Genomic DNA, 61,599 nt, shown 5'->3' on the forward strand with positions numbered 1-61,599 from the left:
CAGAGAGCGAAGGCCGTGGGGCTCAACGGGAACCATGGCCTGAGCATGCTGTTATGCACACGCCCGGACTGACTGGCGTGTGCGGGTGTTGTGGTTCCACTGAACCATGGACCGGAGAGTGCCTGGAGGGGCGTGACTAAGTATCTGGCCGATCCGACCAAGGTGGCACGACGGCATACGACGCCAGTGCACCAGGGAGAAACCGGGCAGAGGGACCAGGTGCTACTCCAGGTCAAACTCCGGACACGGGGGTTGACCCACACTGGGATTACTGGAACAGGCAGGTTAGGCTGGCACAGACTGGTGGATGTAAGCAAACACGGCAGGTATGCAGATGGGTGGATACAGGCGAATATGCAGGCAGGGAGGTACTGGCCGAAAGGACGGGCTGGAGCACAGAGAGGTTAAGACCCAGTACAGACTGGGTCACAGAACCGCAGATGCGGTAGACAACCACAGCAGAGAGGGAACGCCCGAAGCGGTGGGCAAGAACAGAGCAGGACGGGGCTGCAGGAGCAGCGAGCACAAGCAGGGCAGGACAGGACTGCCGGAGCAGCGGGCAGAAGCAGGGCAGGGCGGAAACCGCAGAAGCAGTAAGCAAGATAAGAGCAGAGCAGAAACCGCAGGAGCGGCAAGCAAGGCAAGAGCAGAGTGAAAACCGCAAGAGCGGCAAGCTAAGCAGGAGCAGAGCGGACACCGCAGAGCGGTAAACAAGGCAGGAGCAGAGCAGAAACCGCAAGAGCGGCAAGCTAAGCAGGAGCAGAGCGGACACCGCAGAGCGGTAAACAAGGCAGGAGCAGAGTAGAAACCGCAAGAGCGGCAAGCTAAGCAGGAGCAGAGCGGACACCGCAGAGCGGTAAACAAGGCAGGAGCAGAGCAGAAACCGCAAGAGCGGCAAGCTAAGCAGGAGCAGAGCGGACACCGCAGAGCGGTAAACAAGGCAGGAGCAGAGCAGAAACCGCAAGAGCGGCAAGCTAAGCAGGAGCAGAGCGGACACCGCAGAGCGGTAAACAAGGCAGGAGCAGAGCAGAAACCGCAAGAGCGGCAAGCTAAGCAAGAGCAGAGCGGACACCGCAGAGCGGTAAACAAGGCAGGAGCAGAGCAGAAACCGCAAGAGCGGCAAGCTAAGCAGGAGCAGAGCGGACACCACAGAGCGGTAAACAAGGCAAGGGGATAGGACTCTGTTCACAAAGAACAGACGGAGAAGGAAAGGCAGAACCAGAAGCACGCACAGTACTTACATAGAAGTAGCGAGCGTACACTAAATTCACAACAGAGGTACAGAGACGACGAGAAGGAATTTAGGAGCTGGTTCAGACTCTGCAGAAGGACGCAGAAAACAGACATAGAGGGAAAAGGGAGGCAAGGTTAAAGTAGAAACGAGGCACAGACAACAGGGAACAGAGGAACGGGAACAGAGACAGCAAGGCAGGAACACAAACAGGACTCTGTTCAGACGGGAACAGATACCGCAAGGCAGGGACACAAACAGGACTCTGTTCAGACGGGAACAGATACCGCAAGGCAGAGACACAAACAGGACTCTGTTCAGACGGGAACAGATACCGCAAGGCACAGACAGGCAGATCTAGGAATACGGCCCCTAGAAGGCGAAAGAACAGGCAAGAAGCGTGTTCACAAGAACAGACCACAGTTCAGACACAGAACTGGAAAACAGGCAGGAAAACAGGATAGGACCTGGCATGTCAGAGACAAAAAGCCAACTGACAAGAAACAATGCTCAGGCGCCATCTTGAGGAAGAAGGTGGTATAAATACCCAAAGATGGACAGCAATAGGCTGAAGGTGCAACAGGGGCGTGTCCGCAGCAGGTACAAGAAACAGGAAGTTCAGCGGGCGTCGCCCTATGCAGCCAAAGTGGAGCAGAGCAGAGCACAAGGAAAGAAGCCAGACCAGGAAGCTGGGCGGGAGATGAAGTTTGCGATCTTGCATGATGAGAGATGGAACACCATGCAAGAACGCCGCCAGGTATGCTACATTCACCTTCTTCATCTTCTTCTTCTTCACCTTCTTCGTATTATTCTTTTTTTTTACATTCTACATATTCTACTTCTTCATCTTCTTCATCTTCTTCTTCTTCATCATATTCTTATTTGTGGCAGGCATTCCTGTAGTTGTTATCTATAAAAGGTTGGACATTACACCTTTCGTTCTGCCCGTCACAAAAGATTTACAACAGGATTTGTCCGCGTTCAGTTTGGCCTGCAGCAGCAGGTCTTTTCCAGGGGCACCACGAGGAGGAACGGACTCACCCCCATACACTGCTTAGTCATCTTCTGCTTATAATTTAGATATTATCTTTTGCTCTGATTTTTAGTCTTATGCTTAATGTTCTTCCGCTTTTTGTTCTGCAGCTTCTTGTATTTCTGCTTCTTGGTTTTCTGTCTCTTGTTCTTCTGTATCTTGGTGCTTGTCTTCTCTTCTTTGTCCTCTTGGTCAACTTCTTCAGGGTCATCTTCTTGGTCTTCTTCGGGGTGGTCTTCAGGGTCGTCGTCTTCGGGGGTCCTCGTCTTCGGGGTCCTCGTCTTCTTCGGGTTGGTCTTCTGGGTCCTCGTCTTCGGGGTCCTCGTCTTCTTCGGGGTGGTCTTCAGGGTCCTCGTCTTCTTCGGGGTGGTCTTCAGGGTCCTCGTCTTCTTCGGGGTGGTCTTCAGGGTCCTCGTCTTCTTCGGGGTGGTCTTCAGGGTCCTCGTCTTCAGGGTCCTCGTCTTCGGGGTCCTCGTCTTCTTAGGGTTGGTCTTCAGGGTCCTCGTCTTCAGGGTCCTCGTCAGGGAGATCTAGAGTGATTACCAAGAACCATTTCAAAAAGCTTGAACTTGGAAATGTAGCAGAAGGTACAAGAAAGCTGAGGAACTACCGAGGACCAGCTGACGGTACTGGAACCCGGATGGGTAGCAGAAGGTACAAGAGCCAATGGAACTGCCGAAGACCAGCTGACGGTACTGGAACTCGGTTACTAAGCAGGAGGTACCTGTGCCAGAAAGCACTACCAAGGACCAGCAGATGTTGGTGGAACTTGGATACCGAGAAGGAGGCACCTAATCCAAAGGCACTGCCGAGAACCAGCTGACGGTACTGGAACCCGGATGGGTAGCAGAAGGTACCCATGTAGAAAAAAGTTCAAGGCCGCGAGCCGGCCGCAGTTACCAAAACCCACAGTCCTACAGGGGGTGCTTGTCCTATTGGCACTATGGAACCAGCCTTCATTGCCAGATCCCGCAGCCCACATAGGAGTCACCTAAACTGCAGGCACCATAGAGTCGGCTAACCCGACCGCAACACGACAGGACAACGCATTGGAGGCAAAGTGACGTTGACACTACCCGGAAACAGCTGGCGTGCTGGAACCAGGCTGGGCAGGAGGGAGTACCCGTGCCAAAGTCACTGCCGAGAACCAGCTGACGGTACTGGAACCCGGATGGGTAGTAGAAGGTACAAGAGCAAATGGAACTACCGAGAACCAGCTGGCGGTGCTGGAACCCAGGGTAAATACTAAAAACAGAGTGGAGCCAGAGGTGTAATTGGAGCAAGTTTTAAATCCATAGTATAGTGGATGTGGACAAAGCAGGAGAATTTGCCGGACACACAGGTGGGGATCAGCTGACGTTACTGAACCCCAATAACACTGGAGCAAGCGTTGACTGTGCAGACGGCACTTCTGAGCAGCAACTAGCGGTATTGGAGCCCAGGGTAAATACTAAAAACGGAGGAGCCAGAGGTGTATTTGGAGGAGGTTTTAAATCCGTAGTACAGTGGATGTGGACAAAGCAGGAGAATTTGCCGGACACACAGCTGGGGATCAGCTGACGTTACTGAACCCCAATAACACTGGAGCAAGCGTTGACTGTGCAGACGGCACTTCTGAGCAGCAACTAGCGGTATTGGAGCCCAGGGTAAATACTAAAAACGGAGGAGCCAGAGGTGTATTTGGAGGAGGTTTTAAATCCATAGTACAGTGGATGTGGACAAAGCAGGAGAATTTGCCGGACACACAGCTGGGGATCAGCTGACGTTACTGAACCCCAATAACACTGGAGCAAGCGTTGACTGTGCAGACGGCACTTCTGAGCAGCAACTAGCGGTATTGGAGCCCAGGGTAAATACTAAAAACGGAGGAGCCAGAGGTGTATTTGGAGGAGGTTTTAAATCCGTAGTACAGTGGATGTGGACAAAGCAGGAGAATTTGCCGGACACACAGCTGGGGATCAGCTGACGTTACTGAACCCCAATAACACTGGAGCAAGCGTTGACTGTGCAGACGGCACTTCTGAGCAGCAACTAGCGGTATTGGAGCCCAGGGTAAATACTAAAAACGGAGGAGCCAGAGGTGTATTTGGAGGAGGTTTTAAATCCGTAGTACAGTGGATGTGGACAAAGCAGGAGAATTTGCCGGACACACAGCTGGGGATCAGCTGACGTTACTGAACCCCAATAACACTGGAGCAAGCGTTGACTGTGCAGACGGCACTTCTGAGCAGCAACTAGCGGTATTGGAGCCCAGGGTAAATACTAAAAACGGAGGAGCCAGAGGTGTATTTGGAGGAGGTTTTAAATCCGTAGTACAGTGGATGTGGACAAAGCAGGAGAATTTGCCGGACACACAGCAGGGGATCAGCTGACGTTACTGAACCCCAATAACACTGGAGCAAGCGTTGACTGTGCAGACGGCACTTCTGAGCAGCAACTAGCGGTATTGGAGCCCAGGGTAAATACTAAAAACGGAGGAGCCAGAGGTGTATTTGGAGGAGGTTTTAAATCCGTAGTACAGTGGATGTGGACAAAGCAGGAGAAATTGCCGGACACACAGCTGGGGATCAGCTGACGTTACTGAACCCCAATAACACGGCAGCAAGTGTTGACTGTGCAGACGGCACTTCCGAGCGCCAACTGGCGGTGTTGGAGCTCAGGGATAATACTGAAAACAGAGGAGCCAGAGGTGTAATTGGAGCAACTTTAAAATCTGTAGTAGTGAGAATGTGGACAGAGCAGGAGAAATTGCCGTCGGCACAGCAGGGGAACAGCTGACGTTACTGAACCCCAATAACATGGCAGCAAGTGTTGACTGTGCAGACGGCACTTCCGATCATCAACTGGCGGTGTTGGAGCTCAGGGATAATACTGAAAACAGAGGAGCCAGAGGTGTAATTGGAGCAACTTTAAAATCTGTAGTAGTGAGAATGTGGACAGAGCAGGAGAAATTGCCGTCCACACAGCAGGGGAACAGCTGACGTTACTGAACCCCAATAACACGGCAGCAAGTGTTGACTGTGCAGACGGCACTTCCGAGCGCCAACTGGCGGTGTTGGAGCTCAGGGATTACAGTTCAGGTGGTAGAAACATGAACAGAACAGGAGACCTGGATACTGTTGCCAACCAATTATTTATTCTGGAAGAGGACTGGCAAATTCATGAGAGATCCAGGCCTTGTTCATTTTGGGAAAAGTAAGCCGGTCAACGTTATCGGAGGATAGTCGCATGCGACGGTCTGTTAGTACACCACCTGCGGCACTAAAGACGCGTTCCGATAATACACTAGCAGCAGGGCAAGCTAGCACCTCCAATGCATACTGACTAAGCTCTGGCCATGTATCCAGCTTACAGACCCAAAACTTGAAGGGAGAAGAGCCGTCTGGGAGTACACTAAGAGGGCAAGACATGTAGTCTGTCACCATCTGACGGAAACGTTGCCTCCTGCTGACTGGAGCCGTCTGTGATGGTGTAGACATTTGTGGCGGCGGGGACACAAAACTTTGCCACATTTCGGCCATACTGGTCTTGCCTTGTGCTGAGGCGCTGCTTCTGCTCCCTCTTTGTGCAGAGCTTCCTCCACTGCCTCGACGCACTGAGCTGCTTTGTAAAGCACTAGCAGCACTGCTCTCGGTTGGAATGGAGAACATGATGGAATGCACCAGTGCGTCTTGGTACTCCCGCATTTTACGCTCCCCGTTCAACGGTGTTATGAGGCTTTGTAAGTTGTCCTGGTAGCGAGGATCTAGGAGGGTGGATACCCAATAATCAGCCGTGTTGAGAATGTGGGCGATGCGGCGGTCGTTTCTCAGGCACTGCAGCATGAAATCAACCATGTGCTGCAGACTGCCAACTGGCCAAGAAACGCTGTCCTCTGCTTGAGGCGTGATCTCTGCCTGCTCTGCATCACCCCACCCTCGCTCTAGATACTGACTACTAGAGCATTGTGTACCTCCCTCCTCTGGACAGATGTCTTCCTCATCCATTGACTCCTCCTCATCCTCCTCACAAAGTGTCCCCTGCCTAGGCCTTTGTGAGGAACCACGTTGCGCAGACTGTAGAGAAGCCGATGGCATTTGTGACTCCTCATCCTCCACCTCTTCCAAAACCTCGTCCCTTAGTGCTTGCAGTGTTTTTTCAAGCAGGCAGATAAGGGGGATAGTCATGCTGACTAGTGCATCATCTGCACTCGCCATCCGCGTGGAATAATCGAAGGCACGCAAAACGTGGCAAATGTCCTTCATAGAGGCCCACTCAGTAGTGGTGAAGTGTGAACGGCGCGCACTGCGACTTGTTTGCGCCTGCTGCAGCTGGTACTCCATTACTGCTGCCTGCTGCTCACACAACCTCTCCAACATATGTAACGTTGAATTCCACCTGGTGGGTAGGTCACATATGATGCGACGTTCCGGAAGACGTAATCGGCGCTGCAGAGCTGCAATGCGTGATCTTGCATTGCTGGAACGCCGCAAGTGAGTGCACTCTATGCGGACCTTGTGAAGCAGTGCATCAAGATCCGGATAGTCCCTCAAAAAACTCTGCACGACCAAGTTGAGCACATGTGCCAGACATGGGTTGTGAGTGAGGTTGCCTAGGCCCAGAGCTGCCACCAGATTTCGGCCATTGTCACACACTACCATGCCTGGCTGGAAATTCGCTGGCACAAACCACTCGTCGCTCTGCTGCTTGATGGCATTCCAGAGCTCCTGCGCTGTGTGGCTTCGATTCCCCAAAGAAATTAATTTTAATACGGCCTGTTGACGTTTGGCCACGGCTGTGCTCATATTGGTCACCATAACAGGTAACCGTTCACGGGTCGATGTGGAGGTAGACCGTGACGGCTCCTGCAGCGCTGATTCAGAGGAACTGGAGTATGAGGAGGAGTCAATGTGTACAGACTGGATTCCTGCAATCCTTGGAGTTGGCAGAACACGTACAGCGCCACTCTCAAGATTTGTACCCGGCTCCACAACATTTACCCAATGGGCAGTGAGGGAAAGGTATCGTCCCTGTCCATGCTTACTGGTCCACACATCGGTGGTCAGGTGGACCTTGCTACTGACGGCGTTTTGTATCGCATGTTTAATTTTTCCCTCCACATGATGTTGTAGGGCAGGGACGGCTTGCCTGCTGAAATAAAAGCGGCTGGGCACGTTGTATTGTGGGACTGCCAATGCCATAAAGTTACGGAATGTGTCAGTCTCCACCAGCCTGAATGATAGCATTTCAAGGGCCAGTAGTTTAGCAATGCCAGCATTCAGAGCCTGTGCTCGGGGGTGGTTTGCCGAGTATGGGCGCCTTTTCTCCCATGCCTGTGCTAACGATGGCTGTAGATTACCCTGGGAATGTGAGGATGACTGGGAAAGTGGTGCTGTGGGTGGAATTACACTGTGTCTCTGTACAACAGTGCCAGAGATTCTTCCATGGCGATCCTGTGAGGAAGCCGAACCAGCTGTGTGTGAGCTGGAGGAAGAGGCTACAACACGAGCTGAAGAGGTGGTAGGTGGCGCTGTAGGTTGGCCTAGGTCTTCAGTGTGTTTTTGTAACTCCACCACGTGCTTGGTCCGCACATGTTTCCACATATTTGTGGTATTGAGGTTGCTGACACTTTTCCCTCTTTTCACCTTCTGATTACACAGCTTGCATTTGACAAAGCAAATGTCATCTGCAACTGTGTCAAAAAAGGACCAGGCACTGCAAGTCTTGGGAGCGCCCGCTTTGGATTTTGGAAGAGCCATGCTCCTCATGGGTGCCGAAGTGGAGGCTACAGGCAACCAAGTCTGCCCCCTCCCTCTCCCTCCTTTTTGGGCCATTCGGGGAATCTCTTCCTCAGAGCTGCTCCCACCACCTTCCTGTCCCTCACGCCATGATGGGTCAAGGACCTCATCATCTACACCACCCTCTTCAAACAACTGCTTCTCCTGTGTAGTTTCGACAGCACAGTACGCACCAGAAAGTGGCACCTGAGTCTCATCATCAGATGCGTACTGAGGTGTGCTGCTGACCATAGGCACTGGCCCACCCGCCTCTTCAGATTCAGAGAGACAAAACGGTTGCGCATCACTGCATACTACCTCTTCTTCAAATTCTCGAATTCTGCTTGGCTGGCCCCCTCTTTCCAAGCCAAGAGATTCAGAGAACAGAAGTAGAGATGGCTCCTGTCCAGGGCTCTCTGACTGCCTGGGCAATTTGGCAGGTGGTGAAGAGACAGATGGGTGCTCTTCAGTGCTCAGGACCTGAGAGGATCTGGAACTAATTGAAGTCGATGCGTTAGCTGCCATCCATCCGACAACGGCTTCAATTTGGTCCTCGCGCAGCAGTGGGGTACGGCTAGCTCCTACAAAGCTGCGCATAAAGGACTGTTCCCTGGTAAAACTGGGGGATGCTGAGTCACTGGTGCCCGCAGCAGGCACAGAATCCCCACGTCCTCTCCCTGCAGGCACAGAATCCTCACATCCTCTCCCTGCAGAAACTCCACGCCCACGCCCACGCCCACGACCACATGCCTTACTCCCTGCCTTCTTCATCTTGGTAGACTGATAAAGATAGGCAGAAAAGTACTAAGGGCTTAGTGTGCTTATCACTGAACAGCTGCTAACAGGTATAAGAAACACTAATTTTATAAAGTGTGGACTAGACTTTAATATGAGCTAATGTGGCCTACACAACTGTAAAGTGGAGTGTTTGGTGAACTTTATTTAGGTTTTTTTTGTCACCAAAAGACACTGGATGTGCCTAAAGATGTAATAACGATAGTATCACAAACTTTTTGTAGCTATTACAATGTAGGAAGGTAACCTACAATGCAATAGATGAGGCTGCAAAAAATAGGCTAATACTAATCTGGCTGGGGCTGCAGGGCCCAATGCTGCAGAAAGGCTCCTCTAACTACTCCTATATAGTGTGTTTGGAACCAATTTAGCTGAATACGGATGGAACCACCACACTAATAGGAGAAATCAGGAACAATTATGAATTGGCAAAAAAGGACAATGTATGAGGCAATGACACACACTGAGTGCACTACAACCAGACGTGGTTGAAGCACACACTACAGGGTGAGCTGCACTCACACACCAGACCTTGCAGACAGCGGTGAACAGTACAGATGCAGAGCACTGTGCACTAGCGCTGCAAGACCAAAAAAATTTCTCTATCTACTCCTATATAGTGTGTTTGGAACCAATTTAGCTGAATACGGATGGAACCACCACACTAATAGGAGATATCAGGAAAAATTATGAATTGGCAAAAAAGGATGTGGCACCCCAGGGGTCTGGTTTCCCACAGTAATGTAATGTTATGTCTGAGAGCAGGTGGGAGGTCCCTTGGTCAGGAATCCTATGCATGCCACACCTCCTGCCCAGTCCTGGGAGGGGAAGACCTTCCCCTGTATAAACCCGGGGCTGAGGCAGGGTTAGGAGTAGAGAAGAGAAGCAGCATAGGAAGAAACAGCAGAAGCTCAGTGGGAGCAATACTACTACGAGTCAGGGGCTGGCAGCTGCAGAGCTCGCCCTGACTGAGAAGCTTTCTTACCGGACCCGGTGTCCGAGGCTGTGGGGACTAACTCTTACCCAGCAGCAGAAGCTGACCGGCAGGGGATTTCAGGTCCTCAGGCCCAGAAACCCGAAGGCACGGTCACACGCGTGGGACCAGCACCGCCATCGTGGAGCGGAAGCCATAGAAGGCCCCGAGTCACCGGCCATACGGGTGAGCACCACACGGTACACTCAGGGACGTGGGCTACTTATATCCGCTTCTAGCAAGGTAGCCAGAAGAGTACAGTCAGTTTGGGAGGCCTACAACTCCGCCTGGCCAGGGGAGATCCCATCTGCTCAAGGACTGACCAGGCCCCGTTCGCTAGCAAGTACTCCGGGAGGGTCTATCGTTGTTACCAGTAAAGACCCTGAATTACACCGCACCGTCTCTGAGTGGTTCCTGCTACCCCCATCTTCCATGTCGGCTGCCCTGAGGCCATACCCCTCCCGTTGGGGGTTATACTATCATGCTGCACAATTCTACACCGGCCTCAGCGGTCTGCCCTGCAGCGGCAGCTCCATAGCTGCAAATCAACGGGTGGCGTAGTCGACACTCAAATAACATCTATCAAGACTGCCACACACTGAGTTTGACTCCCTGGGCACGGACCGGGTCCCCGCCACTCGGAGACTACAACCCTCATCTGATCCGGTTCCGGGTAAGCCCCGTGCGCGAGACGCTGCGCGACACAGCAGGCCCAGGGGCGCGTCAACTTTGGCGTAGTCGGCAGGATTTCGTGCCCGCAACCACCGGGTACTGCGTGCCTGAAAAAGAGACTTTTAAAACTTACCATCCGTGAAGTTTTCCCGCCATCGGTGAAGATTCCCGCCATCCGGCGCCATTTTCAGCCTTCTTCCCGCCATCTGTGAAGATTCCCGCCATCCGGCGCCATCTTCAGTCTTCTTCCCGCCATCCGTGGAGTTTTCCCGCCGTTGGACGCCATCTTGAGGACACCGCGCGGGAAGAAGAGGGGCGTGGACTCCGAAAAGCCCGCGAGAACTGAAGCCCCGCCTCACGTCCGGACGTTGCGTAAGGTCCTGGAAGGAGCCTGGAAGGAGCCCAGCAGACGCCGACGTCACCGGAGCGCGACGGAAGGTCCTCAACCCTGACGATCCACTGCGGAGCCGCGGCCTACAGAAGAGGATCATCGCAAGGTAGGCCACGGTCCACTAGGGGGGAGAAGGATGTCGGATACGGAGGAGAGCTTCACCGCTTCAACCCCCGCCAGCGCCACCGCTGTCGCGGTCATGCCTTTCACCATGCCCTATATCCCGGGGGCAGCCTGGCTACCCCAGTACTCAGGGGAGTCACATAACCTGCAGGACTTTAGAGAAAGGCTGGATAGCCTCTTCCAGGTGTACCCCCTCACAGAGGAGCAAAAAGTGAGCATCCTGGTGGCCCAATTAACCGGAGCAGCCCGAAGGGAGGTAAAGTCCTGGCCACCTGGGGGGAGGACTGTCGCAGGGATACTAACCCGGCTGAGGGACACCTTTGATACCCGCACCTCAGCCGAGATCAAGCTTAGATTCTACGGGTGCAAACAGCGGGCCCATGAGAGTATAAGGGACTATGCCCTGAACCTACAAGAGGCCCTGAGAGCCGTTAAGCAGACCGACCCTGACGGCGTGGGAGACGAGGACAGGCTGTTGACTGAACAATTTATAGAGGGTTTATATTGCAATGCCCACCGAACCCAGTTGCGGGCAATGGCCCTACAGGACCCTCATCTGGGATTTGCACAGTTCAAGGACAGAGCCATCCGGGTGCTCCGAGAACCGGCACCGGATGGCGTTGTGACCCACAGGCGCCCAGCTATCACTTACCACCAGGAGGCGGCGCCCTTGTCGGCAGGGCCTGTAGGGGCTGAGGCGCAGGCTTTGAACAATGACCCGGCTCCAGACCTGCACCATCAGGTCCAAGAGCTAGCTAAAAGCGTTGCTGCGTTAACCCGAACTGTGCAGTCTTTACAGGCTTCCACTCCAGGGAAGATCCAGCTGGCTTCCGGACCGGAGAACATCCCGTGGCGTCGACCAAGGAGGACCCCACCGGCCAGAGGAAGACCCAGTGACCGGTACAACGAGGACGGACGACCCATCTGCCGCCGCTGCAATCAACCCGGACATATGGCAAGGTACTGTCCTTTAAACTGGCACAACCTGGGGGTAGAGGGCCAACCCCCAGGAAAAAGATCACCAGGCCCATCGAACTGGCGCGACAAATATGTGGGAGGACGTCCAGTCTTGCCTGTGGTACTGGATGGCATCCCTATGAGTGCCCTACTGGACACCGGGTCACAGGTCACCACCATCCCGTACGTGCTCTTCAAGCAGTACTGGAATGACTCGGATATAACCCGCTACCCTGACGACGACTTGAGTATCATCGCCAGCAATGGTCAGCCCGTGCCACAGATCGGATTTAAAGAGGCGACCATTAAAATTGGTAGAGTCGAACTAGCAGCACAGGGACTGATTATTGTAGACATTGACAAACACGAGAGTCACCCAAAGATAACGCTAGGAACTAATGTAATTGAAAATTGTCTTGCAGAGGTGATTTTCCTTTTACAGCAGGTTGCCAAGAACGCCAGCTCCGGCGAGCAGCGGGTGCTCCAGAAAGAGATCCGGGCACTGATGCGACGGCAACAGGTGGAACTCTCCGGCGGTGAGATTGGTAGCGTAAGAATGTGTGACCCTTTTCCTATTGCCATGCCCCCAAAAAGTGAAATGATGATTTGGTGCCGGGCAGCTATTGGTCTGAGAGGTAGAGATTACCAGGCAATGGTAGAACCAGTTTACTCAGACAGTAGGCCCACCATCTTGACAGCACGGGGGGTGGTTAATGTACGCCATGGGAGGGTGCCCGTTCGCATAATCAATATCGGGAAGAGGGAAGTGTACCTGCCCCGGTATGCCACGCTAGCCAAATTATATACCATTAACCAAAATGCTATACAATCTGTGGAACCCTTGCCTCCATCTCACCCGGAGGAAGGTAACGGCTCTAAGAAAACAATGGAGGACTGGTGTCAGCAACTACATTTGGGTACTGACTCCACTCCCTCACATCAGAAACAGGGAGTCTATCGGGTGGTTCAAGAGTACGAGAGAGTGTTTAGTAAACACCCGTTAGACTTCGGGCGAGTCAAGGGGGTAGAACACCACATCCCCACGGGAGACCATCCTCCCATAAAAGAGAGGTATCGACCCGTACCCCCTGCACACTACCAACACGCCAAGGGGATGCTTAGAGACATGAAGGAGGCTGGGGTGATCAGGGATAGCTGTAGCCCCTGGGCAGCTCCACTAGTCTTAGTCAGAAAAAAAAGACAACACCATGAGGATGTGTGTAGATTACCGGAAAATCAACCGTATCACACACAAGGATGCGTACCCCTTACCAAGGATAGAGGAGTCATTGGCTGCTTTAAGATCGGCTAACTTCTTCTCTACCTTGGATCTCACTAGCGGGTACTGGCAGGTTCCTGTAGCAGAGGCGGACCGGGAGAAGACCGCATTCACCACCCCGATGGGACTTAGCGAGTTCACCTGCATGCCGTTCGGACTCTGCAACGCACCAGGAACCTTCCAACGACTAATGGAGTGTTGTCTGGGCCACAGAAACTTCGAGACGGTCCTGTTGTACCTGGACGATGTCATCGTATATTCCAAGACGTATGAGGACCACCTGAAACACCTGGCGGAAGTGTTCGAAGCTCTGGCGAGTTACGGCCTAAAGGTGAAACCCTCCAAGTGTCACCTCCTGAAACCAAAGGTGCAGTACCTGGGACACGTGGTGAGCGCTGACGGAGTGGCTCCCGACCCTGATAAGATCACCGCAATTAAGGAATGGCCAAGCCCCTCCAGCGTAAAAGAAGTGCGGCAGTTCCTCGGGTTGGTAGGCTACTACCGAAGGTTTATTCCCGGTTTCACCAAAAAGGCAGCACCTATGCAGGACCTCCTGATAGGCCAGTCCCGGAAGGCCAAGAACCAGAAGCCGCCCTTCAAATGGGAGGAGCTGGAAGAAGAGTCCTTCCGCCAGCTGAAGATGGCCCTCACGGGGGACGAAATCCTGGCGTACCCGGATTATAGCCAGCCCTTTACCCTCTACACCGACGCCAGTAACATCGGGCTAGGAGCCGTACTGTCCCAGATCCAGCAGGGGAAGGAACGAGTAATCGCCTACGCCAGCCGAAAGCTGCGACCCACCGAAAGGAACCCCGAGAATTACAGCTCATTTAAGCTAGAGTTCCTGGCCGTAGTATGGGCAGTCACCGAGCGCTTTAAGCATTACCTCGCTTCTTCCCGGTTCACCGTGTACACGGATAACAACCCGTTGACACACCTGGACACGGCAAGACTCGGTGCCCTGGAGCAGAGGTGGATGGCCCGTCTGTCCAACTACGAGTTCACAATCAAATACCGGGCCGGACGCTCCAATACCAACGCGGACGCCCTGTCCAGGATGCCCAACCTGCCGGACGAAGGAGAAGATCCGGAGGGACTGGAAGAAGTTGAACTCCCTGCGTTCCACCGTCATGGGACTATCCAGTATTCCCACCGGGTAAGGAGTAAGCAGGCTGCTACGTTGAACCCCTTACCTCACTACAACTGGGCGGAAACGCAAGACAGCGACCCTGCCGTCCGACTGGTGAAGGAGATGCTGACTCGCCCGGAGGCTTGCCTTGAACAAGACGCTCCGGAGGAAGCCAAACAACTATGGGCAGAGAGGAGTCGACTGTTCCTTTACAAGGGGAAGTTGTGCCGCAGAATGGTTAACTCCCCGACGCATGAACTACTCTGGCAAGTAGTGGTGCCACGAAGAGACGCAGCCATGGTGATGGAGGCATACCACGACGGAGCTGGACACTTCGGGTGGAAGAAGCTGGAGTTCCTGCTGCGCGAGCGATTCCACTGGGTAGGCATGAGGGGAACCATTGAGAAGTGGTGCAGAGACTGTGGCCCGTGCAACCTAAGAAGGAAGGACCGTGCCAGCCAGAAGACTCCCCTGCAGTCCATCGTCACCCGGCAGCCGTTGGAACTGGTAGCCTTGGATCATGTAAAACTGACCCCAAGCAGAAGTGGCTACGTCTACGCACTAACCATCGTGGATCACTACTCCCGGTTCTTGGTTGTCGTCCCCGTCAAGGACTTAACAGCTCGAACAGCAGCGAGAGCCTTCCAGCAGCATTTCTGCCGTCCACACGGGTACCCGGACCAAGTGTTGACAGACCAGGGACCTGCCTTTGAAGCGGAGGTCTTCCAAGAATTCTGCACTCTGTATGGCTGCCGGAAGATAAGGACGACACCCTATCATCCGCAAACTAATGGACTTTGTGAGAAAATGAACCAGGTGGTAATGGATCTTCTGAAAACGTTGCCCCTGGAAGAACGCAGTCTGTGGCCTGAGAAGCTGCCCGATCTGGTGGACCTATACAACCACATCCCGGTAGGTTCCACCAACTGTACCCCGGTTTACCTAATGAGGGCAAGACCTGGTAAGTTACCTGTTGACCTGGAAATGGGAGTCCTGACACCCGAGGACACTTCACCAGAAGCAGACTGGGACACAGAGAGGCAGCAGCAGTACCGGAGAGTACAGGAGAGCGTGGAGCGAAGTCTCTGTCAGGCTAGGGAAAGACAAGAGAAAACTTACAACCAGTATGCTCCCGCTGTTCCCCTGGTACCCGGAGAGCAGGTCTTGAAGAGGAAGAGACGGCTCCACAAGTTGGACGACCAGTGGGAGAAGGACCCGTACACCGTACTGCCCTCAAGCCACGAGAACCCGAAGGTTTGTACCATCAGTAAAGACGGAGGGAAACCACAGCCATTGTATCCCGGGACCACCTGAAAAAGTGTCCCGAACAACTGAGGAACCCTGAAGAGGAACAAGAAGACCATCGACCCGTAGAGGAAAGGGAAGATATGGTTAGTACTGTGCTCGGGGACTTCCCTCGGTCTTGGACTCAAGTCAATGGTGCAGTTGTGGTACCCGTACTCACCTTCCTCCAACCAGCATCCCAAGCACCTACGGAGCAACAGGTAGAGCTGGAAGAACAGCCGGTCCAGGAGGCAGAAGACCCCACACCAGCAGACCAGGAGGATCAACCCTCTGCTTGCAGTGAGCCTGCCATATCCCTAGTGAGCCAAAGAGCCGGTAGACAGCTGCCCAGTTTACCCTTGACAGCTCCTACACCCTGTAGTTCAGGGCTAGACAGTCAGCTCCGTAGGTCCACTAGGGCCACTAGAGGCCAGTTACCCGCACGTTGGAGGATTTGAAGTGTATAAATTGTTTTATTTATGTTTACCTGTGTATTGTTGCTTGTGTATAATTTTGTGTTTCTAGTTATTTGTAGGAGTCCTTGGTGGATTTACCGGGAATCCCTTGTACATAGTTGGAGCGTAACCCAGGATGGACTAAAGACTGTTAAGGACTCGGGGCAGGACAAATCCCTACCTGGTTACGTCTCCCTGTTTTGGTGAAATGGACACCTTGCTTTTCTTCAAAGACTGCACCCGGTTACGGACATGCCGTGACCACCTTTATGTGTTTCTTCTTATTGTACTGTTATTGTTGTTATATCTTGTTATGTTTTTCTAAAATATGTTTAGTCCCGGAGTACTAAATTTCACTAGGGGGGAATGTGGCACCCCAGGGGTCTGGTTTCCCACAGTAATGTAATGTTATGTCTGAGAGCAGGTGGGAGGTCCCTTGGTCAGGAATCCTATGCATGCCACACCTCCTGCCCAGTCCTGGGAGGGGAAGACCTTCCCCTGTATAAACCCGGGGCTGAGGCAGGGTTAGGAGTAGAGAAGAGAAGCAGCATAGGAAGAAACAGCAGAAGCTCAGTGGGAGCAATACTACTACGAGTCAGGGGCTGGCAGCTGCAGAGCTCGCCCTGACTGAGAAGCTTTCTTACCGGACCCGGTGTCCGAGGCTGTGGGGACTAACTCTTACCCAGCAGCAGAAGCTGAGCGGCAGGGGATTTCAGGTCCTCAGGCCCAGAAACCCGAAGGCACGGTCACACGCGTGGGACCAGCACCGCCATCGTGGAGCGGAAGCCATAGAAGGCCCCGAGTCACCGGCCATACGGGTGAGCACCACACGGTACACTCAGGGACGTGGGCTACTTATATCCGCTTCTAGCAAGGTAGCCAGAAGAGTACAGTCAGTTTGGGAGGCCTACAACTCCGCCTGGCCAGGGGAGATCCCATCTGCTCAAGGACTGACCAGGCCCCGTTCGCTAGCAAGTACTCCGGGAGGGTCTATCGTTGTTACCAGTAAAGACCCTGAATTACACCGCACCGTCTCTGAGTGGTTCCTGCTACCCCCATCTTCCATGTCGGCTGCCCTGAGGCCATACCCCTCCCGTTGGGGGTTATACTATCACGCTGCACAATTCTACACCGGCCTCAGCGGTCTGCCCTGCAGCGGCAGCTCCATAGCTGCAAATCAACGGGTGGCGTAGTCGACACTCAAATAACATCTATCAAGACTGCCACACACTGAGTTTGACTCCCTGGGCACGGACCGGGTCCCCGCCACTCGGAGACTACAACCCTCATCTGATCCGGTTCCGGGTAAGCCCCGTGCGCGAGACGCTGCGCGACACAGCAGGCCCAGGGGCGCGTCAAGGACAATGTATGAGGCAGTGACACACACTGAGTGCACTACAACCAGACGTGGTTGAAGCACACACTACAGGGTGAGCTGCACTCACACACCAGACCTTGCAGAAAGCGGTGAACAGTACAGAGAACTGTGCACTAGCACTGCAAGGCACAGCGATTTATAAAGTAGCTTGGGTAAAGCAGAATAGACCAAATAGGTAGCTAAAACTGTCCCTCAGAACAACAGCGTCCTATCCCTAACTGAATTCACAGCAGAGTGAGCTGAAAATGGCGGCGGCGGCTTTTATAGTGCATCATGACATCATTTCAGCAGCCAATCACAGCCATGCCATTAGTTAAGATGCCTACATGCCTAACAGGATGTGCCCACACTTCTTAGGATCCTCATTGGCTGAATAAAATGAAAATGGTTCATTGCATTATGGGAACTTCCGATTCCGGTATACGATATTGCAAAAGTATCGGAATTAAGTATCGGAATTCCGATACCGCGAATATCGGCCGATACCCGATATTTCAGTATCGGAATGCTCAACACGAACGATGACGCCTGAGAAAAAAAATCTATCCAATTCTCCAAAACCACCTGAAAAAACCATCAGCAAATGCACAAAATAATGAACATAAGCATTTCCATGTAAAACGACTTGCTGTGCATACATCCAGGCTTTTGAACATCTTTTAACAACTTCAGGTTTCTAAAAACGCCAAGCTGTTAAAAGAAGTGACACATCCATTCTTCTGGCGTTTTCCACTCAGGAGATGTCCAGTACTTTAAAATACAAGTTAATGGGAAAGCTGCCCAGAAGACGCATGGATGTGTTATGGAGCCCTTTGCCATCATTTATCTTAAAAAAAAGGCGTGAGCCTCTTAATGAATCAGGCAAGGCACAGAGTGGCGTGTACCTCCATGTGCACCTTGCCACAAATCTTAGGGCGCAGTCAGATGGCCGTAAAACACAGACGACAATCGCGTCACAGTGCACAAACTGGCTGGCGGCTCGGCTGACCTGAGCGTGACAGCATGTATTTCTATGCAGCTGTCACGCTCGGGTCCAGTGAGCCAATGGCCAGTCTGAGCGTTGCGACACGATCTTCACCCGTGTTATACGGCCGTCTGACTGCGCCCTTAGGGTATGTGCACACGATCCGTACTGTCAGCGCTTTGAACGCAGTATACTTTTTGCTATGTCCAAAGCGCTGCACGCAAGTGAATCCGCATGTGTTCATTGGACCACCGCAATCAATACAAAGTAGTGATCTAATTTCTCTTGCAAAGACTAGCGACTCCGCAAGAGAAATTGACATGCTGCGGTCTGGAAAGACGCGCCGCATGTCCGTATCCACTGGTGATCCGCAGGCGCACACAGATGCATAGTGGGTATGGGATTTCTTGAAATCCCATCCACTTTGCTTGTAATGTAGAACTCTGTGTTCAATCCGCAGCATTTACTGATCGTGTGCACGTACCTTTACTCCGGTAATATAGTACACCACCGCTAGTCATGAATTTGAAGAGCGGGCATCGCCCTCCCCATCTCCACCCAATTTGTTGCAGCTGGGTGGAAATGACAAAAGTCACTACATTTTTGCACAGCCTTTCGTTGTGCAAAAATGTTGTGGTTGTTCAGAGCATTTTATGAGAGTTTCCTGGGGCAGCACGGTGGCTTTGAAGCAGTAGGGTCCTGGGTTCAAATCCCACCAAAGCAGAATCTGCAAGGTGTTTGTATGTTCTCCCCGTGTTTGTGTGGGTTTCCTCCAGGTTCTCTGATTTCCCCAAACACTCCAAAAACATACTGCTAGGGAATTTCGATCTCTAATAGGGACAGCTGATGATGTCTGTGAAGAGCTGTGGAATATGATGGCACAATATAAGCTATTGTGTGTACATACCTTCAGGCTTGAAACTCACATGCAGTGCAAGGAACAATTTGAGTGAAAGGCAGAAGTAAATCCACCTGGATGAAGTCTCTTTCCTCTATTTATATTTCCAATTCCTTCTGAATTCATTTCTGGTTTTGTACAAGGTAGGTTTAAATCCAGCTTCCAGGAACATCTGATAAAATCCAAAATATTTTATTGAAAAAAGCTTAAAACAGTCACAGCTACAACACTGTAAAGGCAAAGGCAAACGTGTTTCAGACACTAACGTCCTTAATCATTGCCTTTGCTATTATGGTGATGTAGCTGTGACTGTTTTTAACTATTTTTTCAATAAAATATTTTGGATTTTATCGGATGTCCTTGGAAGCTGGATTTATATCTACCTTTTTCTCGTGTACCTGTTGTAGCACCAATTGTTCCGTGCACAGTCCAGAGGGTGAGCTGACTTTTTTTCTTTACCATACATGTTACTGGTTTTGCTACCAGAAACTGCCTGCATGATTCCAGCCTTATAATTGACATTCCTTTTGGACCCACAGTAAGTATTTGGTTAACAAACACAGCATGTGTGAATGCTGCCTAATAATCCGGCTCTCCCACAGATGAAATGTGTGGAAAAAAAACAACTCAACAAAGTTATTTACTGCACAAAAGTTAACAAGTTCCAACCAAGTTATAAACATAAAAATAATGAATTGTCAGTGTTGTCAATATATTTTAACCACATAGCAAAGCTTGTATTTTGCACTTGGTATTTTTTCCCACGGAAGGAGGCTCAGTGTCAGTAGTTTGCTTTGGCCCCTGAATGTTCCCTTCTCTGTTGTTTTGAATTAATAAAACCAACACCCACTGGAAGCCCCTTATTTTACAGCCCAGCAGGACAAGAGCTTTACAGCTATGTGTGAATGAACAAGACCTTGCTGGCAAAGGTGGAAATGTCACACAAGTGACTGCTAATGACTCTGATGGGAAACAAAGACCTAATCTTTATTGCCTGATTGTGTTGTTTGTGGGTTGATCAGCCTGTTCTTGTTATCAGCACATAGCTTGAGAGAGACAGGAGCTGACAAACACAGCCCTTGGCTTTTCTGCCTCCCCTAACAAACTTGGTACATCCCTCTGCAAGTAGAGAGCATAAATACAGAAGAAAGCTGCAGCCTGCACAGTGTGTGAAGGAGCTGCTGCTGGTGGTGGTGGTGGTGGTGGTGGTGGTCGTCGTCGTCCAGGCATCTCAGTGGAAGGGTCTCCTCCTCAGCTCAGACGTGTAGTATGGATCACACAGACATCCTGAAGCCACAGACACTGGATGAGCTGATCCAGATCCTGCATGAGATCTTTTCCAGTGATGAAGTCAATATAGAGGAAGTCCAGAGTATCATGGAGTCCTATGAAAGTAACCCACTGGAATGGATGAAATATGCAAAGTTTGACCCATACAGGTAACTCTTCATTATTAGGACTAGTCTTAAAAAAGTAATTCCCTGATTTCTTAGTTAGCATTAAAAGTACAGACATTTAGGATGCAGGGTGACATTTGGGTCTATGGCAGTAGGAATGTGCAGTTGTCCTGTGCATGCTTTTATGGCCTTGCTATGTCTCTCCTGTACACCTCATGTCCCACAGTTCTTGCTTTTGGGTTGTAAACTTGAACTATAGGTTACAAAGAGCAGCTTGATTGCATTGATCAAATGGAGAGAAGCCTTTTTTTTTTTTTTTTTTTTTTTTATTGCCACATGTCATAACATTGACATATGGAGGTGAAAGGACGGCTTCAAAGAATGGTTGAGCAACATTACTGGTTTGATAGCCTAGACTGGAAACTAAACTGTTAATGCATTGATCTGTAATACTAATCCTATTAATGATTGCATAATTTTAATTAAGTTGGAAACACATTCGGGGTTTTTTATAGCCAAAGCCCGGAAGGAGTGAGCAGAAAGGAGAACTAAAAATCCTTAATTCATGTTTTTAATCACTGATGTTTCCACTAATACTTTACCTAAAACAGCGTTCCTGCCCCCAGATTCCCATCTACGCAGGTAATTCCACTGTATAGCATATAGTGCTGTAAGGACACGTGTGTTGCCTCTTGTCACAGATGCTTTGCATTTCTAATTCCAGACATGTTTTGGGAGAGTTGGCACAGTGGTTTTGTCTGAATTGTTAAAGGGAACCTGTCTGACCATTTATGCCGCCCACTCGTATTCATTGCAGAGCTGACCGTGAGGTGTCTGAGATTTATGATCTACATGCACCCCCTGACCTCCAGCCAGTGACTGACTGCCCGGCTTCTCCCCGAAATCTGCACTGGGAAAAAACTGTCAGTGAACAGACCGGTCAATAAACCATGTATATGATGAATGCGTCCAACTCCTAGGAGTATTCTAGTACGCTCCCCCAAACCATTTCACAGCTGATGTCACATGCAATATGAAGGTTCTGATAGGTACCCTTTAAGGCGCTGCTTCCGTTTCTTTTTTTGCCTTTTATTTGTGCAGAAAATCAACTGCATTTAACAGTCCTAGCAAAAGTAGACTTGATTTAAGAGAAATAATGCCCACTGTACATGTAAAGATAAAGATGCTATTAAACTGTCCAGTTTCTTGATGCGCTACAGGCTTCTATGGGGGAAAAATGCAATTGTGTTAAATGCAGAATTCTAATTCTGACGCATTTAAAAAAAGCAATGTGTCAAATCTACACCGAAAACGCAGCAAAAATCCAACAACCAAAGCAGATCGCTATTACGTATTTTGGTGCATGCACCTGTATTAAGAAGAGAAAAAAAAAATGTAGTCTTTGCTCACGTGGGAACATGACCTAAAATGATTATCATTAATTTATCCTTTATGGGCATCGGTCATGTCAATGCAGAAAGCACAAGATTGCTGCCTAGAATAGTCCCATTGATTTGGATTCACATTTAGCTGTCAGAAAAGTGCAATCTTTGTAGTTCAATGTGTCAGTAATGTGAGTAGACACAAAAATTGCTTCCTGCACTACTTGGTGGTGATGTTTGACACTTCTTCTCCCTCTCCTCACCCTGCTGGGCAGCCTATGCTGTGGACAGCACATTTCTGCACATGCCACTCAGAACATACAGAATTCTCCAGTTCTGGTTGGGAGTGGCAAGGGCGTGTGTCTGCCAGCCAATCACATGTCATGTATATTGACACATCCACAGGCTCTTGCCAGTCCAGCCTTACAGCAATGCATGCATCCAGATCTAACCTGATTTTTTCATTTTTTTTTTTTTTTTTCTCCTGTCTACTTACTTTATTTTGTATTGTAGCCTTTTAACTATATTCTGTTAACTCTTAAATGCTGCTACTGGCACTCCTCCAACAGATGAAGGAAATCCCTCTGCAAGGAAAAGGGCAAGACTGCGCTTTCTTTATAGTTGATTTATCAGCAAGCAATCGCAGTGCATAAAAGACATTGGCCCTATTAAAACAAACACTTTTTTCCAGCTGTCTGAAATGTTTTTTTTTTTAAAACAGTTTGAAATGGTGAAAAACTTTTGCATAACTTTTGCCATTTTTACACTAATCCTAACTAGCTCCGAAAACTTTATGAAAAGTGGGCAGTCATTAAAATTAACAAACAGTGGCGTAAATTACAACTGAAATGTACTCCGGTCCCTGTCTGCAGAATATTTCTTGAGGGTGTGCACAAATGCTGAAGAAAGTGCATCCACTGGCCAAACAAGTCTCTTGATGAATTGGGGCAATTGTCTTTTGCACAGCTTTAACCAAGCTGGCCCAGAGTCAACAGCTTCACTATCTGTGAATAATAGAGATCAGCACAGTTGTTCAATACTAATTGAATATTTGAACATTTACTGAATCTGACAAATTCAAGAAATTTGATTTATGAATTGCCAAAAAAATGTCCGCTGACGTTTTACACATTGCAGAATTTGCTAAAGCCAAAGAAGACTCGCATGACCCCAGCACAGCCAGACGGACTTCCCTGTAATGCCTTGCAGCTATCACATCACATAGTCCCTCCTCATAGGCTGTGCTATACTACCTTAGACTGTATAAAAGAGGTGGGAAATTCATCAGCCATTTTGGGGGGAATCTGGATAGTGAGAGAAGTTACAACTTGGCAATGGAGATAGGAAGAGAGAGCCAATAAACATTCCAGATAATGTGTATCAGGACAGCAGTGAAGAACAGTTACCATCCACTCATAGCCATGTATGTTGAGGTCACTTTCGTATCACTAAGGCGGTGTTTGCATAACTACCTTGAAATTAGTTCAGTACAGTCCTAGGAGACCTCAGTGTTGGGGCTCCCCACATTGGCGAGTAGCATCCTATTATTCTCGCATGCTATATGTAAATGACTCAAACGCTGCTGCGAGCGTGATCCGAGTGTCATTTTACTTTGATCCAATTCCTCCGCATGCGAGAATCTGATCATAAGTTTGCATAAGATTGAGAACTTAATTTCTCCATTCTTTGAGTTGGTGTATATCGGACGGCACTTAGATGACATTTTGCACGCACCCATATGCTTGTTTGGGTGCGCGCCATCCGGCATGCAGATTTTTCTTTTCCCCATGCCAACTCTGCATAAGAAAATAAACGCTAATTGGCACTGCTCCATAGTATAATGTTGGCGCAAGTACTCTCCCATGGAATGTTGTATGCTGGCTACTCGGCAGTGTGCACGAACCATTATACACATCTTTACGGAGTTATTGAACTTCTTGTGATTTGCCACAAATTAAATTTTTTACAAAAATATGTCTAAGCTGGCAAATTTGTCTTTCAAATAAATTAGCTTCTCTAGTAGATGAAGTGATCTATGGTGTTCCCTTTTTTTTTTTTTTTTTTTTTTTTTTTTTTTTTTTTTTTAAATGATAAAATCCCTCTAAGGAACCAATTACATCGACAGACCGGCGGCAAAATACAACCATAGATTGGCAAAGCTTCACCGACCAGCAGTCATTTAATAACGTGTTTACACTAGCAGAGCATAGTAAACAATGGGCACTAAGTGATCGGTAATAGATCACTCAGTGCATGTAGGCTGCCCTGATTCTTATCAGTGAAAGTCCTGTTTTCTTAGTACTCGTTTAGCCGAGATTGATCTTTTGTGCTGCACAAAAGATCATTTCACCTGATGACCAAATGTTTTGCTCATTCATAGGGTGATCGAGAGCCTATTAACCCTGCATGATCATCATAGCTTACCAACACCCATTCATGAATATCTTTGTGTAAATGCTGCTTTAAGCTCTGTGGCCCATTAGAATAAAAAAGCCGCATGCATTCCTTTGACAGGCATTTAAAAAAAATATATATCTATATCTATCTATCGTCACATTCACAAGGGAATATTTTTCTCAGTGGTTTGTAGTAGATAGAAAAATGTTACAATTTTACAGTCTTCAGTGGTTGATGTCTTTTAATGGCTAACTGAAAAGCTGGTAAGAAATTGTAAGCTTTCAAGACTACTCATGCCTCTTCATGGGGCATAGAATAACACACCTGAGTAGTCTTGAAAGATTGCTATTCAATACCATTAGTGATGAGCACAAGTGCTCGTTGCTGGAGTTCACCGAGGGTGCTCGGGTATGCACCAAGTATGGCGGGTGCTCCAGTGACATGTTCGAGTTCCCCGCCCCACATGTTTCGCAGATGTTAGAGAGCAACAAAACCTGCAGGATTGCCCATGTATGTCAGGCAATCCCTAATGTCTAACAGCCGTAAAACATGTGGGCGCGGGGACACGAACATGTTACTCTGTGCACACCTGAGCTCCCTAGGCAAACTTGAGTAAATTTTAATAGTTCGTAACGATATTTGTAAGCCAAAATACAATATAAGATGGCCGGTATGAGAGGTGCTGCTCTTTTTAAGGGACGAAATCTTCAATGCAAACTTCCTCCCAAATTCACTTGAAGCTTTCACTTTCCCCAGCTATCCACTCCCTAGTATTGCTACCTACTACGTGCGCTCACTAGGCTGCCCCCTCCTGGGCCGCACCCACGCTCCATACATGTCCCCTCGGGGGATGCTGGCTGCAGAAGTGGTTGTTTTCTCTTGTTGCGGTGACAACTCCAGCCACATTCTGCAGATCTCACCTGTTTTACAGATGTTTGTATCTAGCACTTCATCAGCAGAGTAAACAATATAGAAGTTTGTATTCTTCTGACAGGCATGTATAATAAAAAAAGTTTTTTTTTTTTTTTTTTTTCCCTATTATTGCTCTATTTTATTTTATTAGGTCATTCTGATATTACTGTCCCAGTGCTGGATAAATAGTAGTATTACTTCACCATAGACATCCCTGCTTTCCTATACACGTAAAATGGTGTGTGTGTGTATTGGAACGAGCTTTTCCAACAAAGTCTCCTATTGAACAAGGCAAATCTCTGTATAGTACTATATATACAGGCTCTATGTAGATTTGTGTTTGTATATTATATATAGGCTTTATATTCTACTTCTGACCACACAACATGTGTATTGTGCTGGTGAAATTAGTAAAGGTTGTTTGGCATATAGAATACATGGACATGGCACAAGTGTGATTCTTAGGCCACGGCCCCACTATCAGTATTTGGTCAGTATTCGGTCAGTATTTTTTCTCAGGAGTGGGAGCCAAAACCAGATGAGGAACAATCAGAGAAAAGGTATAATAGAAACAAGTCACCAATTCGGTATTTATCACCCACTCCTGGTTTTGGCTCCCACTCCTGAGAAAAAATACTGACCAAATACTGATAGTGGGGCCATGGCCTTAAGCCCCCGTCTCACATAGCGAGATCGCTGCTGTGTCACGGTTTTGGTGACGCAACAGCGACCTCACCAGCGACGTCGCTATGTGTGACACTTGGCAGCGATCAGGCCCCTGCTGTGAGGTCGCTGATCGCTGCAGAATGTCCTGGACCTTTTTTTGGTCGTTGCCCTCCCGCTGGTCAGCACACATCGCTGTGTGTGACCAGCGGGAGCAGCGATCAGGCTGGTAACCATGATAAACATCGGGTTACGAGCCTGCTAAAGTGAGCGGTAACCTCCCGCTCACCGTAGCAGAGTGGTAACCATGATGCGCACCTAGTAACCCGCTGTTTGTGTGCCCCTAGTAACCTGATGTTTATCATGGTTACCAGCCTGCTCCCGCTTCAGCAGGCTGGTAACCAGGACATCGTGGAAAGATTCTTTCCACGATGTCGCTGCTCCCCTGATCGTTGGTGAGCCTGCCTGTTTGACAGCTCACCAGCGACCACATAGCGACGCAGCAACGATCCCTGACAGGTCGTATCGTTGTCGGGATCGTTGCAGCGTCGCTAAGTGTGACGGGGCCTTTACACTGTTTAGTGGCTTTAGATGCTCTGAATGATTAGTCAGACTACAGATCACTTAACAGAAGTTTTAAAATTGTAATTATCTAAATGGACCTGTACCAAGGGGCCTGGCCTCATTCACCATCAGCCAAAATCAGGAGTGGAACCTACAGAAGATTGATGGAAAGATTCACACTTCTTCTGCACTTTGGAGTCCCTTCTGGTGTGAATAAGGCCTTAGTCACTGGGCTGATGAGGAGGCACACTGCCACGCTGACATGCTGATAAGATAAGCAACGATTTACTACATTAATTTGACTCCTGATTCAAGTTTTACATGTGAAGTCCCATATGGCTGAGTTCCACAAATCTTGTGTTTCCAGGACGTCCCTCCTGACAGCACCATCAGGAGGTTATCCTTCATATCCTTGATAGGGACAGGAAACGCAGGAGGTTAAAAGGCCCCTCCCTCCACCCTCACTCCAGTGTTTTTCCTGTCCCTATCAGGGACGGACACAGAAGAGGTTACGTACTGGGAGCAGGAGTTCCTGAAGCCGGGCGCAGGAGGATTGGGCCAGGGTCCTCGCACTCCTCCCCTCCCTCCTGCCAGGGTCCGGAGGCTGACACCCCGCTGAATCCAGGGGTCCCTCAGCCTTTTTTTCTGGTGGGAGTGGAACCATCTTCCCCGCAAAGGGGGCTCTTGGTTCCGGCTGTTGCTGCCCTGCATACTCCAGCGTGTGCAAGATGGCGGAGAGGGAGCGATACGCGAACCTCTAGTAACCAGCGTGCGTTCCACGGTGAAACGCACTTCCGGAAAATTTGAAAAAAATGACACCGAACTAAAAATTAAAGGAGAAACACTTTTTTTTCTGACGATGGGACTAAGGTCATCAGTCAACCAGCTCACCAGCAATGGCCGATCAAACTGGTCGTTCTGACACTCTGACTGAACCTCCAGCCCAAGTAAGTTTACTGGGTAGTTCCCCTCTTCTCACCTCATTCCCATTGGTATATGGTAGTAAAAGTCTTGTGCTCCTTGTCTTTTTAGGACAAGGAGACACCTAAAAATGACTCGATGACCTCTGCTCCTAAGAAAAGGAGATGCGCCATCTGTAACAAGAAACTACCGGATACATACGGAAAACAGTTATGCTGTACCTGTATTGCAAAAATTGTCAAAGAAGAACATTCCTCCTTCATGTCAGACTTGAGAGCCATAGTAAGAGAGGAAGTGCAGAGTACTGTCACAGACTTAGTCGTTCCACAAGCTCCTCAGGGTGCGCCCCGTCTCAAGAGGCCACGTCAGGAGCTGGAGTCCAGTTCTGGCGAAGAGTTGTCGGATATTTCTGCCCCGATCAGGACAGGGAAGACTCTATCATTAACCCTCCAGAAGAGAAGAAAAAATATCTCTTCTCCTGGAAAGATAGCGATACACTGTTAACTGCAGTAAGAAACACTATGCAGATAGAAGACACTTACCAACCATCATCAGTGCAGGATGAGATGTTTGGGGGGTTGAGAACCCGCAGGAATAAGCTTTTTCCCGTGAATAATCACATTAAGGCAATGATTCTGGAAGAGTGGGAGGACACAGAGAAGAAGCTAATAATTCCCAGAAGCTTCAGAACTCGCCTACCATTCGAACCAGAAGATATAAAATTATGGGAGGAAACCCCAAAAATTGATATCCCGATTGCCAGGGTAGTGAAAAATACATCCATCCCGTTTGAGGATTCATCATCTCTAAAGGATGCAATGGATAGGAAAGCAGACAGTCTCCTTAAATAGACCTGGGAAACATCTGCAGCAATAATAAAAGCCAATATTGCATCCACTTCAGTTGCAAGATCCATGAGTATATGGCTGGAACAACTGGAAGACATCCAGAGAGGAGATCCTCGACTGTATTCCACTACTTAAGATGGCAACAGGGTTCGTCGCCGATGCCTCGGCAGAATCCATAAGATTTGCTGCTCGGAATGGGGCCCTTTCTACTGCATCCAGAAGAGCAATATGGCTAAAAATCTGGTCAGGTGACAGTCATTCTAAAAGTAATTTATGTGCCATTCCCTTTTCAGGCTTCCGGGTGTTTGGTCCAGTATTGGATGAAATACTGGAGAAGGCCTCAGATGGAAAAAAAATGTTTTCCGGAGGAGAAACCTAAGGTGTCCTCCTTTCGGAAACCTTGTTACCAGCAAAAGCCAGAATATTCTGGGAAAGGGAAGTCGGGTAGAGGGAGGTATCTTGAGGAATCCCCTTCCCTCTACAAGTGCTAATGACGCGCCCCCTGGGCCATGTTCAAGGGATACCCGGAGCCGGATCTGGATAGGGGTAGTAGTCCTTGTGGCGGTGACCCGGTCCGTGCCCAGGGTGTCAGACTAAGTGGCGGTATATTAGCAGTAGATGTAGGACGACTACGCCACCCGTTGAATGCAGCTATGGAGCTGCCGCTGCAGGGCAGACCGCTGAGGCCGGTGGAAAGATGGTGCAGCGTGGATGGTATAACCCCCAACCGGAGGGGTATGGCCTCAGGGCAGCCGACGTGGATGATGGGGGTAGTAGGAACCACTCAGAGACGATGTGGTGTAGTTCAGGGTCTTTACTGGTGACAAAGATAGTGTTATGTTCTGCTACCAGAGCTAAGGAAAGAGAGGAGATCTGTCCCTACGATAGAACTCAGCTTTATCCCTACGATGTAACAGGGAACCTGATCCTGCGATCAGACCTGCTAAAGTCCTAAGCTAGTCTGTACGGAGACCTATAGATGTGGGGGAGGAATCCCTACAAGTACTAAGGACTGGGAGGAATATGGGACACCTCCTAACAGAAATAGTAGCAGACAGACGAACAAACAAAACAAATAGAACATAGAGGTCCGTAGACCAAGCAAACTAACAGAGTAAGATACAGAGCACAGGCTAGCTAGAAAGTAGTTATACAATGAAGTCCAGCAAAGCCAGAAGGGCGGAGCAGGATTAAATAGGCCAACAAGGTCATGTGACCAGCAAAGGAAAAAACCTAAGAGCAAGGTTCTAACAGTACCCCCCCTTCTAAGAGGATCCTCCGGATCCCCTAGGACCAGGCTTATCAGGAAATCTCCTGTGAAACGCTCTGATAAGTCTGGACGCGGAAACATCATCTGACCTCACCCAAGAGTTATCCTCGGGTCCGAAACCTTTCCAGGCCACAAGATACTGCAAACTACCTCTATACCGTCTAGAGTCAAGGATGCGAGAAATTTCATATTCCCCGTCCTCCACCACCGGAGGAACAGAGGCAGAGGCGTCACCATCCGACACAACAGCTTTTTTTTAACAGAGAGACATGAAAGACCGGATTAATTCTCCAGGAGGTAGGAACCTCCAACCTAACAGCAGATTGGTTGACAACCTGAAGCACCTTAAAGGGCCCTACAAACTTGGGACCCAATTTCTTAGAAGGAATCCTCAACCGCAGATTCCTAGAGGACAACCAAACCATGTCACCAACAGCGAACAAAACCTCCTGTCGTTTCCTATCAAAGTAGTCTTTAGATTTTCTGTTGGCCTCCTGAAGATTACCACGCACATCCGTCCAAACTCTTTCCAAATCACCGGAAAAATTCTCCTCCTCAGGCACGGCAGATCCCAACTTGGAGAACGACCCAAACGACGGATGTCTCCCAGAACAACAAAAAAAAGGCGAACAACCAGCAGAAGAAGATGTATGATTGTTCAGAGCAAATTCGGCAAGTGGCAGAAACTCAGACCACCCCTCTTGATTGTCTGCCACAAAACAACGCAAGAACTGCTCAACATCCTGGTTTTTCCTTTCTGTCTGGCCATTAGATTCAGGATGATATCCGGACGAAAACGACAAATGAATTCCCAACCTGTCACAAAAGTCACGCCAAAAACGAGCCACGAACTGAGGACCCCTATCAGAAACAATGTCAGTAGGAACGCCATGAAGTCTGACAATTTCCTTGACAAAGGCCTTAGCGAGAGTTTTAGCGCAGGGCAGTTTGACGAAGGGAACCAAGTGACACATCTTGCTAAAACGGTCCACGACCACCCAGATGACAGTAAAACCCTCAGAGGGGGGGAAGGTCAGTTATAAAGTCCATAGCCAAATGTGTCCAAGGAGCACTGGGGACCTCCAAAGGACAAAGCAACCCCGCAGCAGGAGTATGTGAGGACTTAGATCTAGCACATATAGTACATTGGCGCACCCACTTAATGACTTCCTTCTGCCATCCAGGCCACCAAAAACTGCGACCCACCAGTCTCTTGGTCTCAGAGATTCCGGGATGACCTGCCAACCGAGATTCGTGACACTCAACAAACAAATCTCTCCTAAAGGTCTCGGGCACAAACAACCTCCCATGAGGAGTGTTAGATGGGGCATTCTCCTGAGCTTTAAGAATCTCATCTTCCAAAACGGAGTCTAAAGCAGCTATCACAACACCTTCTTGTAAAATGTTTTCCTCTTTCTCAGCACCGACTATGGGAGAAAAACTGCGAGACAAGGCATCCGCCTTAACATTCTTAGTACCAGGGATGTAAGTAACGGAGAAATTAAACCGCGAGAAAAACAGTGCCCACCTAGCCTGACGGGCATTCAGGCGCTTGGCAGCATCAAGATATATCAGATTTTTATGATCCGTAAGAACCTGAACGGGAAATTCCGCACCTTCCAAGAAGTGGCGCCAGTGTTCAAATGCGAGTTTAATAGCCAATAATTCCCGATTACCAATATCGTAATTCAGTTCAGTCTCCGAAAATTTTTTTGAAAAAAAGGCACAGGGATGTAATCCATCCCCGTTATCCTGAGACAATACTGCGCCAACCCCCACAGAGGAAGCATCAACCTCAACCAAAAACGGCCTAGTAACATCAGGCTGCATAAGGATGGGAGCAGAGGTGAACCTCTCCTTGAGATACACAAAAGCTTCAATGGCCTCAGAAGACCACTGAACCGCATCAGCACCTTTCCTGGTGAGATCAGTCAGAGGTTTGACAATACTAGAAAATTTTTTTATGAACTTTCTATAGTAATTGGCGAAACCCAAAAACCTCTGTATCGATTTCAAACCAATAGGCCTAGGCCATTCCTGCACAGCCTGAACCTTAACCGGATCCATCTCAAAACCTTTGCTGGAGATGATGCAGCCCAAAAAACTAATTCTCTGTACAGCGAACTCACATTTCTCCAGCTTAGCAAAAAGCGAATTGTCCATTAATAACTGTAATACCTCACGCACGCTCCGCCAATGAGACTCCAGATCTGGCGACTAAATCAAAATGTCATCCAAATACACAACCACATTTTTACCGATCAAAGGTCTAAGGATGTCATTAATCAGATTCTGAAAAAATGCAGGAGCATTAGTAAGACCAAAAGGCATAACCAGATTCTCAAAATGACCCACAGGAGTGTTAAAAGCAGTCTTCCATTCATCACCCTCCTTCATGCGCAACAGATTGTATGCCCCCTTAAGGTCAATTTTAGAGAACCACTTGGCCCCCAATAACTGGTTAAACAGATCAGGAATCAATGGCAGTGGGTAAGGATTGCGTACAGTAATTTTGTTAATCTCACGAAAATCCAGACAAGGACGTAAACCGCCGTCCTTTTTTTTTTTTACAAAAAAAAATCCAACCGCCACAGGAGACTTAGAGGGCCTAATGTGACCGGCGGCCAAACTGGTCTGTATGTATTCCTCCAAAGCCTTCCTCTCAGGAATAGTAAGGTTAAATAAACGACTCTTAGGAAGAGTCGCTCCAGGGACAAATTCAATAGAACAATCATAGTCTCTATGGGGAGGCAAAACCTGCGATTCCTTCTCAGAAAAAACTCTCCAAAAATCCTGAATAGGAACAGGCAATTCTCCCCTATCCAAAGCTGCAATACGCCCGTTACAACACTTGTCATAACATTTATGGCTCCAGGATTTAATTTCACTGGTAGACCAATCCAGTACAGGATTGTGAAATTTTAACCAGGGCAAACCCAATATTACTGGAGAAGGCAAGTTATTCAACACTACCAAATCCAATTTCTCATGGTGAACACCATTAATAGTGAGAGGAAATTCACTGACCTTGAGAGTAATATTCTTCAAAGGGGAGCCATCCACAGAAACCACAGCAATGGGGGATGATAAAGGTTCAGGTTTTAAATTGAGTTTTTCCACGAATCCCCCATCAATTACATTCAGTGTAGACCCGCAATCAACAAACACCCGAAATTCCATTAATTTTTCCTGAGCAATCGTGGAAGCAGCCAAAAATATACCCTTGGAATTTAAACAGGCAATACGGGCGTGACTGACCATTTTTTTTTCTTTCTTCATACGAAGCTCACAGCCTTTAATCAAATGACCAGATTTTCCGCAATAGAAACACAAGCCTTCCGAAAAACGACGGTCTTTTTCTTGAGAGCGAGGTGCCACCGATCCAATCTCCATCGTTTCACCACTGTTAGTACACACATTATCATAACCAGAAACTGACATAGCAGAGGATTTGCTCTCATTAACCCTAGCACGCAGTCTTCTATCCACCCGTATAGCTAATTGCATAGCCTGTTGCAAATCCTCAGGTGTAGGATAAGCAATTAGCAAGTCTTTAACCCTTTCACTGAGCCCAGCAAGAAATAGACTTTTCAGAGCAGAATCGTTCCACCCTGTTTGAGTGGACCAACGACGAAAATGAGTACAATATTTTTCGACATTACCTGATCCTTGTTTTAAACGTCTCAACTCAGTCTCAGCTGATGCCACACGGTCAGGATCATCATATAATAGTCCTAAAGCAGAAAAAAAACTATCCACTGATCTGAAGCATGTATCACTAGGTTGCAAAGAAAAGGCCCACTCCTGAGGCTCTTTGCGCAAAAGTGACATTATGAACCCTACGCGCTGGGATTCATCCCCAGAGGACTTGGGTCTCAAACGAAAATACAATAAGCAAGCATTTTTAAATGAAAAAAATTCTCGATGTTCACCAAAAAATAAATCCGGCAAACATACCTTAGGCTCCAAGAAATATGCTCCAGGACAGTTACTCACGTGCTGACGGAGCTCGGCCACTTCCAGAGAGAGTCCCTGCAGGTGTTTAGCCAAATCCTGAAACGACACCATGATGGAACAAAAAAAAAAAAAAAACTTTCCTTAGAGAATTTGCAGGCTGGACTTACTGTTATGTTCTGCTACCAGAGCTAAGGAAAGAGAGGAGATCTGTCCCTACGATAGAACTCAGCTTTATCCCTACGATGTAACAGGGAACCTGATCCTGCGATCAGACCTGCTAAAGTCCTAAGCTAGTCTGTACGGAGACCTATAGATGTGGGGGAGGAATCCCTACAAGTACTAAGGACTGGGAGGAATATGGGACACCTCCTAACAGAAATAGTAGCAGACAGACGAACAAACAAAACAAATAGAACATAGAGGTCTGTAGACCAAGCAAACTAACAGAGTAAGATACAGAGCACAGGCTAACTAGAAAGTAGTTATACAATGAAGTCCAGCAAAGCCAGAAGGGCGGAGCAGGATTAAATAGGCCAACAAGGTCATGTGACCAGCAAAGGAAAAAAAACCTAACAGCAAGGTTCTAACAGATAGACCCTCCCGGAGTACTGGCTAGCGGTCGGGGACTGGTCAGTCCTTGAGCAGATGGGATCCCCCTTGGCCAGGCGGAGTTGTAGGCCTCCCCAACTAATTGTACTCTTCTAGCTTCCTTGCTAGAGGCGGGTAAAGGTAGCCCACGTCCCTGAGTGTACCGTGTGGTGCTCACCCGTATGGCCGGTGACTCGGGGCCTTCTAGTGGCTTCCGCTCCACGACGGCGGTGCTGGTCCCACGCGTGTGACCGTGCCTTCGGGTTTCTTGGCCAGAGGACCTGAAATCCCCTGCCGGTCGGTTTCTGCTGCTGGGTCTGGGTTAATCCCCACAGCCTCGGACTCCGGGTCCGGTGGTAACTCTTCAATCAGGGCGAGCTCTTCAGCTGCCAGCCCCTGATTCCTTTTAGCACTGCTCCCACAGAGCTCCTGATCTTTCTTTCCTAAGCTGCTCCTCTTCTCCTCTTCTTCTCTTCTCCCTAACCCTGCCTCAGCCCCAGCTTTATATAGGGGAAGTTCTTCCCCTCCCAGGACTGGGCAGGAGGTGTGGCATGCATAGGATTCCTGATCAGGAGACCTCTCAGACATAACATTGCTATTACTGTGGAGACCAGACCCCTGGGGTGCCACACTAACACACGTAGAAGATGACGCCAGGAAAGTGGGAGGAAGACTCCACCTTTTTCACGGAGCTTGGATGAGGATTACCAACAGCCCATGGATTCTCCAGTCTATCGCAGAGGGCTACAAGATAGAATTCGGACAGATTCCGCAGGGAAGGTTTCACCTGACAACAACCCATTCCACCCAGGTCTCCAAAAGGCTGCTAACAGACGTGAGGAAGCTAGTAAAATATGGAGCAGTAATACCAGTACCAAAAGCAGTTCCTGTGCTTTTACTCGGGTCTTTTTTCAATAAAGAAACCCGGGGGCGATTATTGCACCATAACAAATCTGAAATCTCTAAACAAATCAGTCGTATTCAAAATGGAATCAATCAGGTCAACAATTCCCTTAATCGGACACAACATGGTGATGTGTACAATAGATCTCAAAGAGGCCTATTATCATGTCCCAATTCACTGTCGGTCAAAAGTTTCTACGGTTTGCTCTAAAAGAAGGAGACACATTCTACATTACCAGTTTACTTGTTTTCCATTTGGCCTTTCTTCAGCTCCACGTATCTTTACCAAACTGATTCCAGGGAACAAGGAATATTAATTATTCAGTATTTAGATGACTTCCTGGTATTGGCAGACTCTCCACAGCAGCTAAAGACCAACCTAACATCAACCATCCTGACCCTGAAAAAATGTAGGATGGATTATAAACTGGGAAAAATCACATCTTTTACCAGAAAGATTTTTTTTTTTTTTTTTTGGGAATCCTTCTAGACTCAGAACAACAAATGTCTTTTCTGCCGGAAAAAAAACAGAGCTCAGTTAGGATCAAGAAATTCATGAGGAACACGAAAGTTACCATTCGGGAATGTATGAATATCCTGGGTCTCATGACAGCTTCCATACCGGGAGTCAGGTGGAGCCAATTCCATTCAAGACAGTTGCAGCAACAAATTCTATCAACCTGGAGTCGGAAAATGGTCGATCTGGACAAAAAGGTTTTCTTATCAAAGGTAACCAAAAGATCATTGACTTGGTGGACCTCCAAAGCCAACCTACAGGAAGGAGTCATGTGGAGGTTGACCCCATTCGTGACTCTCACTACCGATGCGAGCAGCAGAGGCTGGGGGGCTCACGTAAACGGTTAATATCTACAAGGTACCTGGCGAACGCAGGATCGTCCCAGATCATCAAATCTAAGAGAGCTTCAGGCCGTCTGGGAGGCATTGAAAAAGGGTCAAAAACATCTAAAAGGTCAACATGTCAGAGTATTAACAGACAACATAACATCAGTAGCCTTCCTCAAACATCAGGGAGGTCCTCGTCACCACCTTCTACAATCCTTGGCGGGCAAAATCTTCCAGTGGGCAGAAAGTTCGGTCCTTTCAATATCTGCAGAACATCTAAAAGGCTCTCAAAATACAGTAGCAGACTTCCTCAGTCGAGAAACTGTTCTACAGTCAGAATGGGAATTGAACTGGGAGGTGTTTCGGCAGGTAACACATCGATGGGGCATTCCCCAATGGGATCTTTTCGCTACTCTGAAAAACACAAAGGCAGGAAAATTCTTCTCCCTCAATCCAGAAGGGATAGATGCGTTATCTCAGAAATGGAACATGAATCTAGCATATGCATTCCCTCCTATACCCTTGATACCGTTGGTGCTAAAGAAGATTCAGGAAGACCGAGCCAGGGTGATAATAATCCTACCTTTCTGGCCCAAGAGAAGTTGGTTCCCCTTACTGAAGAAAATGTCCCTGGAGTAGCCAATAATCCTTCCGGAGAGGCAGGATTTGCTGTTTCAGGGCCCGATATTCCATCCCGATGTGAAATTTCTCCAGCTTTTGGCATGGACCCTGAAAGGTAGATCCTGAGATCTAGAGGCCTGTCAGACACAGTAATCTCAACCATGCAAAATAGTAGGAAACCGGTAACATCGGCTATCTATACAAAAATCTGGAAGAGATTTTGTTTACAGTACCAAACGGCATCTGAGAGTTCCATTCCAGACTTCCCCCAAAATATTAGAATTCTTGCAGACAGGGTTTGAAAAAGGTCTAAGGCCCAGCACATTAAAAGTACAAATCGCTGCATTGAGTGCTTTCATGGATTACCCACTAGCTCACCATCCATGGGTAGAAAGATTTGTTAAGACCAACAATTAAAACCCATATCCCACCATGGGACTTAAATTTTGTCTTAAAGAGCCTATGCAACACACCCTTTGAGACTCTCATAGAATCAAACATAAAATTCCTCTCACTTAAGACAGTGTTCCTAGTCGCAATAACCACAGTGAGGAGGATAGGGGAAATTCAAGCATTCTCAATCAGGGACCCATACTTGAAATGCCTAGGCAATTGTATTATCCTCAGGCTAGACCCAGCTTTTTTGCCAAAAGTAGTTACCCCTTTCCATATGAATCAGGAGGTAGTTCTAACCTCTTTTTTTTCAGGACTATAAGAATGATCAGGAACTAACTTTCCACTCACTTGATGTCAGGAGAGTAGTTCTACAATACCTAGAGGTCACAAAGGACTGGCGTATAGATTCCAACCTATTTATACAGTTTGGGGGGAAAAAATAGGGGGGGGGAAAAGCAGCAAAATCTACATTAGCAAGATGGGTCAGATCAATAATTAGTCTAGCCAATTTAGCTGAGGGGAAGTCCCCTCCAGAAAATATTAGAGCCCATTCTACCAGAGCTATGTCCTCATCATGGGCCGAAAGAGCAGGGGCATCTGTGGACCAGATCTGTAGAGCGGCAACTTGGACAAATCTGAACACCTTCTGTAAACATTATAAATTGGACATTCTATCAGGCCAAAAGATGGCCTTCGGAAGGAAGGTCCTCCAGGCAGTGGTCCCCCTCCCCCCTAAATGTATTCTCCTGATGGTGCTGTCAGGAGGGACATCCTGGAAAGTAGGCATTAGACCTACCGGTAATGGGGTTTCCAGGAGTCCCTCATGACAGCACCCATTATATTCCCTCCCTAAATATTCCTAAACTGCTATGTGAAATTAACATAGATTGCTGAAAGGCAAATAAAATAGAGTTGCATCCATCCTGATGTGGTACTTGGAAAATCACTGGAGTGAAGGTGGAGGGAGGGGCCTTTTAACCTCTTGTGTGTTTCCTGTCCCTATCAAGGATATGAAGGACGACCTTCTGATGGTGCTGTCATGAGGGACTCCTGGAAACCCTATTACCGGTAGGTCGTGTGTTTGTGTGGGTTTTTTTTTTTTTTTTTTGTGTGTGTTTTACACAGTCCTACCAAGCAGAACATTAGATGGCCTATTTTTAACTAACCCTCACAACTTTTGCAAACAACAGTATACAAGTGAGCTAGCAAACGCCTGTTCAAATGATCTTCTGAAATTGACCAGCAAATAGGGTTTTAAGACCACCAAACATATTTAAAGTCCATCTAATTTGTGTGGAACTACTCCAACTCCATTTTCCCCAGTTAGAACACTTGACTGAGTGTTCACCTAGGAGAGATGGCTGTTAGCTGGATGAGCATTCGCCTGACAACTAGCTAAGGTGTATATACATTGTCCCCAAAACCGCCCATAGTAACATAGGTTGAATAAAGACCTAGGTCCATCAATTTCAACCTTCCTCCCCCAATTGTACTCCCTACACTAACTTACTAACTAACTGGGACTAGGCCTCACAATGTATTATTATTACCATTTTTATTATTACTGCTCTTTTACAATTAAAAATGTACCCGTTTATAATTTAATTTTTTTAATTACTTTTATATTTTGTATTACTCTTATGATTCTAATAATAGTATTATTAAAATTAAAATCCCTATGCCTAAATCTGTTGATCCAGAACACCTTCAGCCAATTTGCGCCACGGAGAAAAATTCCTTCTTGACCCCGAGAAAAGGCGATCAGTCCTAGAACCCTGGATCAAACATGATTATATTACTAGTTATGTAATTACTATTACCGTACTAAATATACTACTATACTTGTAACATTTTGTCTAATTTAACTGTAACCCACTGTTATGTGTATCGAGGAAATCGTCCGGCCCTTTTTTTGAAAGCTGTTGGTGTTGGCCATTACTACACCTTGTGGTCGGGCATTCCACAATCCAACTGCTTTTACTGTAAAGAAACCTTTCCTGTTTAGGTGCCGGAATCGCCTTTCTTCCACCTGTAATGAGTGCCCCCTGGTCCTTTAGTATGGTCTTTGGAAGGAATAAGTCATGTGCCAGTCCTTTGTACTGACCACACATATATTTATACATGTAAATGAGATCCCCACTGAGGCGTCGTTTTTCTAAACTAAACAAGCTCCACTTTTTCAACCTCTCATCATGAGAGGCCTTCTATCCCTTGTAGTAATCTAGTTGTCGCCTTTGAACTGACTCTAACTTCTGAATATCCTTTAGAAAATGTGGAGCCCAAAACTTGCTCCCATATTCCAGATGTGGCCTCACCAGTGATTTATAAAGGGGCAACAGTACGTTGGGATCGCAGGATTTTATTTCTATTTTTATACATCCTAAAATGTTTTTTGCTTTTGTGGCTGCTGCTTGACATTGAGTACTGCTGCTCAGCTTACTTGTAACCAGAATACCTAAGTCCTTCTCCTGTTCTGCAGTCCCGAGTATACTCCCATTTAATGTATATTCAGCAATGGGATTACTCCGTCCTAGGTGCATTACTCTACATTTATCTACATTAAACCACATCTGCCAAGTGTTTGCTCATCTTATCCAGATGATTCTGTAATGTCAAGATCAGATTTTAATATCCTACATAGTTTGGTGTCTTCAGCAAAGACTGACACTTTACTCTCAATTGCGTCCCCAAGGCCATTACTAAAAAGGTTAAAAAAATCGGTCCCAGCATGGATCTCGGCGGCACCCCACTGCTGACTATATCCCATTTAGAGAACGAACCATTTGACCACATTGTTTCCTATCATTTAGCCAATTCCTTACCCATCTATATATGCAGGTGCATCTCACTAAATTATAATATCATCAAAAAGTTCATTTATTTTAGTTCTTCAATACAAAAAGTAACTCGTATATTATATAGTCATTACAAACAGAGTGATCTATTTCAAGTGTTTATTTCTGTTAATGTTGATGATTATGGTTTACAGCCAATGAAAACACAAGTCATTATCTCAGGAACTTAAAATAATTAACAAAAAACACCTGCAAAGGCTTCCTAAGCATTTAAAAAGGTCCCTTAGTCTGTTTTAGTAGGCTCCACAATCATGGGGAAGACTGTTGACTTGACAGATGTCCAGAAGGCTGTCATTGACACATTAAGTAAATAGAAAGTAAATTTTGCATTTCTTGTGGAAATCAAGGTCCCAGAGTCTGGAGGAAGAGTGGAGAGGCCACAATCCAAGCTGCTTGAGGTCTAGTGTGAAGTTTCCACAATCAGTGATGGTTTGGGGAGCCATGTCATCTGCTGGTGTAGGTCCATTGTGTTTTATCAAGACCAAAGTTAGCGCAGCTGTCTACCAGGAAATTTTAGAGCACTTCATGCTTCCCTCTGCTGACAAGCTTTTTGGAGATGGAAATGTCATTCTCCAGCAGGACTTGGCACCTGTCCACACTGCCAAAAGTACTAATACCTGGTTTAAAAGCAACAGTATCACTGTGCTTGATTGGCCAGCAAACTCGCCTGACCTTAACCCCATAGAGAATCTATGGGGTATTGTCAAGAGGAACATGAGCGACACCAGACCCAACAATGCAGACGAGCTGAAGGCTGCCATCAAAGCAACCTGGGCTTCCATAACACCTCAGCAGTGCCACAGGCTGCCTCCATGCCACGCCGCATTGATGCAGTAATTGATGCAAAAGGAGCCCCGACCAAGTATTGAGTGCATCTACTGAACATACATTACAGTAGGCCAACATTTCGGATTTTAAAAATATTTTTCAAGCTGTATCCTAATTTAACTGAGATAATGACTCTTGTGTTCTCATTGGCTGTAAGCCATAATCATCAACATTAACAGAAATAAACACTTGAAATAGATCACTCTGTTTGTAATGACTCTATATAATATGAGTTTCACTTTTTGTATTGAAATTAACTTTTTGATATTGTAATTTAGTGAGATGCACCAATGTTGTTCCCTCCCCCCAAGTCCTTGCTTCTGTAGCTTCAGCATAAGGCTGTTCTGTGGTTCAGTTCTCTGAAAAATGTAATGTGCATATATGAAGAAATATTGTCAGTAAATGCTGCTGGAGTCCAAGAGGAGAATCTCATTGGCTGACGAGCATGGAGACAGCAGGTTGGGCTTGCAGCAGTTCCATTGTTGGTGAGGTGGCAGCAGAGTCATTTGTAAGTTTTCTTGAAAGATGGGTTTTCAAGTTCTGTCTGAAAGATCCAAACGTTGGAAACAATCTGATGTGTTGAGGCACAGAATTCCAGAGGATGAGGGATACTTAGGAGAACTCTTAACAGTGATTAGGTAAGTAACATACAAGAGTGGAGGAGAGAAGGAGGTCTTGTGAGGACCAGAGATTACGTGTTGGAGTGAAGATGGTGGACTTTCTCTGCAAATCAGTCCTAGAATGACTGTCTATTTCTTTCAGAATGCTCAGCATTTTATGAATCCTATATACAGTGCCAGATGTTGAGTCCTAGTGTATTCAGGCTGCAATCTCCACACCTTGCTTGATTGACTAGCTTTTTTACTGCCCTTCTCCCTGCTCCTGGTCCTGAATTTGGACTTGCATAGTCTGCATAACACTACGGGGGGAAAAAAAGAGCCCGTTTTCCAGGAGCGCTATCAGTGTGTAATGAGAGTTCATAATGCCATCTATCACCGGAACCAAGTCATCCATGGATAACTACATACTGTATGTGTATGTTATATCAGTGGCAGATTTGCCCAGCCTTCAGTGGAGGGAGGAGATTAACATGAATATTGATAAAAAAAACAAGCAATGTGAACTGAGGTCTAAGATGGTACACATGCAAGAAATAAGAGCAGGTTCACACTAGCAAAAAGATACAAAACCTACAAAAGACAAAAAATATATCACATACCCTACCATCATTATATATAAATGTAAAGCAAAGTTGCATATGAAATATAGGGTACTTAGTGAACCATTTTTGATCAAAAAAAGTATACAAGCCGTCACACCAGCGACAAGGTGACCCTAATTGGGACGGTCCTACGCTGTGTCCCTTCAGTGGAGGGAGGAGATTAACATGAATATTGATAAAGCCTAATGAACCGCTCCATTAACATGATTTAAAGGAAGTTTAGAAACGTGTGGCTTATTTTTTATTTTAGGACACGGAAGTTGGGAAAACATTCAATCAACCACTGTCAGTATCGTTTAGTGAACCTTCCCCTCTGGCAACATTAAATTGGCATAATTGTTCTAGTGACCAGCTTTAAAGGTGTAATCTCAAATTTGGATGTTTACCCCCATCTCAGCAACAGGGGATTAACATCCCAATTGCTGCCCCCCACCTCCCCCACAAATTCTGAGAACCGAAGCTCTTGTGCCACCTATGAATGGTGCATAAGTCAACCATATGCACTGCCACTCCATTTGTTCTCAGTTGGTCCACTGGATATTTCCTGCTGGTCTGCGGCATATGAATTATCACATAGGGCTGCTCAATCCAAGGTTCTTGGGTCACAGGTGGTCCCAGAGTTAGGACACCCAGTGAGCAGTAAGTTCTCCTCTGTCCTGTTGATAAGGGATAACTTCCAAACTTGACGATACCCTTTTCGTATTCTTCCATAGACTGGCTTCAACATCTCGATGTAAATCTCCTCTTTGATCGCCGAAAATCTTCATTTGGCTGTTGTGTACGTTTCAGTGGTTTTACTTCTGTGCAGATTTCTTCTTGTGTAAAATATTGTGGGTTTTTGTCTTGCTATCCAGCTATCTTCAGATAGGGTGTTATATAATTATGTCAGGTCTTTTTAAAGGGAATCTGTTAGATTTTTGCTATATGATCTAGGGCAAATCTTCCCTGATTCCAGCAATGTGCCACTTACTGGGCTGTGTGTATTTTCTTTTTTTTTTTTCCAATAAAATCTGAGATTTATTTTACTCACTCATATAGCACTATTAATTCCACAGCGCTTTACAGACATTATCATCACTGTCCCCATTGGGACTCACAATCTAGATTCCCTATCAGTATGTCTTTGGAGAGTGGGAAGAACCCAGAGGAAACCCATGCAAACACAGGGAGAACATAAAAACTCCTTGCAGATAATTTACTTGGTGGGATTTGAACCCAGGACTGCAGTGCTAACCACTGAGCCACCCTGCTTCCCATGAGCCACCTTTTTATCAGTAGGAGATTGTCACTTGATGACTATTTCTCATGCTGTGTAGTCCTTCTACTCGGTGTAACCCCCACCACTGATTGGCCGTTTTCTCTGTATACTGACCATTGGCAGAAAGTGTAGTTGGTGGGATTATACAGAGCTTTGCAGTCAGAGAACTGCTGGATCTGCAGGAAAGTGATTTTTATCAAAATGATAGCATGCAGACCAGCAAATGACACATCACTGGACTCTGGGTATTTGTCCCTACATCTTACTGCTCTCAGATTACATAGCAAAAACCTAGTGACCGACTCCCATAAAGGAAATGTGAGGTTAGAGTGAAATGATGATTATTTATAATATTCGTGGCAATAAGAGGCTGTATCTGCCTCTTGAGAATTTCCACCATCTATTTTTCTACAGGTAGGCCTCACACCTCAGTATGCTACAGCAAACATATGGTATTTGAAATAAGTTACCAAACCTGTAGGCTGACTCCACAAATCCCTGCCGGAGGCAATACTTCTGCATAAAATGTGCACCGTGTGTATAAAACTCTGCAGCAATGCTATTATCACACAGGGCTTCTCTGCACATCATTCTCTCAGCATGAACAAATAGCCACATTTTACTTGTGCTCATTCTTTATAAATTAACAAATTAAAGCATATTTTTATTAGATCTGTTATCCCTCTTATTCCCTGAAATTGTACTTAAATTGACAAATTTATATAACCATTGCTTTTGTCAGTGGGGTATGACCCTGCCCGCACTGATTGGAAACTGTCATACAGTGTAGGTATACCATCTTTTGATAAGGGGATGGATAGTACCCAGTTGTTTTTTTGAGGAATTAGTCGACTGATGCAATGCAGGGGATCTAAAGGTTTGTGTGGTGTGTGGGTTGTGCTTTTGTAATTTTATAAGGATGCAAGCATTTATCAAAACAGGAGGTCAGACAGTTCATTAAGTGATCATGGCCACTTCTAACAAACGGGCTGTAGAGTAGGATTATGTAACAGTCCGCACTGGCTAAAGCCTGTTAAAACCATGTCATAGAATGAGCTAACAGAGCAAGGGTTTAAGGCCATGCACTTTATATGCAGATGAATACATGAAGTTCATGTTTGGTCAAACAAGGTAAAAGATCTGATGAGTAACTTATTTTTCCCTTGTATCTGTACTGTTTATGCCACATGAATTTTTACTTTTCCATATTTTCATTAAGAGCAACTTCAGAGAGGTTGATCAGCAAAGTCCTTATAGGAACTTCTAACAATAACCATACATGGCAGTCAATAGTCTGTGAAAAAATGAGGCTTTCACATTTTATTCTCCTTATAATTGTGTACAGACCTTCTTAATCTTGCACTAATCCTACAGCAAATACTGTCAGCCACTCTGGAAGAACCACTCTTAGCATTCTGGAACATTACCAGATCTCTTCCTCCATACAATGAGCTGATTGTTCTATTACAATTTCTAGAAGGAGACTTTTCTTTAACACATTAGGACGTAGGGGAACATTAGACACATGGACTTGATTCCTTTCTAATTCTAAAGTATGCACAATTTACTGACTCCTTGATAAAGCAGAGGACTTTAAAACTGTATGTGACTAAATCCAAGCAATCGTTGTGTGGCGATGCCTCCTGATCTGCATCTCTCCAGGTAGATAAATGGTAATCTGCCAGGACTTGTGGATTCACAGCTGACGACCTGCCAGGGGCAACCCTCTATTTCACAACTTTCAGGTGTTTGAACCAAGCTTGAAAATATATATATATATATATATATATATATATATATATATATATATATATATATATATATATATATATATATATATATATATACCTATGCTTCTTGGGAAAATTATTTAGAGGCTTTGTGCACATTGACATTTTTTTTTTTTTTTAATCAGTCTTCTACGCATTTATAGTTTAGCAGCAGTCATTAACAATGTGTTTCATTCAGTGAATAAGAAAAGGGGATGATGCCTCAGTTCTTATCAGTTAGGGTCCCAAAAGTGGACATTTATCACCTTTACCGTCTTTCGTGGGATAAACCCTTTTTAGAGTGTTCACACTTGAAAGCTTTTTTTTGAGTAGTTTTTAGAGTGGAAACTTTTTTTGGAGAGCTGCTTCAAGGGTACTGAGCACTTTTTAGGGTATGTTCCCATGGAGCCTTTAAAACGAGCCTTCTACAAGCATCTTTTTAGTTGTCTTTGCTCTATACCTAAAGTGTGTACTTAAATTGCTTTAATTAGACACCATGAAAATAAGCAAGTTTGCAATTTACTTGTTTTTTTTTTAAATTTATTTGCGGTCATTCCCCTTACAGTGAGAGATTTTATCTTTTAGGGCAGGGACACACGGCTGTATAACTCGTGCGATGATTACATTGATCATTGGAAAAAAAAAAATGAGAATAAGTGATTACTGTATGTGGCGTGAAAACTCCCTTCTCAAGTAGGTGCACACTGTTCCCCAGCCTCCTGGCTTGGTGAGGGGGCGAGTGCTCTCCTGCTTGACTGACAGGTCAGGCACGCAGCATTGTGGCTTCATTGCATTGCTGGCCCAGACTGTGTGCTTTTTGATTCTGCAAGCAAATTCAGCTTTGCCTCTGCAGTGGCACTGAAGATGGCTGGGATCAAGATCTTGCAGCACTCTCCATTGATTTTTGGCCAGCTTCAAAGCAGTGCATACAAGCTCGATGGGGAAGAGTTTGTAAATACTGCAACTAACTTGGGCAACAAGCAGTAAACTATATAACATTAAGACCATCTTCTTGAATAGTGATTTCTCCCCAGCAAGTCATTTACATAGAAGGGCATATGTTCATTATTTTGACTGACACTACTTTCAGATGACATCTGCCTGAAAGACGTCATTTGCACATATGTACTCATGGCATTTGTGCTCACAGAATCTGCCAGGAAAAGCGCCACAGAAATTGAACAAAATGACATTGCTGTACACATGTTCCATCTTTGTCACTTTTTCACTTTTTTTTTTTTAACTGCTTCAGGGTTTGGAAACCATGGAGTGGTTAAAAGTGACATGCTCATTCTCCTAACAGAAGCTGCTTTCTCTCTATACTTAACAGTACAGAGCACATGTGTCAGACATTGGCCCACAGGGTGAGGATATCCTGGATGCCGGTACAGTTGAAAGCAATGATGGAGGAGGGAGTGTCAGCTGCTACTGCCATCATTATCCCTCTGCGTCTAATGTCTCAATGACCTCATTACAATGTGCTGTACAGAGCAGTAAAGGGCTGCAGAAGGCTCGCTGCTGAGGCCGGGGTAACTATTTTTTTTTTTTAATTTTTTTATATATATACTGTATGTGGGGCCCATTATTCTGTATGGAGGACAAGGCAGGGCGCCGATCTACTGTGTGGAGGGCTATGTGGGGATTACAGTTGGGGGGGGGGGGGGGATCATGCTGTGATGAGGTCACCGTACTTTACTGGGGTGGGGTACAGTAGGGTCATCATACTGTGGGGATATCTAACACTGTTTGTTGGGCACTTTTGTTGGCATCATACTTGGTCTGTATTATTCAAGGGTTTTGTTATCCTTTTGTTACCTATGAAAATTAGGCTATTGGACCATATTCTTTTTACTGCTTACATAACTTATAATATTCCAATATTTTATTCTACAATCTATTAGTTAAAATGTACTTTGTTCGTGGGACAAACCTTTTATGTTTGTTTCCATATGAAAAAGGTAATCGTTATATTTGATGATAAAGAATAAGTTACTCAATTTTAGAACTTGATTTTTATTACAAAAAAAAAAAAAAGTTGGCCCGCGACTTTGTCCAAGTTTTTAATTTTGGCCCTCTGTATATTTGAGTTTGACACTGCTGGTATAGAGTGAAAGCCGGCGGCAGAGCCATTACATGAACGACTGCAAATCTGCCTCAGGAAAATGACTGGTGTTCTGAAGCAGTTTCTCCTGGGAAAATTCAGCATTTGCACTTGCTTTTACCATGAAAAATCCCTTTATAATCAGTGGAATATATGTGGATAATGGCCATTATAAAGAGACCTCACGACGCTAAGATGAACAGTGTCTTTTTGAAAAGGATGCGTGATAAATTATACTAGACGGCATGACATTTTGTAACTTGGGAACAAAAGTTAAATTTTACCTTCAACATCTGTTAAACCTGCTGACCTCATAAGCTCATTGCATTGAAAACTAGGTTATGGGCCAATCTAGGTCAAAAGATCACAATAAACATATTTACTTTGGATTTGGAAAAAGTGAAACCTTTGATTTACGATTTGTGCAGTAAGTAAATCTTTTTAATTCAGAAAAAAAAATTGGAGCAAACCCCAGAAAGATTTGGCTAAAATGGTCAATACGGCTTAGAGTTGAGCCCATGTTCTTGTGTGGTGGAAATCATTTTATCTGTTTTGCAGGTACACCAGAAACTTAGTGAATGAAGGAAATGGGAAGTTTAATCTCATGATTCTCTGCTGGGGTGAAGGACATGGCAGGTAAAACATTCAGAATTTTTTACTATTTAGTCTTGATTAGTTGATGTAGCGGAATATATCGCCAACTGAAGAGTCCAACAAGCTGTACATTGGTGGCCCGCCAAGCACACTTCCTCAAGACAAGGCAGTCTAGTAGTGGATCTGGAAGTAGCTCCAGACGTAGACATGTTGTATGTGCAAGTAGGTATGGGGGGGCCAACGCACATTTTTACTAATGTTAGGACCTAGGATGATACATTTCATGACTCCCAATTACATGTGAATTGTTAAAAATCCATAAAGGGGAGCTCTGATAAGCTACTGGATTGTAAGAGGCCCATCTACTGCTGTTCCACAAGCCTTTGAACTGTCCGTGTCTGCTCCAGCATGACTCCAAAGTGAAAGTGCATGGTGCAGGGGCTACAAAGCGAATTTTGGCAATTGGGTGTCGCTTCTACATCACCGCGCACAAGTGATTGGGGTTGCACAGTGACACCCCCCCCCCCCCCCTCCAAATGTACTGTGACAAGTGCAAAAAAAATCCAACCTAGTTGGAATTTTTGCTAACTTGCCTGTTGCAGTGGCAATACTGATGGGGTTGCAATGTGATCCTATTGACTTGCATTGCAATGTAGCAGTGACACCTAGCAAATATTGACCCCGTAAGGTGTGTCGCATGTATCGTGACCTGATGCTCTGTCTGAAGAAATCCCTGGTTTCCTAACTCTGTGTCATGCACAATAGAATGTATTGGATGCGGTAAATCTGCATGGTTCAATGAACACATTCAGATTTACCTTCGTGATTAGAAAACAGCGTTTTGGAAGCTGCGAAAATGCGCTGCGGTTTCCTGATCGTGGGCACATAACCCCTTCCAGCTATTAGGCTAAGGGAAATCCTCTTCCAAACGATCAGCACATACACATTATGCCATGGATGATGGATATTGAAAGTAACAAACATCTAATTGATCTTTTGAACGACTATGAGCAAAGGCTGTGGGGTCAGTAAGCCAAACCTCTAACTCCTCAATTTCTCTGACTCCAGCTCCATGACTCGGACTCCACAGCCCGGCCTCACTACTGAGCGTGTACATAAAGTGCAGCACAGATTCATCTCAACTAAAAGCCCAGATCCTTAGATCAGGAACAGAACAGACATTTATAGGACATTTCATAACTTTCCAAAATTCTTATGAAAACATTTACAGCACATCCTGCATTGTACTACTGTACCCAATTTATTTTATATTTTAGTAGGTCCATTTTTTTTTTTTTTTTTTTTTACCAACTGACTCACTCCACAGCCCTGCTACGAATGTTCGTCGATCACTTGCCATTTAAAAAACGGAATAATTGATTTTTGTTGAAATCGTCCATTTGGTACAACTTTGTCTATAATAGACTGAAGGCCCCTTACACATTAGATCAGAGAAGACTGGCCACAAATATCATTCTCCTCATAACATAATGAAGTGATCAGTCCAAGTTCCACCAGCTCAATATGTTCTTATCTAATGACCATTATCCTACTTGTTGTTGTTCTTGGTGTTTCTCTGCTAATTACTGACCATTGTCTTACTTGTTTACAGTATATTGTAAGGAAAAAGTAGAAGAAAACGTAGTGTAAAATCAATATTTTGTTCAGACTTGGAAACTTTGCCTCGAGCTGTCAAACCAGTATCCTTATCTAACAGTTATGTGCATTCCATCACGTATACAAAATGACTACTCCCATTTCCAGTAGTAACTTCCCTTCTTGCTCAATAATTTTACATTAGTGCTGTGTTCCCCATTAGTTTATTCACTTTTGTATAACAATATATTACATTAAAAATGCAGTTCTGCATGATGATTCTCGTTCTCAGCTAGTTTATTGGCTTTACTAAAATAAAGAGCAAAAACCATAAAAACTTAAGGTTTTGAAAAAAAGCTTTTTCCAAAGATTGCTAAACATGGCAGACTATAGACGTGTTCTAGAAATGACATCTAGTTTATGGTTCATTTAGACAATCTGTTCCAACGGTGACTTCCATTTGTTGTAAAGATATGGTACTGTCACAGTGACCGTGCACCTGACATGGCTGTCAGCCGCCATTTGTCAACGCCACCCAAACAAGAGTATGTTCTGTTGCGAATGTGCCTGGGTTTTCAATAATTTACACCAGTCCCGGCCAACTCCACTATAATTTTGGTAAGTGGGTTGTGCTTAGAAGGAAGGGGTGTGGTTAAGGATGGCCAACAAACTTATTCTACCTAATGCCACAACAGTGGAGTAAATTACATAGGAATGTACTCTAGTCCTTGCCTGGAGTACATCTCTCGCGATGGAACATGGCAGGAGAGAGATGAGAAACTCCGCTTAATTCAATTTGGCACATATTACTCCAGCGCATTCTTCATCAAGACTGGAGTGCAGCATGTCAGACCAAATGAATCTGGAGCTATATTTAAAAACCCCTGACAATAAGACCATACTTGCCAATGCATGAATTAAATGCCAGTTCTCTGCAGGATACAGACCGGCCTCAATGGTAATTGATGGAGGTAGCACAGGTACAAAATACTGATTAACAATCACTCACATCGATCATTCATGAGTGGGTGGATGCTTAGTATTTTAAATACACACATATAAAGTGTCAGTCACACAGATGTGTGTAGTGCACCATGTCTGCTTACAACCAACTAGTGATACCCATATCATTAGATGAGGAAGACTGCTCAGCACTATACAATTTCAATCCTTATCTATGTGCATTTAAAATACTAAGCAATAGACCCCTCGACTCTCCCTTCCCCACCCCCTCCCCCAGTGTGGGAGTGGTTGTTCATCAGTATTTTGCTCCTGTGCTATCTCAACCATTTACCAGTGGGGCCTGTCTGAAGCATCTAATGAGCCTGTGCAAAAGTCAAACAAAAGGTCAAAGGTGGAACAAATCAAGCCTGACATGTCACTCGAAGCAAGGATCACCAAGCTATAACTTGCCTATTTTGGACACCTCATACGAAACAATCACTGGAGAAGGACATCATGGTCTGAATGTGGCACCCCAGGGGTCTGGTTTCCACAGTAATGTAATGTTATGTCTGAGAGCAGGTGGGAGGTCCTTTGGTCAGGGATCCTGTGCATGCCACACCTCCTGCCCAGTCTTGGGAGGGGAAGAACTTCCCCTATATAAACCCGGGGCTGAAGCAGGGTTAGTCAGTCAAGGAGAGTAGAGACAAGAAACAGTCATAGGAAGAAACAGCAGAAGCTCAGTGGGAGCAATACTACTACGAGTCAGGGGCTGGCAGCTGCAGAGCTCGCCCTGACTGAGAAGCTTTCTTACCGGACCCGGCGTCCGAGGCTGTGGGGACTAACTCTTACCCAGCAGCAGAAGCCGACCGGCAGGGGATTTCAGGTCCTCAGGCCCAGAAACCCGAAGGCACGGTCACACGCGTGGGACCAGCACCGCCATCGTGGAGCGGAAGCCATTAGAAGGCCCCGAGTCACCGGCCATACGGGTGAGCACCACACGGTACACTCAGGGACGTGGGCTACTTATATCCGCTTCTAGCAAGGTAGCCAGAAGAGTACAGTCAGTTTGGGAGGCCTACAACTCCGCCTGGCCAGGGGAGATCCCATCTGCTCAAGGACTGACCAGGCCCCGTTCGCTAGCAAGTACTCCGGGAGGGTCTATCGTTGTTACCAGTAAAGACCCTGAATTACACCGCACCGTCTCTGAGTGGTTCCTGCTACCCCCATCTTCCACGTCGGCTGCCCTGAGGCCATACCCCTCCCGTTGGGGGTTATACTATCACGCTGCACAATTCTACACCGGCCTCAGCGGTCTGCCCTGCAGCGGCAGCTCCATAGCTGCAAATCAACGGGTGGCGTAGTCGACACTCAAATAACATCTATCAAGACTGCCACACACTGAGTTTGACTCCCTGGGCACGGACCGGGTCCCCGCCACTCGGAGACTACAACCCTCATCTGATCCGGTTCCGGGTAAGCCCCGTGCACGAGACGCTGTGCGACACAGCAGGCCCAGGGGCGCGTCATGAAGAATATAAAGATCAAAACGAAGAGGAAGACCAGCAACCTGATGACTCCATACTATAAAGATAATGGCAGAGAAGACCCTGGTGGACCTATCTAGGCTTGCACAAGATTGATCTTCCTACAGATCATATATCCATCAAGTCGCCATGGTTCGAGATCGAGCCGATGGCCGTTAAAATAATAATGAACCTGTGCAAAGGTCATTGTGAAGGGAAAAGTAGCAGGGTCAACTATGACCTAGCCTATTGTGATAGGTAACACCTCTATACACAGGATCTCTACTGATAAGGAGCCTGCTGAAAACTCTTCATTGAAGGACAGGAAGCAGAAATCTAAGAAGACATAATGGTGGTCATTGTGAAAATATTGAAAGAGTAATAATTTTATTTTTATAATAAAGATCATATGAAGAAATAAAACCTTGCCAAAACTTTTTTTTTTTTTAAAACGCATGTACAACACATAAATCTAATATACGCATAGGTCATTTTTCAATTATTTAAATCTTTTAAAGGCAAACTCCTCTCTTTTTAATGACCGCTTGCAATATCCTACATAGGTCTACATAAATGGTTAAGTAACCCTGTAAATCATTTGCTTGACTTATCTTGAACCACTTTTTGGTTACATCGTGTTCTGTTAGATGTTTAGATAGGAAAGTAAATTCCGAATTCTGCTGGACTTGTTTCCACAGCAGTGCATTATGAAATGTCAGGTGATGGTCGCAACTCTACCGTTACGTGACATGTCACACAGCAGAATGGAGCCAAACCACAGTCCGGTCCAGAAAAAACTATTGAAAGAAGCTGAATGGATTAAACCATATAAAATGGCCCATATCCAGGTTTATTTTCATGTTGGACAATCAACATTTAGTTAGAGATGCTCCCTGTCGTATTAACATACTCCATCATTAAGGGGTCTTATTTTATGACTCCTGCAAAGTTGTCCCCTGCCATACTGCAGCCGATACACAGCTGTCATTAGAAACCATATCACTAGCAAGTGAGATTGTATCATCCTCTGATCCTGGCTGTTAAACCCCTCAAAGAGAGGTCTTTTCACTAGTGTAATGGGCAAAAAAAATATTACAATTAACACATTTTATTTAAACTTTTTTTTTTTTTTTTTTTTGCTTTCTAAGCAGAGAAAACAAAATCGTACATATATTGGGTAATCCCCCTGACAGTATTGAACTGAGGAATTAATTCAACGGGTTATTACAAAGTATTTTCTATAATTTTAGTTCTGTCGAAAGAAAAGTACCACCAACAGTGTTTCACGCTTTGTACACTAATTGATCTACTGTCATACTCCAATCTTTATAAATGGCTTTTTCTAAAGACAAACCTGTATTAATATAATGTTATGTGACCTAAAATCCCGTTCTCATCTTAATTGTTCCCTTCCCCCTATGCAGCAGCATCCATGATCACACCAACTCTCATTGCTTCCTGAAACTACTGCAAGGCAACCTCAAGGAGACGCAGTATGACTGGCCTCAGAAAAAGTCAAATGGATCGATGGTCATGAAGTCGGAAGGAGTACTCAAGCTAAATCAATGCGCGTATATCAACGGTAATTTCTACAGGCAGAGACTTGGTCACGATCAAACATTAATGTTTCTTCTCCTCCTCTTCCCTCCCCATTTCTGATGCCGCTACAGGCAAATGAGCGCTCCTTTTCGTCATGTAGTGGGTAGATTAGAGGGATTTTCCCACAAACAAAAGTTCATTTTAAAAATTGTCTGTGTCTGATCATACCACAGCTCCTGGGTAGGGGAGGAACAAAGAGTATACAGACATTACAGCACAGGATCACAGAGGATTCATTTTGTGAGGTCAAACATTTCACTGCCTGTTTTTAAACAATATTTTACCATGTTCCTGTACGGTCAGACAGACAATTTTTAAAATTAACTTTTGTTCGTGGGAAAACCACTTTAATTATTGACCAAGACTATGACTATAAATTACAACCTACAATGTTCCCCAGTGAGTTTGGGTTTTCCATACACTATACACACCGGTAGTTTATATAACACTGAAATTTAAAGAGGACCCAACACTTGTTGTGCGTGTTTTTTTTTTGTGTTACTGTCGCTCTTCTGAATCATTGCTCCTTGGGTATATGTGAAAAACAATAGTTCATCTGTTATTGCCATACGTTTTTAAAGAAACCCTAATCTGTTTAGTTCTGACTGTATCTATTCATGGTTTAATAATCCGATAAAAGGGTTTATGTTCAAGGTGATACTGATTATCTTGTCATTGCGGTCTTATCTGCCTTGTGCACAAATAACCTGCGCTGCGTGAATCACTCCCCTCCTACAGACCAATCACTGGGGAAGATATTAAATAGAATATTATCTTGTTTGTTTGCTTTATCTTCCCATTCTGTTATGGAAAAACAAAAGGCGTCACGCTCATGAGGTGGAATCGCCACTCTCCTCAATTATCTGTTCCCATTTTGAAACATTTGTAGACTATGAGCTTCTGGTGTAGAAGTCCAAATGAAAAATCTCCGAAGACCCCATTACAGACTTGACTAAAGTTTGACTGGACAATTTCTGGTCAGTTAAACTTGGAGTGGGCACAGCCTGTTTTTAGAACAGCCAACCAAAAGAATGGCCATGAGCCGCTGCCGCGTGCCTCTCCATTGCATATATTTGCAATAGCCTTCAATTTACAAAAAAAGGCTGCACTCATTTGAGACTGGAAAACGCCGTCAGACTTTGCTTTATTTTCCCGACCAGTATCTAATTTAAAATATATAAATTAAAAAAAGCCATACAACCGGGTGATTTGGAAAAACTTAAAAAATAAAAAAAAAAATTGTTTACAAATTTGACTTTAAATGCAATATTTTTTTTCTTATTTTTTTTTTTAAATTCTGAGTCACATCTTTAGAAGAGGTGCAGGAATAATCTCCTGTCAGACCTTCAGGTATGGAGACACAAATGCACATTGGGTGGTACATTTGCATAGGTTGTCTTGCCTAGATTTGGGACCATGCAAAATAGTTGGTGAGCACCACCCGGTGTGCAGTTGTTTCTCCCCATCTAGTGTCCAATCAGACAGCAAGGTATGCCTGAATGGACTCCTTTAATGAACTCACAAGCTTTCAGTAAAATTAGATCTGCCAAGAAGGTCTGTAACTGGCAGGACTTGCTGGGGGATATTAACTAAAATCATTACAGAGCTGCACCATGCATGATGGGCTTTTGTTGCAGGCAGTAAACAAAGGAAATGGCGACTGAGGACAAAAAAAAGTGGTGCATGTTCAGATTCACACTGCATTGAGTAAAGCCCCCGTCTCACATAGCGAGATCGCTAGCGAGATCGCTGCTGTGTCACGGTTTTGGTGACGCAACAGCGACCTCACCAGCGATGTCGCTATGTGTGACACTTTGCAACGATCAGGCCCCTGCTGTGAGGTCACTGATCGCTGCAAAGTGTCCTGGACCATTTTTTGGTCGTTGCCCTCCCGCTGGTCAGCACACATTGCTGTGTGTGACCAGCGGGAGCAGCGATCAGGCTGGTAACTATGGTAAACATCGGGTGTCTAGGGGCACACGCGCACCTAGTAACCCGCTGTTTATCATGGTTACGAGCCTGCTAAAGTGAGCAGTAACCTCCCGCTCACTGTAGCAGAGTGGTAACCATGATAAACAACGGGTTACTAGGTGCGCGTGTGCCCCTAGTAACCCGATGTTTACCATAGTTACCAGCCTGCTCCTGCTTCAGCAGGCTGGTAACCAGGAGCAGGACATCGTGGAAAGATTCTTTCCACGATGTCGCTGCTCCCCTGATCGTTGATGAGCCTGCCTGTTTGACAGCTCACCAGCGACCACATAGCAACACGGCAACGATCCCTGACAGGTCGTATCGTTGTCGGGATCGTTGCAGCGTCGCTAAGTGTGACGGGGCCTTTAGTGAGGGTTGTGGCGACTCATCTGAGTATGGGCACTGTCGCTAACAATAGAGGGGACGAACCAGCCAGGGAGCTTCTCTGATGGGTTTTGCTCAGAAGTGTCCTACAGCTTGCAGCGTATGGAAACACAAGCTGCAGAACATGGATGGAACACAATTTTTAATCGCTAACAATTTAAGGTGTGTGTGTGTGTGTGTGTGTGTGTTTTCCTGTCCCAGTTTCAAGTTTGTAACTTAAAAAAAAAATGAAGTACATAACCTTTAAAGCGGTTTACTACATCACAATGTCCAATTCTCCCTTTTATTCTCATCCTCCCTTTTGTACTTTCAGACTCAATTGGTCTTCACAGAGTGGAAAACTCAAGTCACACAGAGACTGCTGTGAGCCTTCACTTATACAGTCCTCCATTTGACCATTGCCAAACTTTTGACCAACGAACAGGACACACAAATACAGTTAAAATGACTTTCTGGAGCAAATTTGGTGAACGGACTCCAGTGGTGAGTGCTTGAATTTTTAGAATAGTGGTTTATCAAACATCCTAGACTTTAATAATTTACATGGTCAGTTATAATGGATTAAGAGTATTGCTCACAATGTTGCAAACCTTGAATATTTTCTTTTATTGAACACATAAACCAAAACTAAGTTTTCTTGTCTGTCATCTGGTAACCCAGGCTAAACCTGAAGGCCATCTACCTCTATTCTTCTAATTCTTCCTAGATGCCTATTAATATAGTTCTAAACAAATTGTAGTTCTAAATATAGTTCAGTCGTAAGTATTACATTTCTTATGCACATTTATCTGATGGCACAACCCTTTTAGGCTGCTTTCCCAGGATGAGTTTTTGTTAAGTTATTCTTGCTGCATCAAAATGCAGTCTTATAGTTCCAGCAAAGTGGAAGGGATTTATATAAAGCTTGTGTGCAGATTTGCTCCACAGAAATGCACTAGATCAGGGATGTCAAACTTAAACACACAGAGGGCCAAAACGAAAAACTTAGACTAAGTCGCGGGCCAACCAGTATACAGTACAGTATACAGCATCACATAGTCCTCCATACAGTATTATGGGCCTCACACAAAGTCCTCCATACAGAATAATGGCTCCGCATAGTGGTGGGGTTTCTGGGGTTGCGGGCCAAATATAATCACCCTATTTGGCCCACTGGCCGGAGTTTGACACTTATGCACTAGATGCATAAAATACACAGATTAAACTTATGTGGTATTGCGTTTCTGGTGCGGAAAAACTATCAAAGTTTTGTCATAGCCAAGTACCAGGAAATATCAAAACTACGGCCTCTTTATTTCAAGTATGATACACTGCTCAAAAAAATAAAGGGAACACTCAAATAACACATCCTAGATCTGAATAAAAATATTCTCATTGAATGTTCTGTACAAAGTTGAATGTGCTGACAACAAAATCACACAAAAATCATCAATGGAAATCAAATTTATTAACCAATGGAGGCCTGGATTTGGAGTCACCCCCAAAATTAAAGTGGAAAAACATACTACAGGCTGATCCAACTTTAATGTAATGTCCTTTAAAACAAGTCAAAATGAGGCTCAGTATTGTGTGAGGCCTCCATGTGCCTCTATGACCTCCCTACAACGCCTGGGCATGCTCCTGATGAGGTTGCAAATGGCCTCCTGTGGGATCTCCTCCCAGACCTGGACTAAATCATCCGCCAACTCCTGGACAGTCTGTGGTGCAACGTGACGTTGGTGGATGGAGCGAGACCTGATGTCCCAGATGTGCTCAGTCGGATTCAGGTCTGGGGAACGGGCGGGCCAGTCCATAGCTTCAATGTCTTCATCTTGCAGGAAGTTCTGACACACTCCAGCCACATGAGGTCTGGCATTGTCCTGCATTAGGAGGAACCCAGGGCCAACCGCACCAGCATATGGTCTCACAAGGGGTCTGAGGATCTCATCTCGGTACCTAGTGGCAGTCAGGCTACCTCTGGCGAGCACATGGACCGCTGTGCGGCCCTCCAAAGAAATGCCACCCCACACCATTCCTGATCCACTGCCAAACCGGTCATGCTGAAGGATGTTGCAGACAGCAGATCGCTCTCCACGGCGTCTCCAGACACTGTCATGTCTGTCACATGTGCTCAGTGTGAACTTGCTTTCATCTGTGAAGAGCACAGGGCGCCAGTGGCGACTTTGCCAATCCTGGTGTTCTGTGGCAAATGCCAAGCGTCCTGCAAGGTGTTGGGCTGTGAGCACAACCCCCATCTGTGGACGTCGGGCCCTCATACCACCCTCATGGAGTCGGTTTCTAACCGTTTGTGCAGACACATGCACATTTGTGGCCTGCTGTAGGTCATTTTGCAGGGCGCTGGCAGTGTTCCTCCTTGCACAAAGGCGGAGGTTGCGGTCCTGCTGCTGGGTTGTTGCCCTCCTATGGCCCCCTCCACTTCTCCTGGTGTACTGGCCTGTCTCCTGGTAGCGCCTCCAGCCTCTGGATACTACTGACAGACACCGCAAACCTTCTTGCCACAGCTCGCATTGATGTGCCATCCTGGATGAGCTGCACTACCTGAGCAACTTCTGTGGGTTGTAGAGTCCGTCTCCTGCTACCACGAGTGTGAAAGCACAACCAACATTCAAAAGTGACCAAAACATCAGCCAGAAAGCATTGGTACTGAGATGTGTTCTGTGGTCCCCACCTGCAGAACCACTCCTTTTATTGAGGGTGTCTTGATAATTGCCAATAATTTCCATCCATTGTCTATTCCATTTGCACAACAGCATGTGAAATTCATTGTCAATCAGTGTTGCTTCCTAAGTGGAGAGTTTGATTTCACAGAAGTTTGATTTACTTGTAGTTATATTCTGTTTAAGTGTTCCCTTTTATTTTTTTGAGCAGTGTATATCAAAAGGACAAAAACCTCAGCTTCAAAAACACGATAACGCAAGTAAGGAAAGAAAAAAACAAAGCAAATAACCTACTTTACCTAATAGGAGTAGAAATGCTTCAACATCAAAAACTCATCATGGGAATGTAGCCTTACTTCCCGATTTGTTGCAGGGTTCTCCACTCTGGGGTGGATTCTGTCAGTTGACATTTTCTAGGAAGTCCAACATCCTGTCATGAATTCCATGTAGCAACAGAATATTGTAATTTGTGACCCAATCTGCACCAAACAGATCTCACTTGCTTATAATGGGGTATGTCATGGTGTCATTTAGGATGTCCATAATCTTACTTTTCCATCATGTTGCAATAAAAATGCTGGAACTTCCAACAGAGAATCCCATAGGAGATTTCATTCTGGCCTTACAGATTGTTACTAAAATGGTGTTTTTGGTTGTTTCTTTTTCTGTGTTTTTTAGAATGCTCTAGTTTCTGAACTATGTGAGGATTATTTGCATCATGTAACTTGCATTGTGATCCTCTTCTAGCTCATCTGTGTATTTCAATCAATGTGGATTCTTGTTGTTCACTGGAGGAACAGCTCCTGGAATGTGTAATTTAACATTTTCCTCAACCAGCTAAATGATCTCGTATGTGACTTCACATCTTACTGAAGAATATATAGCGTTATGGGCTGTTGTACAACTGTATTATGGCTGTGTACGACCGAAGTCGTTTCATACCTATTATTTGCCCTCTACAAACTTCTTGGAGGATGCCAAATAGGTACAAAACTACTTTTCCATAAATGGTGTTAATTTCCATCAGATGCCATGTTACAGAAGTGTATATACCCCTACAGGTATTTCTGGTTGAGGCTTTTGTTCACAAACCTTGGTAGGGGGACCACACTTGTCTGTCTTTTGCAGGCACACTTTGAGTAGGTCCATGTCTGTAGGAAGTTAAAGGAACAGCAGAGCCAGTAACTACTTTTAGATTAAGTATGCATCGGCTATTTGTGGCCGAAGGCATGTGCCTTCCTTTTAAACCATGTCTGTCTGTGCAAGTTAAAGAAGCTCTCCACCCATCAAAGTTTTTATACTCTTACTATAGTGCAATCATATTATCTAGCACTGTGTGCTTACAATTGTTTATTTTGCCTTTCTACTCAGTTAATTATTCTGTTTTCTCTGCTCTATGTAGAAACAGGAAGTTTCTTGTCCCTGCATTTATCATTCCCCTCTTCAACTCCTGACCCAGCTGCTCCCTCCTCCCCCTGCCAAGGACTTTTACCGTGAATCATGACTTGTGCAGACAAAATTGATGTCCTGTTCCTACATAGAGCTTAGAAGAATTCAGTTAGTCAGTTTTTAATCACGTGATTTCATAGACCTAATGGAAAAGAGAATAATTAACTGGATAGAAAGGCAAAATGAGCAATTGTAAATACACAGCGCTATATAATATGATGACTGCAATATATTAATAGGTTAAATACTTTGATGGGTGTGCTTCTTTAAGAATGCTAGGTTCTCTGTTACAGAATTGTTAATGGTAGCTTGCCTCTGTGGAAATATAAAATACAGTATTTGGTTTTCAAATCCAATAATTGTGTAAATTTGACACTATTTTGGTTTATAATAAAGCTGCTAAATGTGAGGCTGTTCTAGTAACTATGACTTTGCAAGGAGAAAGATCTCAATGCCCATAGGGTCATCTAGAATAAAACTTTTGATTTCTCATTTGCAGGCAATCACACAATCCCAGGAAAACAACTAACTTTTCCAGAATTTATTGGAATTGTTCTTGAAATACTGTGGAGCCCTGAAGATCATATGAAAAATCTTGTAGCCTCTGAAGTTCTTGACCAAACTGTACATATACCCTCAGTAGGTCTCACAAGATGGCAGTTCTGGAATATTAAATGATTTAAAGTTCTCCTCAGGGTCTAAGCCTTAAATAGTAATAGGTAGCTTTATTTTTAAAATGAAAGAATCATTTTCTTTCCAATTTTTAAGTATCTATATAATTGTACATGTCCTCACCTTAACTAACAAGTTGTTTCTTCGCTTCAAAGGACAATTCATTTATGTGGAAACTAAGCCAAGATTTATGTGTATAGACTTTTACTGCTCTTGTAACAAATGTACATTTTGATCTATATATATTTTTAGAAAAAAAAAAAAGTTGGCGTATGAATTTGGAATCTTCACCACGAACAATAAAGTTCAAATTCATTAACTCTTTTTGCATTTGAGTTGTTGGTTTAAATAGAGTGTGTGTGTGTGTTGTGGTAAAGCGACTTGCTCGGCTCTCCCAGAGTCAGACACAGGACACACGGTTCGGGTTAACTTCCTGCTGGCTTATTGTATGGCATAAACTCCAGCAGCGTTCCACAAAAATAAACAGGCCCTCTTCGGGGTAACAGGAAAACAAAAAAGATAAAGTATAACAGTCCATTAGCGAGCGAGGCTTTGCCCGCTCCGGGTAGCACAGTGAAGTCTCACCAAACACCCGTCCTTCGGTGTTGCTCTCTGGCTTCACCAAACACAGCCTGGAGACTTCACTCTCCAGACCACACACTTTAGGAATTAACGCCCAACGTATAACACGCTGGGGAAAAGTTTGTAGGTTTTAGTTCACACAGGCTAGCAGCCGATGTGACACATGCTTCCCCTCGCATATAACTCCAGGGACCCTGTCACAGTGTGTAATTAGGACATTTGTAGTAGATTATACTGTATTTATTTATCTCGCCACCCACCCTTTTGAGCACCAAAATGAATTGTTTGAGTGCTTTACCTCCTTTCTGCATTGTTGTAAGCATTTCCAAAGGTTATATGAGAAACGCAAACAAAAGGTTGTACTCCACAGGGGTATTCAGGTTTTGGCCATGGCTTCTTTTTTCATGTTTTAAAGGGGGCATGGGTAACCTCGGTTCATGGGCTGTTTTTCGGCCCGCAGCGTCACGTGGCCTTCGGGCAGCTTTCCAATGGTCTGCTGTCCTTCCACTGCCAGCCCGTTAATTTTTCCATAGAGCGCGGGCACACGCATGCAGTTGCCACTACTGAAGGCCATGGCACATGCAATACTGGATTACGTCCTGATGCTAGATACT

General features: G+C 45.8%; 1 protein-coding gene across 1 annotated transcript; it reads left to right on the plus strand.

Annotated features, from left to right (window-relative positions):
• Positions 1 to 20,477: 20,477 nt before the first annotated feature.
• On the plus strand, positions 20,478 to 60,722 carry CDO1 (cysteine dioxygenase type 1). The gene is made up of 5 exons (XM_073654992.1): positions 20,478 to 20,757; positions 47,572 to 47,649; positions 53,096 to 53,253; positions 55,939 to 56,108; positions 60,231 to 60,722. The coding sequence occupies exons 1-5, from the start codon at positions 20,588 to 20,590 to the stop codon at positions 60,258 to 60,260; spliced, it is 606 nt and encodes a 201-aa protein (XP_073511093.1). The 5' UTR covers positions 20,478 to 20,587; the 3' UTR covers positions 60,261 to 60,722.
• The last annotated feature ends 877 nt before the right edge of the window (positions 60,723 to 61,599 follow it).

This window comes from Phyllobates terribilis, unplaced genomic scaffold (assembly GCF_046119375.1).
Source record: "Phyllobates terribilis strain yellow unplaced genomic scaffold, ASM4611937v1 Scaffold_1__5_contigs__length_1240528914, whole genome shotgun sequence".
Classification (NCBI taxonomy): domain Eukaryota; kingdom Metazoa; phylum Chordata; class Amphibia; order Anura; family Dendrobatidae; genus Phyllobates; species Phyllobates terribilis.

Bases quoted from the DNA above. Each gene is read 5' to 3' on its own strand.
- CDO1 (XM_073654992.1), top strand. From the start codon at position 20,588: ATGGATCACACAGACATCCTGAAGCCACAGACACTGGATGAGCTGATC. The intron at 53,254-55,938 runs GTAATTTCTACA...TTGTACTTTCAG, and splicing joins TCAATGCGCGTATATCAACG to ACTCAATTGGTCTTCACAGA. The intron at 56,109-60,230 runs GTGAGTGCTTGA...TCTCATTTGCAG, and splicing joins TTGGTGAACGGACTCCAGTG to GCAATCACACAATCCCAGGA.